This window comes from Equus asinus, chromosome 24 (assembly GCF_041296235.1).
Source record: "Equus asinus isolate D_3611 breed Donkey chromosome 24, EquAss-T2T_v2, whole genome shotgun sequence".
Taxonomy (NCBI): Eukaryota; Metazoa; Chordata; class Mammalia; order Perissodactyla; family Equidae; genus Equus; species Equus asinus.
Genome location: NC_091813.1, coordinates 20,142,743 through 20,214,831, shown reverse-complemented (window position 1 = coordinate 20,214,831; position 72,089 = coordinate 20,142,743). Strand labels below are relative to the sequence as shown.

Sequence of the window (72,089 nt, the reverse complement as noted above, 5' to 3'; positions counted from 1 at the left end):
CACCTAGTCTTAAGGTTTGAAATAGCTCATAGAAACTCTGGACCATTGACTTAAAATAAGGATGTATAAGTTTCAGGAGAACTCACCAGGTCACCTGAAGAATAGTAGTGATTTGGGGGGGGATCAATGGGCCCCTATTGGTACTGAACACTCATTCAGTGTAGATTCCAGGTGATCTCCAGTGGGTTTCTCTAAAATCCTGCTGACTATGCCAAGAAATGTCAATGCAAATAATCCATAATCAATCTATAAATCAAAATTGGGGTGAGTTTATTATAAGCCAGATCTGAGGCCTAGACCAGGGCCTTCCTTCCCCAACAGCATGTATCGCCTCTGACTGGAATGTCCCTTTTACAACAGTCACAAGTTGCTTAGCTGGCACAGCAGATCAGCAGTCAGCAGGTTTGTGGTCTCAAGGTAAGCACAGCATGTCAGCAATTAATCCTTAGTTTAGTGAGAGATGCTTATCTTAAAGGAAATGCCAATATGGGGCATGTTACACCCCTATCTTTAGGGGGTCGTTCTCATCTTTGGGACACGGTAAATATTTAAAGCAGATGTACAGTGCATGCTCAACAGGCCACATCAGGCCCTTTTGGAAAAATAAATTCAGGCCGAATTAGTTTTAAACCAAATGGCTTCCTCAAATACTCCAATATAGCCTATTTCTTGTCATTTATTTATCACTTTCAGTGCTAAAACCAGGAAGGTCTTGGGAAAACCAGGACCATTAGTCACCCTAACTATATTTCATGCCCAGTATGGCTCCAAGGGAGGTTGTGTCAGCCAGAAATCAGTTTCAGAGTGTCTGAGAGTGCTTCCATGATCCAAAGGTATGATTCATGGAGTATGTGTTTTAGTTTATTGGAGCTCCTGCCTGCTTTCTTCCCAGTGCTCACTGTTAATCAATGGAAGGCAACAGATCCACAACCTTTATAAGTAATATTTTCACCTTCAGTTGAAGACAAACTGTTCCACAAATGGACTAATATTAAGTAAACTGGTTGTAATCAAAGCAATCAGTTCCTTCAGGCTTGAAAATGCTATGATTCAATTAATGATCCTAAAATTATAAAACAGACGTTGGAATTTTTATAGATGACCTAGTTCTGTCATTAACTGTACTTAACATTTACTTGTTGCCCCTTGACCAGCATATGCTAAGTTTTTCTTTCCTTGGAGTTTTAAAAATAAAATAATAAGCCATTGTCCATCGGGATAGCTTTTGGTTTTTTCATTTTTATTAGGGGGTCATATTCACTATGTTGAGTATGATGGTTGAGGATCTAGTATTAGGGCTGCACTTACTTGAACCACTTACTAGCAGATGGCCTTGGGTAAGTTTTGTGACTGAATTTCCCATCTGCAAATGGTTGCAGTAATAGTCCTTACTTCCATGATTAATTGACACTGTTTAGAAAAGTACCTGGCATATAATATATGCTCAACACATTTTAGCTATTACTATTATTTTTTGTATTGGTCATTCATATTGTCTTATTCAGCTTGGACTTTTTGTGTGACGTACATTACAAAATGGTTGATCATTGCAAAATAATTGGCCAGGAAGGGAAGCTAGTGATTTAAAACACTAAACTTGGGGAAATAAGTTTTATTGCTTCCAACTAACCATAACATTTTCCATGGTTTGCTGTATTACCAGTCCAAGGTGAGCACTATATTGTTGGTAACTGACACAGACAGACAAGCAAATGTTTAATAAATGTTTGCTTGGTCATCTATCGACAATATGACCTGAGAGAGAATGTTGATAAAAATGGTGTTAGCGAGGATTGCCCTAGTCTATCATGCCCAGAGTTATCTATGGGGATGGCCTGTCGTGGGACAGGCCTCCCATCCTAGATTCTTTTAGGCACTTAGGGGGAAGGTCACAGTTTCTTTCAGAGCCTTTCATCCTTAAAAATAATCAAGCCAAAGAGATACATTTTGTGGTGGCCAATTCTGATACCCTACAGTATACACACTGACATATTTCATAGAATATAAATATTTTATTTCCTGAAAACCTACGTATCTTTTAGCATGATACATATGTTGATGTTTGTATCTTTTTTGCCAGGTTAAAAAAAAAGATGTTTTTGATTAAATAGGGACAATTAAAAATTAATTTTAAAGCAGACAGCTAGGCTTTGAGATAAGATAAGCTTCATTATTAGGAAAATTGAGAATAAAGAGGACCAAAGTAAAAGCTAAAAGAAAGGCAAGGAATTGTTATGATTGGGAGCCCAGGGAGAAGAGATCAGGGCAAAGGAAAACATACCTGGACAAGGTGTGTCTGTGACCTGGTGGACTGTCTTGTTGACCTTGTTGTCTTGTTAACATATGCATTTGGCAACTCATTGGACATCGTTTCAACCAGCTGCACTCATTATCAAAGCTAAACTGAGTATCTCCTATGTGCCAGGTGCTATACTAGGCCACAGGAAGGCCTAGATGACCACACAAGAGATCTTGACTTAAGGAGTTCACAATCTAGCAGGAGAGACAAATAAATAAGCCATTAATCGTTATAATCTGCTGGCATATTCAAAATGCTATGAAACACAGAGAAGGAAATTCTGCTTGAGTGATGGGACCCACGAGGAACCCAAATCAAGGAAAAATTTTTAGGGGAAATGACATGAACTGGCCCTTTAAGGGGAAATAGTGAAGGGGGATTCATCAGAGGACCCAGTATGAGTATGGGCAAGGAAGTTTGTGAATCTGTGGAATGCAAGGTGCCAGATGGGAAGTGGGGCTTAATGAAGGCAATGAAGCTGGAGAACTAGGTTAACGACAGCGTGAAGGGTGACCTAAATAATGAATGGAGGTTGAAAGTCACAAACCCAGTATCCTAAGCTGATGCTCAGAAACCAGACCACTCCAGAGTGGGTGATTTCATTGGATGGCTGTTTTTTATCCATTAAGCCATAGGGAATACCGAGCTAGCGTCATTTTGATTTACGTTTCAAAATCTAGAATCATGCCTTTTATTCAATGTTGTAGATGTTGTCCTCTTATTAACCATAATTTTCAAAATGCTAATCAAATCCTGTACAATTCAAACACAGGGATTTTCTAAATTAGGCCAGCTTGTTAGAGCTGGCTATTTGATCTTCTTTCCAGGAAAATATGCTTTACTTTAGCGTTGTGGGAGTTTTGCCCCCTTTTTACATTTATGCATTTATTTATACTCCAACCCCTTCTACAAATGATGTAATATAGTCTATAGTGGCTATAGAATAAAATAAGGGTAAAATACAGGTAGGAATAAAGAATTGTGACCAGAAAAATAGAGAAAAAAAAGTTCAAGACCAAGGAGAAAAGAACATAAATATACAGATGATAAGAGCAGATATAATTCTTTCAGAAGAGCTTCAAGTTTGGCTCTGAGCTTCCTGGAAATCAAAGCAAGGAGGCATATGGCCCAGCCAGCTATCTACTCTCATGGAAGCATCCTGATTGCTCAGGAGACACGGGTTCTAGATCAGGTCTTCAACTAACTTGTGTGACCTTGGGACTGTCACTGAGCTACTCTGTGTGTCAGAGTCCTCATCTGTGAAATGTATAATAATATCACACTTAGCCTCCTTCAGGAGGATCGAATGGGATTGTAAACACAGAAGTGCTTTGAATAATACAAAATGCAGGACAAATTTAAGTTGTTATTATTTCTAACAGAACGCTGAAAAAATTGCCTTAGAAGTGTTTGCTATCTATCTACAAAGATGCAGACTGCACGGCTCTCAGTAATCATCCCTGTCAGCATGATAATCATGTTGACATTCACATCATTCACCGAGTAAAAGACTGTCATTTGCCTGGCTTTAGATAGTGCAATTCTTGGGACACATCTTCTGCCTCTTTTATAGAAACAGCATCTCCGATTCCTATCAGCTCAGTCAAAAACATCTCTCAACTCTCACACTACAGATAATCCTCTCTGTAGCTATTTATTTATGTATTTACTTGGAAACTCAAGTGCCAAGAGTTGAGTTAATCCATACTCATTGCATTATTGTCCCATTTATGGCACATCATTATCACATTGTTATTTTTTCTTGATTTTTATATCAATTTATTCCTTTTCCCCCTTTCTCCACTACCATTATCTTCTTCCAAGTATGCACCCATTTTAATATTTGACATGTATCATTTTATTTGTATATTTCCTTATAAAATAGGTATTTTCCTGTGTGCACTTACTTTGATTAACTTAAATACTATTGTGCTGTGGAGCTAATGCAGCTTCTTACTTTCTTAGCACTGTGTTAAGGTTTATGCATGTTGGCCCAGTGCTGGTTGCACTTCCCACATTTGCTTCCCCACTCCTCCTGTGACAGACAGGCACCCAGATTGCATTCAATTCCTTGCCCATAAATGCGTTGTCATAAACATTCTTGAATGTTTCTCTGTGAATTTTTATTTACTCTCCTATAAGCCTTAACAACTCTAATTATAATCATTGAGGAACAATTTAAATCAGAAATTCTCTTTGTAATCAAGTAGTTGAACTATGATCTCTAATATCTAAGACGGGAAGAAAGGAGTAAAGAGAAAAGTGAGAAAAACGAAAGAATTTAAATAAATGAGTTTAAAATTAAGAATATATATTTTAAAGAAGGAAGGTAATAGAAGAGCCATCAGTAGAGATGTGAGTCTGGTGAGTACAGGACAGGGAAGAGTATGGGGACAACTGGCTGAATTGTAGGAACACATATTTCCCTTTTGCTATTTCTCAGGTATATGTGGGAAGTAAGGAAGATGAAAGATTGGCAAGACCTGTGGTTGATTTCTGGAATTGATTTCTTAACTTAAGCATCAGTATTGTATCATTATATCATGTACTTGGGTCACCCAGATAATTATTTATCATGACTCAGTCATGCAACAGCAATAGCCATACCCTTTCTGTTGCAACTAGGTACCTCAACTCCTCTACTTCTGCTCTAGGAAACCAAGACGCACTTGTGCTTTCTGTCCCTTCCTTACTCTAGGAACTGTTGGCCTCAGGACATAATGTTTACGTCATGGCTTCGAGTTTGGAAATAGATTCAGTCTCCTCATTCAGGGACACCTGCTGTGCTAAATACCTAGGCAAATGAACACACCTAAAACATACTCATTTTTTTCTCTACAAATCCTTCTCAACCTGGACTGTGAAAGAAGACTGAGTGTTCCTCTGAGCAAATTTCAATAGTGTGATGAGTTTGAGCAAGTCAAGAATCCTGAGGGATGCTGGTGTTTGATTTAAGGTTAACTTAATGGTGACCAAGTCTTCCAACATTCTTATTTTCCTTGCTTCTACTCTTCCTCTCTCATTTAGTGTGATTTTTCAAATAACAAGGAGAAAATGTGACTTAGAGAGCAAAGCCATTTGTAGATGAGGAAAATAAGGTTAATTGCTGAGGTTATAACATCTATCATAGTGTTAAAATTAGAATAGAAGTGATCCCCGTCTCCCTTATTCTTTGCCTTGGGTAACAGTACACATTCCCAAGGTTCATGTTGAGTCTCTTGGGAAGAATGATGGAATTTTTTTGTACATCCCCTGGCAGGTACTCCCTTACCCAATTCCACTTGGCCTGGTCTTGAAAGTATTTCACATTGACATCTGCTTTGTCACCCTTTCCAAGTCTCAATTCAAGCAGAAGGGACAAACTGGGGTAATAGATGGATCTTTTTTTTCGGTTATTTATTGAAGTCATAATGGTTTATAATGACTAATTTCAGGTGCACATTTTCTGTATAGACTGCATCGTGCTCACCACCAATAGTCTAATTTTTATCCATCACCATATACATGTGCCTCTTTAAACCTTTCCCCCTCCTCCCACCCCCTTCCCCTCTGGTAACCACTAGTCTGTTTTCTTTGTCCATGTATTTGTTTTTCTTCCACGTATGAATGAAATCATGTGCTGTTTTTCTTTCTCTGTCTAGCTTATTTTTCTTAACATAATACCCTCAAAGTCCATCCATGTTTTTGCAAGTTGGATGATTTTGTCTTTTTTTCTGGCTGAGTAGTATCCATTGTGTATCTCATCTTCTTTATCCATTTATCACTTGATGGGCACTTGGGTTGCTTCTGCATCTTGGCTGTTGTGAATAATGCTGCAATGAACATAGTGGGACATAAGTCTCTTTGAATTGTTGATTTCAAGTACTTTGGATAAATACCCAGTAGTGAGACAACTGGATCACACAGTATTTCTATTTTTAATTTTTTGAGAAATTTCCATACTGTTTTCCATAGTGGCTGCACCAGTTTGCATTGCACCAGTAGTGTATGAGGGTTTCCTTTTCTCCTCATCACTCCAACATTTGTTATTTTTTTAAATTTTTATTTATTGAGTTCATAATAGTTTACATAAATGTGAGATTTCAGTTGTACATTATTTCTTGACTGTCACCATGTAAGTCCTCCCCTTCACGTCTTGTGCCCCACCCCCCTTCCCCTGGTAACCACTGAACTGTTTTCTTTGTCCCAGTACTTGTTTATATTCCACATATGAGTGAAATCATCTGGTGTTTGTCTTTCTCAGACTGGCTTATTTCACTTAGTGCAATTCCCTCTAGGTCCTTCCATGTTATTGTAAATGGGATGAATGGATCCAAGAGTTGAAGATATGTCCTGAAACTATAAAACTCCTGGAAGATAATATTGGTAGTACACTCTGACATCGAACTAAAAAGGATCTTTTCAACTACCATGTCCTCTCAGAAAAAGGAAACAAAAGAAAAAATAAACAAGTGGGAATTCATGAGACTAAAGAGCTTCCGCAACACAAAATAAACTAGGATCAAAACAAAGAGACAACCCACCAAGTGGGAGAAAATATTTGCAAATCATATGTCTGACAAGGGGTTAATCTCCATAATATATAAGGAACTCATGCAACTGAACAGAAGAAAGCAAACAAACCGATCAAAAAGTGGGCAGAGGAGATGAACAGACATTTTTCCAAAGAAGATACAGATGGCCAATAAACACATGAAAAGATGTTCAACATCACTAATCATCAGGGAAATGCAGATCAAAACTACACTAAGATAACACCTTAGGCCTGTTAAAATGGCTATAATCACTAATACTAAAAATATCAAATGTTGGAGAGGGTGTGGAGAAAAGGGAACCCTCATATGCTGCTGGTGAGAATGCAAACTGGTGCAACCACTATGGAAAACAGCATAGACATTCCTCAAAAAACTAAAAAATAGAACTACCATATGACTCAGCTATCCCACTACTGGGTATTTACCCCAACAATTTGAAATCAACAATCCAAAGTAACATATGCACCACTATGTTCATTGCAGCACTATTCACAATAGCCAAGACATGGAAGCAACCCTAGTGCCCGTTGACCGATGATTGGATAAAGAAGATGTGGCATATATATACAATGGAATACTACTCAGCCAGAAAAAAAGACAAATTCATTTGTTATTTTTTTATCTTGGTAATTGTAGCCATTCTAACAGGTTTCAGGTGATATCTCAAGCAGATTTGGTTTGATTTCCTAATAATTAGTGATGCTGAACATCTTTTCATGTGCCTATTGGCCATATGTATATGTTCTTTGGAAAAATGTCTGTTCATATTCTCTGCCCATTTTTTGATTGGGTTGTTTGTGTTTTTGTTGTTGAGTTGTATGAGTTATTTATATATTTTGGAAGTTAACCACTTATTAGATATATGATTTGGAAATATTTCCTCCTAGTTGGTGGGTTGTCTTTTCGTTTTGCTCATGGTTTCCTTTGACTTGGAGAATCCTTAGTCTGATGTAGTCCCATTTGTTTATTTTCTTTTGTTTCCCTGGCCTGAGTAGACATGGCATCTGAAAAGATGCTGCTGAGACCGATGTACTGGTTTCAGGTCTTACATTCAATCTTTAATCAATTTTGAGTTAATTTTTGTGTATGGTGTAAGATAATGTTCTATGTTCATTGTTTTGCATGTGGCTGTCCAGTTTTCCCATGACCATTTGTGCAAGAAACTTTCCTTTCTCCATTGCATGTTCTTGGCACCTTTGTCAGATTAACTGTCCACAGATGTGTGGTTTTATTTCTGCGATTTTAATTCTGTTCCATTGGTCTGTGTGTCTGTTTTTGTACCAGCACCATGCTATTTTTATTACTATAGATTTGTAGTATGTTTTGAAGTCAAGGATTGTGATGCCTCCAGCTTTGTTTTTTTCTCAGCATTGCTTTAGCTATTCAGGGTCTTTTGTGGCCCCATATGAATTTTAGGATTCTTTGTTCTATTTCCATGAAGAATGTCATTGGGATTCTGATTGGGATTGCATTGAATCTGTAGATTGCTTTAGGTAGTATGGACATTTTAACTATGTTTATTCTTCCAATCCATGTGCATGGAATATCTTTCCATTTCTTTACGTCATCTTCAATTTCTTTCAGTAATGTCTTATAGTTTTCAGTGTATAGAGCTTTCGCCTCCTTGGTTAAATTTATTCCTAGATATTTTACACTTTTTGTTTCAGTTGTAAATGAGATTATATTCTTGAATTCTCCTTCTGCTTGTTCGTTATTAGTGTATAGAAATACAACTGATTTTTGTAAGTTCATCTTGTACCCTGCAACTTTACTGTCGTTGATTATTTCTAATAGTATTCTGGTGGATTCTTTAGGTTTTGTATATATAGGATCATGTGGTCTGCAACCAGAGAAAATTTGACTTCTTCCTTTCCAATTTGGATACCTGTTTTTTTTTTTTTTATCTTGCTTAATTGCTCTGGCCAAAACGTCCAGTACTAAGTTGAATAGAAGTGGTGAGAGTGGGCGCCATTGTCTTGTTCCTATTCTCAGAGGGATGGCTTTCAGTGTTTCCCCATTGAGTTATGATATTAGCTGTGGGTTTGTCATATATGGCCTTTATTATGTTGAGGTACTTTCCTTGTATACACATTTTATTGAGAGGTTCTATCATAAATGGTGTTGGATCTTGTCAAATGCTTTCTCTGCATCTATTGAGATGTCATGTGATTTTTATTCCTCATTTTGCTAATGTGGCGTATCACAATGATTTATTCACAGATGTTGAACTGTCCCTGCATCCCTGATATTAATCCCACTTGATTGAGGTATATGATCCTTTTATTGTATTGCTGTATTTGATTTGCCAATATTTTGTTGAGGATTTTTGCATCTATATTCATCAGCGATATGGGCCTGTAACTTTCCTTCTTTGTGTTGTCCTTGTCTGGCTTTCGTCTCGAGGGTAATGTTGTCCTCATAGAATGAGTTAGGAAGTGTTCTGTCTTCTTCAATCTTTTGGAATAGTTTGAGAAGGATAGGTATTAAATCTACTTTGAATGTTTGGTAGAAATTTCCAGAGAAGCCATCTGGTCCTGGACTTTTATTTTTGAGTAAGTTTTTATTACTGTTTCAATATCTTTACTTGTGATTGGTCTATTCAGATTTTCTATTTCTTTTTGATTCCATTTGGAGAGGTTTTATGAGTCTAAGAATTTATCCATTTCATCTAGGTTATCCAATTTGTGGGCATAACATTGTTCATAGTATTCTCTTATAATCCTTTGTATTTCTGCAGTAATAGTTGTAATATCTCCTCTTTCATTTCTAATTTTATTTATTTGAGCCTTCTCTCTTTTTTCCTTAGTGAATCTGACTAAGGGTTTGTCAATTTTGTTTTGCGTTTCAAAGAACCAGCTCTTAGTTTCATTGATCCTTTCTATTGGGTTTTTTTTGTTTGTTTCTTTCATTTATTTCTTCTCAAATTTTTGTTATTTCTCTCCTGCTGACTTTGGTTTTTGTTTGTTTTTCTTTTTCTAGTTCTGTTAGGTGTAGTTTAAGATTACTTATTTGAGATCTTTCTTGTTCATTCAGGTAGGCCTGTATTGCTATAAATTTCCTTTTTATACCCACTTTTGCTGCATCCCATAAAAGTTGGTATGATGTATTTTCGTTTTCATTGTCTCCAGGTATTTTTTGATTTCTCCTTTGATTTCTTCATTGATCCAATACTTGTTCAGTAGCATGTTGTTCAGACTCCACATATTTGTGCTGTCCCAGCTTTCTTCTTGTAGTTGATTTCTAATTTCATAGCATTGTTGTCAGAAAAGATGCTTGATATGATTTCAATCTTCTTAAATGTATTGAGGCTAGCTTTCTTCCCAGTGTATAGTCTATCTTTGAGAATGTTCCATGTGCACTTGAGAAGAATGTGTATTCTGCTGTTTTGGGATGGAATGTTCTGTATATATCTATTAAGTCCATTTGGTCAAGTTTTTCATTTAAGTCTACTATTTCCTTGTTGACTTTCTGTCTGATTGATCTATCCACTGATGTAAGTGGGATATTAAGGTCTCCTACTATTATTATGTTGCTGTTAATTTCTCCCTTTAGGTCTGTTAATAGTTGCTTTAAGTACTTTGGTGCCCTGTTTTAGGTTCAAATATATTCATAAGTGTTGTCCTCTTGGTGGAATCTCCCTTTTATCATCATGTAGTGCTCTTCTTTGTGTCTCACTGCCTTTTTTGTCTGAAATAAGTATGGCGATACCTGCTTTCTTTTGCTTGCCATTTGCTTGGAGTTTCATCTTCCATCCCTTCACTCTGAGCCTGTATTTGTCTTTAGAGCTGAGATGTGTTTCCTGGAGGCAGCATATTGTTGGGTCTTGTTTGTTAATCCATCCAGCCCCTCTGTGTCTTTTGATTGGAGAATTCAATCTATTTACATTTAGAGTGATTTAGAGTGCTACATGAGAGCTTAAGGCTGCCATTACATTTCTTGTTTTCTGGTTGTTCTATATTTCCCTTGTTTCTCTTCCTTTGTGTTTCTGACTGCCATTTCAGTTTGGTGGTTTTCTGTGATGGTTTTCTCAGTTTTCTTTTTATTTATGATTTGTGCCTCTGCTCTGATTTTTTGTTTCATGGTTACCATGAGGTTTGTATAAAAGGTCTCATAGATAAGATAGTCTATTTTCTGATAGCGTCTTATCTCCATTACCCTAAGCATGTTCTATTCCTTTCCTCTTCCCTGTCAAAGTTATTGTTGCTACAAATTATTCTGTTTTGTGTTATGTTTGTGATTAAAATTGTGTATAGTTAATTTTGATGCTTTCTTTCCTTTATCTTTTATGTTATAATTAAGTATTTACTAACCTGTTCTGATAGAGAGCTACAATTTTCTGATTTTGTCTATTTATCTCCTTGTTCAAGACTTTGTAAACCTTTGCCTTTTTCTTTCAGGTAGGAGGGCATTCTTGATCATTTCTTGTAAGGGAGGTCTAGTGGCAATAAACTCTCTCAGATTTTGTTTATCTCAGAAAGTTTATTTCTTCATCATATCTCAAGGATAGTTTTGCTGCACAGAGTATTCTTGGGTGGAAATTTTTGTCTTTCAGTATTTTGAATGTAGCATTCCAATCTCTCCTGGCCTCTAAGGTTTCTGCTGAGAAATCTACTGAAATCCTGATAGGTGTTCCTTTATAGATTATTCTCTTTTGCTTTCTTGCCCTTAGTATTTTTTTCTTTGTCATTGATTTTTGTGAATTTTAATATAAGATGCCTTGGAGAAGGTCTTTCAGTATTGATGTAATTAGGAGTTCTATTGGCTTCATATACTTGTAACTCCAGTTCTTTCCCCAGATTTAGGAAGTTCTCAGCTATTATTTCTTTGAACAAGTTCTCTGCTCCTTTCTCCCTATCTTCTTTCTCAGCAATACTTATAATCCTTATATTACATTTCCTAATTGAGTTGGACATTTCTCAAAGAATTTCTTCATTTTTTTAAGTCTTAGTTCTCTCCTCTACCTGAAGCATTTCTGTATTTATGTCCTCTAAATTACTAATTCTGTCCTCCATAATGTTGGGTCTGTTTTTGAAGATTTCTAGATTGTTCTTTATCTTCATTTTGTTCTTCATCTCCAGAATTTCTGTTTGTTTTTTTTTAGCATTTCGATCTCTTTTCTGAAGAATTCCTTCTGCTCATTAATTTTACTCCTGAGGTCATTGAAATGTCCTTCTGAGTTTTCTTGTAACTCATTGAGTTTCTTTATCACAACTATCTTTAATTCTTTGTCATTTAGATTGTAAGTTTCTGTGACTTCATGATTGATTTCTGGAGATTGTCACTTTCCTTCTGTTCTGGTGTGTTAATGTCGTTCTTCATGGTGTTTTGTGAAGTGACCTTTGCTGGTGCATAGTGGTAGTATCAGGTCTCAGATTCCACCTGCCACCACAGAGTGGGTGGGGAGAGCAGGAGCTGTGTTTTCTGAATCCACTGCATCTGCTGGAAGTTGTGCCAATAGGGCTTGTCTGTGTTTGCCTACTGGCCACAGCTGCTTGGTGGGTCACACATGCATGTGCCAGAGCTCTGGTGCAGAACCACTGCCTTGGCCAGGGACCAGCTGAGCTTGTGCACTATGTGGGGAGGGGGGAGGCAGGGAGGGTGCTTTCTTTTGCACACATGCAGGCCTGCTCTGCACTCATGGGAATTTCACCTGGGCTGCTGCACTTGGTGGGGGCACCCACAGGGTAGCTAAGCTGTGCCACTCAGTGTTGAGCGTTCCTGCAGGCCAGGCTGTAACTCTGAAGCAAAAAGCCGTTGCTCACAGGCCTGCCTGCTACTCTACCTCCTCTTAGAGTAGTGTGCTGGCTGCTGCATGAGGACCTGCAACCTAGATTGCTGCTGCTGGGGGGCGGGGGGACCCACTCACCTCATTCCACTGCTTCCCAGGGATCCAGTACCCCCACCTTCAGATGTATGGCTTCATGGATCTCTCAGATGTCCTATTGTGCTTTGTAGGGAATCCTCTGTTGGTTAATGTATGTCTGTTTGGTTATAACTTAAGGAGGGGAGAGATTAAGGGAAACACTCACTCCACCATGATGCTGATGTCACTCTGCCAGAATAGGTTTATCTTAATTATCAGAATTGCATGTTCTGGGACAAGAAGCTCATTTGTGTACATTAAATTGCACCAAGGAGCAGTAAGACTTTGGGCGATTCTTAGAACATTTCTGGGCCTCCACTTCCTCATTTGTGTAATGAGAATATTAGTGAGATGATGTCTAGATATCTTTTAGTTCTCCACTTCTTCCATGGCCCACTGCTGACTGTCCTCTTTATGTGAATTTTCTTCTTCAACAGTCACAAATAAATTTTGAAAAAGTTGTGTATCTAGATATACGTAGATAGCTATTATACATGATGCCATTGACCGTTCATATGTCCTGGGAATTTTACATTTATTGCTCCCTTCAAAATAATGTTACAAGGTATTATTAACCATATTTTACAGAAGAAAAACCAGACATTTAGAGAAGTTAAGCAAATTGCATGAGAACCTGCAGTTAATAAGTGATGGAGCTTGAAGTCAAGTTGGTCAGCCCTCAAATCTACACTCTTTAGGATGTGAGGGCGATTTGGCTGTGACATCTGTCACTCTATTGATCACCAGGGTTGATTTGGCTGACCTGGCTAGCTAGGCTTGGGTCCCCTTCCTCTCTCACTGGTCCATGTGAGTTCCTCCCAAAACTGGGTGCCTGGCCGAAGAGAACAGACTTCCCCAATACAGAAGGACCATTCTTCAATCAAGGATATACAAGTAGCTGTGCTCCCCTGCTAGAACCTCCAAAAAAACTCTCAAGGTACATTTGTAGGAGAAAATAGGGTAGTCAAGCTTGCAAGACTCCAGACACATCCAAATGAGGTGCAGCATATGGCAGTCTACGTTTCTTTAAAAAAAAAAAAAAAGACTACTCCCTTTACATTAAAACATACTACCAATCATGCAAGTGAGTGCAAACCAATGTGCAGACTGCAAAGGACAAAATTGTTCTCTTTTCATCCTGTGTGCCATCAGTGATATGTTGAAGTGTTTGTTTTTCAGATGGTGTGCTAGAAATTGAGATATCAAAAAGTTATAATAGGTTCTTGACTTTACAGGGAGAGATGGAAAGAGAGAGAGATGCCGAACTGAGTGAATGAAGGAGTTCAGAGGAGAGGATCATTATTCTGGGATGGGACTTTCTAGGCAGCTTCACAGAGGTACTATAACTTAAAATTGTGTCTTTCTACCAGGCGTAGAGACAATGCCTTTGAGCAGAACAGGGGGTTGTATATTGTTTAGGATGTTTCCAACTACACATAACAGATAACATATTCCTCAGTTTGACTTATATATTAAGGAAAATTTATTATCTCACACATCAAGAACTCCCAAGGTAAGATGGCTTCTGGATTCGTTAACCTCACACTCTAGAACATCACTATGGACTCATGCTTTTTCCATCCTTAAGCTCTGCCCTCCTACTCCTAGTTTCCTTCAAGGTTGCATGAAATCTACTGCATTCATGATATTAAATGCAGACATAAACACATCCAGCAGAAGAATAGGTACTGTTTCTTTCATGAATTTATTTCTAAAAACAAAGATATATTTCCTGGAGTCCCCCAACAGACTTCCCTTCATGTTTTATTGGCCACAACTGAGATATGTGCCCAGGCCTGAACAATGAGATCACCATGTTGTGCTTAGGGCAATCAGGATTGACCCCTAGAGCTTGGAATAGAGCCACTCTTCTCTGAGTCCCTTGGAGGAGGGGCGGATACCTCTGTAGAACCAGTGCCCTGTCCCTAGGCAGAAGGGGAAAGGGCTGGGAGCAGGCAGTTACTGTTGGCTACAGTACCTACAAAGGCAGGGTGAGGGCAATGCTCTGTAAAGTTGGTGTAGCGAGGGTTTCACATCAAGTACTAATGGGGACAGGATTGGACCCATATGTAAGTAGACCAGAATGAAAATTTTCAGGGCTACTTGTTGAAAATACATAGGAAGAAAGGAATGGATAAAAGAACTTACCTTTGGGCAAGCAGAAAGTTGCTATATTATTTCCTTTGCATGCCAGGAAAATTGGGCTAATTTCAAGGTATTTTAGGATAGTTTCTATTCTATTTAAATCATTAACTCATTTTTTAATATCCCCTGAAATATTTTTTTTTTTTTCAAAATTGCACTACACAACTAATATATTGCCAGCACTCTTCTTTTTCCTTTACTGTTAACCATCTCTTTCATGTATAATTGGTTATTTTCTGACCATTGGGCAAAGAGCTCCTCCAAGCTTAAGAGGCAGAAATGCAGGGATGAAATGACAGACTTGGAGGTATAGGCCATTGGGTGCAAACACTAACATAGAAATAGACAAAAAGGAAAGAGTTTTCCAAATTCAGTCTTGCCAAAAGAAAGAGATCTTCTCTTCAAAGTCAGAAAAGTCTCAAGGTCAATAAGTACAGGAAGAAATATGTTAATGACAGGTAATACTTATGGAGTATTTATGCTGTGCCAAGCACTGCACTAAGCACTTTTTATATATTAATCTTTCATTTCCCACAATGACCCTGTGAATTAGGTACAGAGTCTTCATCTGTAAAATGGGGGTAATAACTGAGGCATGGAACAGTTAAATATCAAGATCACACAAGTAGTAAGTGGTGGGTCCAGGATTCAAACTCAAGCAGTAGGCTCAGGCACCACTCTCTTTCAGCTACTGACTCTTTATGAGAAGGTACTGATGGAAGCAAAGTTTTGTACCAAATCAATAACAAAAATAACATTTATTAAGTACTTAATGTCTGACATTGTGCTAAGCAATCTCAAGCATCACTACTGCATTTACTCCTCAGAGCAATCATGCAAGGTATTATTTTTCCTATTTTGTAGGTAGAGAAACCAAAGCTGAGAGAGAGCAAATTATGAACTACATTATATGGTACACGACAGAGCCGGGATTCAAATTCAAGTCCGAATCACTCCAAGTCCAAGGGTCTTAACTATGCAGCAAAGGAAATGGGTGAACTTTCAGGTGAGGATTTGAATTATAATTCAGAATAGAAGATTTGACAGGCCAAGCATATGCTAGTCGTTGTAACAGTTGCTTTTACATCATTATTTCAGTTCTTTTCCATTATTAACATTTTTTTAGGATTAGGTCTCACTTCCAAAAATTTGGGGTCAAGTTAGGTATCAATAATTCTTGTCAAGATAAAATAAAGATTCATACGGCATAGACTCTTAAAAATTAATATAATTATTTTTTTTAAAGCCATAGAGATTACAAAAACAAATAGGCGTAGGATGGTTGAGCAGAATTGGATTCTAGTTTCTACTCTGAATATAAACAGCAACGCATTGTTGGGCAAATTGTTAACTTTCTGAACTCAGTTTCTTCACCTACACAGTGACGCAGGTTGGCCTGAATGACACTCTTCTAAAAACAAGACTGCCCTCTTAGGGACTTCAGCGACGTGTGATTCAGGGAGAAAGCCATCCCCTGGCTCCCAGCAGTTCATGGATGTCAAAGTCACTCAGCTCACAGAGTGAGACAAAAGGGGTATTTATTTTATCATCATCTCCCTTGATTCCAACTCACGTGTCAACCTTGCTCCTTGGAGTCCTGCTCACCAAGTGGCATTTGAGTGGTGTGCCCCTTCCAGGAGAAAGAGGGTATTGTTTGAATCACTGTCCACTTGCACTGTCTCCTGGTCACTCCCCTAGTCCCCTTGCTTGTGTCTCCTGGTATCTGACGCCATTCGGCTTCCTTGATCGTTCCTCCCAACTCCCTTTACAGACTCAGGAATCCAGCAAATACTTATCAAGTGCTCACAGGGCATGTCTCACAGAGGCTCTTTCCCTCTTATTTCTTTTAATCAAAAAGATCACCTTTATAAAAAATCAACATGTTTGAGCCCTTACTGTTTATAGTAATGTTTCCCAAACATGCTTGATGATGAGAAACACTCGGGTACTTATTCAAACTATGGGTCCTCAGGACCCTCCTCTGAAGATTCCAGCTCAGAAGATCTATGGTGGGGCTTTCAGAATCCATGTTTTTCACAAATACACTAGGTGTTATTGTCAGGCTAGTTTTGGAAAGACTGACGTAAAGTATAAGGAAGTAATTGAGCATTGTGAGAGTGATGCTAAGAAGTTTAATATTATAAAACCTTAAGAAGCTTATAATCTATGTGGGGACACTAGATCCATATACATAAAATGATGGTTGTCAACACAAGATGGGATAAATAAGTGCTAAATGAGTGCATTAGACCGTAAAAGTGAATAAGACCAGAATAAATTCAGAGGGAGGAGAGAGCTCTGGGCTGGGCTGAAGAGTAAGACTTAGTTTATGCTGCTGGGGACACAAAGGACAGAAGTATGGAGCTCATGGGAGGGGAGCAGCATGGAATAGCAGAAATGTCAGAGAACGGGGAGTCTGACTGAAGCAAAGGAAATGCAGAAGAAGTCGAGCTGATAAATTCAAACTTAATCCTGTGGGGAATGGAGAGCCATTCAGAATGTCTGAGCTGGAGAAGCAACTGATGAAACAATGTTTTTAGCAGGTGATTGTGGTTGTGACATTCATCGGTGGCTCTGAAGGTCTCACCTGGAGGGCTTGTTAAACTATGGATGATTGGGCTCCATCCTGAAGTGCCTGATCTGAGAGGTCTGAGATGAAGCTCAAGAATTTGCAAGTTACCAAGCAATCCTGATGCTGCTAGTCCAGGAACCACGCTTTGAGAACCACTGTTGTACATGATGGATTGGAGAACACAATCAAGAGTGAGGTGGGGATGGTTGAGTGCCAGGACAAGGGTAGTGGTTTTAAAAATGGGAGTGAAAGAATAGTGAGGAATCACTGAAAGAAATAGGAATGGGGAAAAAAAGGAGACAAAATTATTTAGTATTCAAACCCGTGGACTGAAATGGCAAGGAAAAACATGGAGAATGTTGAATGTAGAGCCATCTTGATTATAAGAGGATGACAAATTCAGTCTTCATTATAATGAGCTGCTGCTTGAGTTTAATCCTTCTTGCCTTACTCCATCTTGCCCCTGGTCACAAAAGATTAAACAGCAAGGGCCAGCTGGTGAAGACACAATGAACGCAGATTTGCAAGAGTGTGAGGAAAGTGCTCCGGGCACTCACCAGATAGATTGGGTAACAGTGACCGACAATGTCTTCAAACCTGACCTGACCCATTTAGCAAGCCTGTCCCTAGCTGAGACCTGTAGCATTGTTTCAAATCAATCCTTTAGGTGCACTCACACCCAAATCAGAAATTCCTGTTTAGGACCAGAATCATAACTGTTATCCCTGCCACTCCACACCCACCCAGGGGCTGTGAACCTTGACTCACTAGGCTACTAGCTTCCAAACTTCTGGGATGGGCAGCACCCTCAATGCCCCTCACCCTTACCACAAGAGGACCCTTTCCGGCCCCAGGGAGAATTTGGGAGAGCCCAAAAGGGGCTGGACGGGAAGAGGCCACCAGACTGGAGTGGTGAGAATATTGGGTTATGACAGAGTCAGCTTTTGGGGAGGCCTCACCAGAGAGAAGAGCCGGGGATCCTCCCCAGAGACAGCAGCAGGGTGGGGAAGGAGGCCGGCACTCCTCGCATCCCACCCTCACCAGCCGCCCTGGGCTGTGGGTACACAGAGGCACGCTGGCTGCCCCTCGTGTCTTGTCAACACTTCCATGCATTTGCTCTCCCCATGGTATCAGCAAGAACTAGAAAGTCAATGCCAGGACATCTGGATACAGCAAAAAAATAAAATAATTTCCCCTCAAATCACAGGAAGAGGAGAAACACAGAAATAAGCCCCTGGAGGGCAGGGAACTCAGTTTACTTCACTTATTTGAACATAGAAACACTTCATCTAGGACCGTGTATAACGTGATGCCTCCATGGAGAGGCAAACTCCTAATTCTGCGTGTAATCCTCCCCATCTGCCAAGAGCAGTTTTGAAAAAAGAGTCTGTCCCTGTGAACATCTTTCGTTCCTAAAACCTTGGTGTTGCAAAACAGGTCGCTCAGAAAGGGTGAAGGACGCTTCATTTTGTCTGGAACTCTAGATAGTCTGTTGGGCTAGCAACAATTTACTAATATGACTAAAGGTGTTTCTCCATAAGAAATATTTTATAATTCTTTTTTTCCAGGAAGAAAAGCTTTTATTCATGTATTTAAGCAATATTTATCAAGCGTCGACTATGGACATCCTATTAGGTATTGTATTAGGCCCTGGGAATACTGTAGTGAAGAAAACCCATAAAAGCTTTGTGTTCTGGGAACTGGTATTACAATGGGGGACGCAAACAAACTAAATCATTTATAAAGAATGTTAGAAGGATAAAGACAAAAAGCAATAAAGCAAGAAAGGGGATTATAGAATACGGGAAGCAGGGGGATTATGATTTTAAATATGCTGTTTAAGGAAGGCCTCACTACGAAAATGACAATTGAACAAACACGAGATGAGGGCTCAAGCCCAGTGATTACTGGGGCAAAGGCATTCTCGAAGAGGGAGCAACAAGTCCAAGGACTGGACAGCGGGCGTGGCCTCACGCGTTCAAGGTCCGGCTGCACAGCAGGAGACAGCCCCTCACGGGCCTGCGCGCTTACTCTGAATTAGATGGGACCCAGCTGGAGGGTGCTGAGCAAAGGAGCAAGCGCTCTGACTCACTTTTGAACAAATTGCTGTGGATGTCCCGGAAAGAGCAGAGCACAGAGGGCCAAGAGGAGCAGTGGAGAGCACAGTTAGGACGTCACTGCACGGTCCAAGGCGACACGGTGCAGGCGGTGAAGACTGCACGGATTCCAGATGCGTCTTGAAAGTGGAACCAACGGGATTTCCTGGTTAGATAGACTTTGTCTCCTTCCTAAAATACTGTTGAATTAAATCTACTTACAAAGGTATTAGGTCGGCCACCACACAGCAGGGACAGCTGAAAAGTAAAACCAAACCTTAATGTCCAAATCTGATATCAAATTGTTGATAATTCCAAAAAAAAATCATGATGGTATCATGATCTTTGTTCGTGGATTTATGTTATTAGTTATGGTTTAGGGCAAACATTAGCTTCCATTCACTAAAAACAAAACAACCTTGTAGAGGTGTATTCTGAATTATTTTACACAAAATAAAAAACAGGGAAATATCCTTGTGCATTCACATGATAGAATATTTCACAGGAATCAAAATTATATTTATGAAGGGTTTAAAGGACTTAGGAAAATGCTTACGAGAAAGGTAGTGGAAAAATAAGAGTATAAAATTATAAGTATATTATCTCAATTATGCAAATAAGCCGAATGCTAATAGTAATTAACTCAGGATGATGGGAGTAGGACTTATTTATGCCTCTTTCTAGTATACTTTTCAGATAGATTAAGATGCGACTGTTTTCCTTTTATAGTAACATTTTTAAAAACCCACTAATGAGAGATTCACAAGCAAAAGCCTTCATCTATGGTTGCTTCCCATTTACCCAAAGAGACAGAGAAGATGGAGGAGGTAATGGACCAGGTTTATTTAGGCTGATCAGCGTCCTGTCAACAGGAAGAGGGGCAGAACGCTCAAGTCTCCCCAGAGATGCAGCCCCAGTGTGGCTCCTAGGCCTTTTCCCAAGAATCTCACTCCCAGTCTCTTCAACACCCCCCCTACTAACTGCTATCAAATTTTCTTCCAGGGTGGAGCTAGAGAGTCCACCACTGTTTTGTGACTAATTACCATTTTATTCATTCACATAGGCTTTTTTTAAAAAGGATATTATAATATTCTTAAACTGACTGGAGACCATAACACAGTTTGAGCTGGATCCTCTGCTCCACTTGATTGAATATCAACTCCATTCTTGCCTCACTTCACTCTTGTAACAGCAGGAATGTAAACAATCACCCACAGTCACCTCCTCTTTACCTCACCTGTGTCTACAGGGACCTTTTGAAATGTCCTAATATGGTATATTTCCAATGACACAACATACAAATTAATCTTGTATATATACATAGAACTATGCCTTTACAGACACTGTAGCACAAGAAATGTAATTTATTTATTGCTTTAACTATTAAGCCACTGATTCATGTAATTACTAATACATTTTCCTCTTCAATACAATACACTTTCTTTCTGGAGATAAAAGTGGAGAAGTAGAGCAGAGAGGAAGAAAGGAAGAGAGGAAGCAAAGAAGAGCAAGAGGGAAGAACCATGGAGAGCATCCCACAGTCGTTTGTAACGACTTCGGGAAAGTAGCATCAAATAAAAACCTTCCAAAATGACATGGCAAGAAACAATAGAATACTTTCATTCTCTCTGTGTCACTCAATACCCAATAGTCCTAGGAGGCCCTGACCTCCAGGTTAGGAACCCCTGATTGGAGCAAAGTAAGAAAGAGTATTGGTATGTCTTCTTACAAATTGTTCATCACGGTTTTAGCGCTCTTCTTTCTAGACACGTGGTCATTACATTAAACCATGCAACTTCTCTAGCCAATGAAGTGTGAGCAGAAATAAAAGGGCTCTCTTTCAAGTGTTAATTTTAAGAGACAGTGTTTAACTTAACCAGATAGCCTGGGTACCAGATAATGACCTACCAGACAGCCTGGGTCCAAGTGAGGGCACCCAGAGCAGCATCCTCCTCCCTCTCTCCTTGTAGACATCAGTGAGAAATAGAATTTTATTCTTTAAAGCTATTGATATCTTTTAGGGTTGCTTGTTACCATGGCAAGACCTAACCCACCCTGAACAATACTGATACTGGTTTAAGTTAATAGCAGATGCTGGCTTTCTCTCCGAGATCTCTAACAATTGAGATCAAGCAAATAGAAGATCATAAACAAAGACCAATAAACTCACAAGAAGGTAAGTGTACAGAAAAGAATTAACATAGCAAACCTGAGACTGCTATCCTTAAATAGACCTGCTTGCAAGGTTGGCCCTAGGCTGGAGTCTGGGAACTTCGATCTCTACCATTGCCTAAATAATAAGAGTGGCACCCTGTGCCTAAACTGTGAGGTGCAAACAATGTGGTTTATGCTAAACACTTGCTTTCTTCCGGGAGCCTAAAGTTTTGGTACATGCCAGGCAAAGGGTGAATACATCACCAGCTCCCAATAAAAAGCCAGGTGTCGAGTCTCTAATGAGCTTCTGTGGTAGACAACATTTCACGGGTATTGTCCAACTTGCTGCTAGGAAATTAAGTGCATCCTACGCGACCCACTGGGAGAAGACCCTTGGAAACTTGTGGCTTGTTTCCACCTTTTTCCCTTGCTGATTTCCTTTACATCCTTCACTATAATAAATGACAGGCATGAGTATGACCATATGCTGAATCCCACGAGTTCTCCTAGCAAATCATCAAACTTCAGGGTTGTCTTGGAGATCTCCAACACAGTAAGAAACCACAAGACAGAGCAAGAAGAAAAACTAACAGAAAAAGAGATTTCAACTCAAAAACTTCAAGTACTGGAATTGTAGATAATGAATATAAAATTCCTCCACATAAAATGACTAAAGAAATAAATGCTAGAATCACACATTTGAAGAATAAGTGAGAAATCACCATGGAAAAATAGGCAGATATGAAAAAGAATCAAGTGGAATTTCTAAAAATAAAAGAGTTTGAAGAGAAAATGAGAATTTTTCAGAATCAAAAAGATAGGTGAGTCCATAGACTTGGAAAACATAATATACACCAAACAGGGTTAAAATAAAAATATCGATGACTAGTCATAACATAGTGAAACAGTAGATCACAGAAGGTAAAAAGAAGATCTTAAAAGCAGCCAGAGGAGAAAGGCAGATCCCTCACAGAACTAACCATTAGATGAATAGAGGACTTTCTAACAGCAACAACGGCAAGCAGAAGTAGGTGCAATAATAATCTCAAAGGGCAAAGAGAAGTAACTGTCAGTTTAGAATTGAGACCCTGAAAACATGATCTTTGTCAAAACAAGGGTGAATTAAAAACATTTTCAAGTAAACAAAAAGAGGTTATTTTACTATCAACAGATCTTTGCTAAAGGGATTTCCAAAGGGCTTACTTCAAAAAGATAGGGAATCAACCTAAAAGGATAGTCTGAGATACAAGTAACATATGAAATGGTAAATGTTTCAGTGAATCTAAATATACATTGTCTGTATAAAAGGATAATAATAGTCTGTGGGGTTATAATAGAATAAAATTAAACTATTACACCACAATATCATATAAGTTGTTCTAATGTGGTTAAAATGCACTAAAGTCTTTGTAGCATTTGGTAGGAGGTTGAGATATTTATTGAACTTAAGTCTTGGTTAAGTTAAATAAGCATGGTAAAATTTAAGATTAATCACTTAAAAAACAAAAGAGAGACTCTAAACCTTCCAAGTCATCAGAGGGGAAATTATGAAATAGGAAAGCATACACAAAACTGGAAAAAAAAAAGGGGGGAGGTGAGCAAAGAATAAGGAAAACAGGAAAAGTAACTTAAATAGAAATTAAAACCTACTATGATAAAATATCTACTATAATCATAACAAACATTAATAGATTAAATTTGTCAAAAACAAAGAAAAAGAAATTTCCAGTTATTGGCTATAAGGTAAAATTCAGGTATGTCATTTACCAGGGAAATTCCTAAAATGATATGGAAAATTGAAATTAAAGAATAAACCAAAAAATATATCAGACAACTATTAATCAAAAGAAACTTGGAAAGGCCACATTTATGAGAAATAAATACAAATTTAGGAATGAAGAGAATTCTATGAAATGGTAAATTTTCTATTTATCAGGGAGAGAAAAAATTCTAAATTTTGTGCACCTAGTTAAAATAGCCTAAAAATACATAAGGCAAAAATGGATAGAATTTAGCAATCAAAAAGTGATATATTAAACACTGTCATCCTAACTTGTCCCTTGTCTAAGGGCATTTTAGTGCTTCAGAAAACATGCAATACATTGTAATTTTTCCACTTAGCATAATAGAAAAAAATAGGCTCCTTGTTAGAAGTTATTTTTGGAAAGAACTTCTGATTTTTCAAGAACAGATTAAGAAGATGCTGGTGTATTGTTTAAGTATATAGACATATATGATAAAATTATTTTTTAAAAGGGAAAAGGTAATTTAGACCAACTTTCCTGCAGACAAACTTTTAAAATCTGTACAAAATAGGAGAAAAATAAATTACAGCATCAAAGAGCTAACATTTAGTGGTGGGGAGCCTCAAAGATGGCCCATGATCTCTGCCTCCCGATATCCTCGCCCCTGTGTAGTCGCCTCTTTCTTTGTGGGGCTGGGCCTAGTGACTCACTTCTAACAAACAGAACATGGCAAAAAGAGAAATGGTGTCACTTCCAATACTAGACTACAGGACTGTGGCTTCAGTCTTGAGCACCCTCTCTTGCTTGCTAGCTGGCGTGCCCTGAATGCAGCCAGTTGGCAGACTGTGAGCTGCCTCATGGAGGCCCAGAAGGAACAGAGCTGGGGGAGGTATCTGCTCAACAGCCAAAGAGGAAATTTTGTTGAGAGGGAAACTTACTTTTCATTTTATAGTCTTTGGTACTAATTTTTTTTTAGCATATGATTATAGTGTTTTCAATTTAAAAAAATTAAAAACTAAAATAGGACTCCGGTTTCTGGCTCCACAGTAAGGAGCTTGGAAGCCTACACTCCATCCTAACAGCAAATACAAAGATGAACAGACCAATAAACCAACAACTCATCTTAGATCCGTAAGAGGAAGGACACAAGGCAAACAGCTGTCCCCAAGACAGGAGAGACAGACAGGGAAATACAGGGAGTCCTGGCTCACTGGAGCCGAGACTCAGGAACAGAAACCACCACAGGAACGAGTTCTGGGGTAGGAAAACCGAACCTGTAGTTAACAACTCTGAGGACAACTCTAAGAATGAAAAACTCCAGGGGTCTCAGTCATGGGCGGACTCCTACAATATTGAGATTTACCTCCAGGAGCTTGACCAGGTTCCCACAGTAAATTTAGAGAAAAATCCCACACTTCCAGCGGGGAGAGGGTAAAAAAGAACCATTCTGAAATACACAGAACACTCCCTTCTTCACAGGCCTGCCCTCAGGGGAAACTAGTGAACCACAGCCTGACATGCTGGGTAGTAAAGGAGCCTAAGGGACCTTGGGGAGGGGAAACACCCAACTCCAGTCAGCTGTAGCCGTCCTGGTCCCAGCTAAGGGGAGAGAAGAAACCAGAGAAACACTTGCGTACTCCACAGTCCTGAGGCACAGGCTCACGAAAAGACTGAGACCTAATCGTAGGACTATAGAACGCTCCCCCCTCAAACCTTACCACATTACCAAAGGCCTGTTTACAGCAGTTCCTTTTACCCGGTACATCAAATCCGACTATGAAGAAAAATTACAATGGACACCAAAAGGCAAAAAACGCAATTTGAAGAGACCGAGTAAGCATCAGAAGCAGACATGGCAGGGATGTTGGAATTATCAGACTGGGAATTTAAAACAACTGTGATTAATATGCTAAGGGCTCTAAGGGATAAAGTAGACAGTGCACAAGAACAGACAGGCAATGTAAGCAAAGAGATGGAAATCCTAAGAACAAAAAAGAAATGCTAGAGATAAAACACCATAACAGAAGTGAAGAAAGCCTCTGATGGGCTTATTAGTACACTAGACATGCTGAGGAAAGAACCTCTGCTCTAGAGGATATCTCCGTGGAAACCTCCCAAACTGAAAAGCAAAGAGATTAAAGACCGGGAAAAATCAGAACAGAATATCCAAGGACTGTGGGACAACTACAAAAGGTGTGACATATGTGTAATGGGAATAAATACCAGAAGAAGCGAGAAAAGAACAGAAGAAATATTTAAAACAATGACTGAGAATTTCCCCAAATTAATGCCAGACACCAAACCAGAGATAGAGGGAGCTCAGGGAACACCAACTAGGATAAAAGCCAAAAGACTTTGCCTAGGATACCAGTTTCAAGCCACAGAAAATCAAAGATTAAAAACAAAATTCCTGAGAGAAGCCAGAGGGAAAAAACACTACCTATAGAACAAGATAAGAATTACACCTGACTTCTCAGAAACTATGCAAGCAAGAAGAGAGTAGAGTGAGATATTTAAGTGTTGACAGAAAAAAACCCACCACCCTAGACTTCTACACACCGCAAAATTATCCTTCAAAGGTGAAGGAGAGAGATCTCCTCAGATGAAGAAAAATGGAGAGAATTTTTTACCAACAGACCTGTCTACAAGAAAAGTTAAATGAAGTTCTTTAGAGAGATGGAAAATATCGGTCAGAAACCTGGATCTAAAAATATAAAGGAAGAGCATCCAAGAAGGAATAAGCAAAGGAAAAATAAATACTTCAACTTCTCTTTTTTTTTAAGATTGGCACTTGAATTAACATCTGTTGCCAATCTTTTTTTTCTTTCTTCTTCTTCTCCCCCACAAAGCCCCCCAGTACATAGCTGTATATTCTAGTTGTAGGTCCCTCTGGTTGTGCTGTGTGGGACCCCACCTCAGCGTGACTTGATGAGCGGTGCCATGTCCACACCCAGGATCCAAACCAGTGAAACCCTGGGCTGCCAAAGCGGAGCACACAAATTTAACCACTCGGCCACGGGGCCAGCCCCTAACTTCTTATTCTTAAATGATCTAATAGATTAGTTTGTTTAAAATAATAGCAACAATGTATTTAATTATGTAGGCTTATGTATATATCTTCTGTATATACATATGCTTGTGTATGCTTATATACAAGTCAATGAATGACAGCAATGATACAAGGGATCGGAGGGAGAAATTCAGATTATTTTGTTATTATAAGGTACTCACACTACTTGTGAAGTTATTTGAAAGTGGACTTGGATTAGTTGTAACTGTGTATTGCAAATTCTAGGGCAACCACCAAAAAAAGTAAAAAAGAAGCATAACTGTTATGTTAAGAAAGCAGAGCAAATGGAATCCTATAAAATGCTTGATTAAAACCAAAAATGGCAGAAAAAGAAAAGAAACTCTATGCTCACAAATTTGATAACCTAGATGAAATGGATCAATTTCTTGAAAGACACAATCTGCCAAAACTCACATGAGAATAAACAGTGTGAACAGGTCTACATGCACTAAAGAAATTTTTTATTCAATAATTAATAACCTTCCAAAAGAGAAAGCACCAGGCCCAGATGCGTTCTGGTGAATTCTACCAAATGTTTAAGGAAGAAATTATACCAATTCTCTACAATCTCTTTCAGGAGACAGAAGCAGAGGAAATACTTCTTAGCACAGTCTATGAGGCCAGCATTACCCTAACACCAAAACTAGACCAAGACATGATGAGAAAACTACAGATCAATGTCCCTCATGAATGTAGATACAAAAATCCACAACGAAACATCAGCAAATCAAGTCCAACAATGTATGAAAAGAATTATACACCACAACCAAGTGAGATTTCTCTCAGGTATCAAGGCTAGTTCAACATTCAAAAACCAATCAATGTAATCCACTACATCAACAGGCTAAAAAAGAAAATCATGATCATACTAATAGATGCCAAAAAAGCATGAGAAAATCTAACACTCATTCATGATAAAATAAATAAATAAAAGGTATACAGATTTGGAAGGAATAAAACTGTCTTTGCAGATGACACAATTGTTAATGTAGAAAATCCAAAAGAATTAACTAAAAAACCTCCCAGAACTAATAAGTAATTATAGCAAGGTTGCAAGATATAAGGTTAATATACAAGTCAACTATTTTCCTATGCACCAGCAATGAGCAAGTGAAACTTGAAATTAAAAAACATTACTTATGTTAGTATCCCAAAAATGAAATACTTAGGTATAAATCTAACAATATAGGTACAAGGTGTACCTCAGGAAAACTATAAAACTGATGAGCAAAATCAAAGAACTAAATAAATGGAGAAACATTCCATGTTCACAGATAGAAGACTCAGTATTGTCAAGATGTCAGTTCTTCCCGACTTGATCTACAGATTCAATACAATCTCAATTAAAATCCCAAGTGTTCTTATGGATATTGACAAATGGATTAAAATTTATATGGAAAGGCAAAAAGCTCAGAATAGCCAAAAAAGCACTGAAGTAGAAGAATAATGTTGGAGGACTGACCACTACCCAACTTCAAGACTTACTTTAAAGCTACAGCAATCAAGACAGTGTGGTTGGTGAAAGAATACACAAATAGATCAATGGAACAGAACAGAACAGAGAGTCCAGAAAGAAATCCCCATAAATACAGGTAACTGATCTCTGACAAAAGAGCAAAGGCAATACAATGGAGAAAAGATCATCTTTTCAACAAATGGTGCTGGAGCAACTGGACATCCACATGCAAAACAGCGAATCCAGACACGGAATTTACATGCTTCACAAAAATTATCTCAAAGTGGATCACACACCTAAAGGTAAAAGGCAAAACTAGACGACTCCTAGAAGATATCGTAGGAGGAAACCTAGATGACCTTGAGTATCGTGATGACTTCGCAGGTATGACATCAAAGGCACAATCTGTGACAGAAATAATTGATAAAGTAGAGCACATTAAGATTAAAAACTTCTGTTCTGTGAAAGACAATGTCAAGAAAATGAGAAGATAAACCACAGATTGGGAGAAAATATTTGCAAAAGACACATCTGATAAAGGACTGTTATCCAAAACATGTAAATGCTTAAAATTCAACAGTAAGAAAACAAATAATGCAATTTAAAAAATGAGTCAAAGACCCTAACAGACACCTCAGCAAAGAAGGTATCAGCTAGCAGGTAAGCATATGAAAAGACACTGCACATCACATATCATTAAGGAATTGCAAACTAAAATGAGGTAGCACTACACACCTATTAGAATGGCCAAAGTCATTCTAAAACACTGACAACACCAAACCTTGGCAACAATACGGAGCAACAGGAACTCTCGTTCATTGCTGGTGGAAATGCAAAATGGCACAACCACTTTGGAGGAGAGTTTGGCAGTTTCTTACAAAACTAAACATACTCTTACCATACGATCCAGCAGTCATGTTCCTTGGTTTCAACCCAAAGGAGTTGAAAACATGTCCACACAAAAACCTGCACACAGATGTTTATAGCAGTTTTATTCAACTGCCAAAACTTGGAAGGTACCAAGATGTCTTTCAGTAGGTGAATGGATAAACAAACTGTGGTTCATCCAGACAATGGAGTATTATTTGGCACTAAAAGGAAATGAGCTCTCAAGCCATGAAAAAATATGGAGGAACTTAAACGCCTATTACTAAGCGAAAGAAGCCAATCTGAAAGGCTACGTACTGTAGGATTCCAACTTACGACATTCTGGAAAAAGCAAAACTATGGAGACAGTAAAAAGATCAGTGGTTGCAGTGGTTGGGGGGTAGGGAGGGATGAATAGGTGGAACACAGGATTTTTGGGCAGTGAAAATACTCTGTATGATACTATAATGATGGATACATGTCACTATACATTTATTCCAACCCATAGGATGTACAACACCAAGAGTGAACTGTAATGTATACTATGGACTTTGGGCGATTGTTATGTGTCAGTATAGGTTCATTAATTGTAACAAATGTACCACTGTATGGGTATATTGTTAGTGGGGCAGGCTATGCATATGTGGAGGCAGGAGGTATATGGGAAATCTGTACCTTCCTCTCAATCTTGCTGTGAACCCAAAGTTGCTCTAAAAAAAATTCTTAATAAAAGAAAAAAGGCTACTAAAATCTAAAAAAGAAAAAATATTGGGGAAGAGAATACTATATGATAATACCTTTAATTAACCTATTAGATTCAGTCCCAGAGACTCTGGGACCGCATTTGTAATTACTCATTACCAGCAAGTCATGCAACGAGGGCATGTCCTGACAACTTACACCACGGAATCCTGCGCGCTACTCTAAACACCAGAAACAGTGGATGATATGAAGAATCAAAGGCAGGATTCAAAGAGCCAAGTGCAGTCCTGAAACTCTGGACCACATTAGTGCCATAAAGCAATCAGAAAATCTATTTGAGAACTCAAACCCTTCGGAATTTTTTTCCAAAAGTTCATTTACTAAGGTTTACTCTCATATCTTCCCTTAACCCAATTTTTATTAAGAATTTTGCTGCCACACCAACAATACATTTGCTCGAAGAAAATAATTTTACAACTTTGACATTTTAGTGTCATTTTATGCTCCAAAGCTTTATTTACATAGTTCTTCAAAATATATTTCAAGGTCCACCCACTATTCCAACTGTGAAATACCAAATAGATTAGGTTTCCAGGGAAGCATAAAAGAGAGAAAACAACCCTGTAACTTCATATATACAGTGCTAGTAGTGGTTATTATTTTACAGTTTTATTTTGAGGATAATCCACTGAGTTTTCCCGTCAATGACATTTTAGAGTGAAGTTGTCTTCAAGAGCAGATTTCCACAGAGAATTAGGAGTATAACAGTCCAATATATTTGCTGGGCGATTTGTGACAGTTTATAAGTAGCTTGCAAATCATTTTTTTTCCCATTTTTTTTCAAAAGTCTTGGATGACGAAGAGGAATCATGCCTGTCACCACTACTATAGTGCTCATATAATGTCTGAAATTAAAAACACACACCTGTTTTGTAACTTTTAAAATTAAATGTATTACCCGATTAATAAAGATAACTCTACATATTCTAATATGTAGTCAATTTCTCTCTTGTTCTTATAATTAGGAACTTATGCTATAAACTATTGGAGATAATTAAGAATTTTAAACACCTAGCTTGGCCTAAGAATCAGCTATCACGTTGCAGCTCAGTCTTCCCGTATGAGAAATGTAATACAACTACGAATAAGCATATGTGTGCCTTCAACGCCTTCTTGATCTCCTTCACTTTTTCTTAAATAAAGTCAGTTTGAGATAAATTCCTATACTGTAAAATACACTCATCAGAAAACAATACATATTTTCAGATGATATTTAAACTAGTGAACAGAAGACATTAAAAAAATCATACAAATTGTTACATCAATAAGTATTATTAGCTATATTAAAATCTATTATTTAAAAAAGGATTTAAGACTAAGCCAACATCTAACTTATGAAGATGACAGACCTCTTTGTCATCAAGGAACATAGAACCTCAGTGATAAAGGTAACTAATCTGACTCAATTGTATTTACAAAGGGCTTTGAACAATACACTGGAACACATGTGAAACAGAAAGCAAAATTACCAAACAAAGTTTGTCCACTTTTAATTCCTCAAGTCATTGATTTAGCCATCAGCACTTGAGAAAATTTAAGAAAGAAATTTAATTCATATCATATGAAAGCAAATACAATAGTGAATGTACAGTAAATTCCCTCAGACATGTGTCCAAATTCTTGACATCTGAGATTGTCTTTACCTCCACCCAGAGAGCTAAGAGTGTTTTAAGTTTGCATTATTTTATAATAACATTATAACTGAGATATATAATTAGTAACTGCTTGTTAACTAAACCAGTTGGTCAATAAGCATACACAGGGTTCTAGAAATGACTAGGTGTTTGATGACAGTGAGATCCAAAAATCACGGTATAGATCTAAACAGGCACTGGGAGGCTGAAAGCCCTGAGATGCCTCCTTTGAGAAACGTGTTGATTCTCATAGACAGTGCCACAGAAGTCATTACATGTGACAAAGTCTATGATTTCTCTAAGATGGTTTAAGAAAAAAATTGGCCAGAAGAAATGAATTCAAAAGCTGTGTTGAGAATGGTGTTGACTTTAAAAGCCAGACACCTCATTAAATTTACTCCAGTTGAGACCCGATAGCAATCTTTTGAACGCACCCTATACGACAATCCACTTTCAACTGTGCTGCCTGCACAGTAAGAATGTAAGTCAAACAAATCTCTATTTGTCAAAAGGCACACGTCAAGTATCTAAATGTAGAAATATACTCCATAATTGATCTGATGACTGGACCAACTTTTCTTCGCATCATCTGTTTCTTGAAGCGTCTAACTAAACTCTGTCTGTTGATAGGGAATAGAAATACTCACTTTAGCAGCTTTCAAAATGGAGTTAGGAGAATTCAGACCAACAAGTTGGCCCAGAACATGTTTCATTTCTTCAGTGGTTCCCTTAGTCATCTGGTTACCTGTAAAATAAATATAATCACTGACACTTTGGTACCACTAAGACAAATATAAGTTCATCTATAAATACCCATTCTGTTGAACAGGACAATAACTGGCATTCTTATAATTTATCACTGACCATAGCCCCTTATCTAGGATAAGTAAAAACGAATGCCAGCAAGTAAAGAAAGGCAATTTCATTTATTTTAGTATTTAGCCTAAAAGGAAATTCCTCAAGGAAGGAGGCAGGCTGAACAAGAGTACCCAGTTCAGATTCTGTTTTGTTACAGTTAAAAGGCTGTTTATGTTAGTAATGTGGTAATGAACAGCTTTCTAAAGAAGTACCTGGATGAGTTTGAATCTGAACATATGGATGCGCCAGGAGCTCGGGAATGGATATCCTCTGCTTAGGGTCCCTTATTAAACAACACTATAAAAATAAGATTAATTTCTTAAAAACAAAGCAAGTTTTATTATGTAACATTGATAACGCATTTTTCCAAATTGCATCATATTACAGAAATTGCTTTCTAGAAGATTAATTTCCAAGTCATTTTTGCAAAATCCCCAAGTAGTCAAAGTATTCATAAGTTTTAAAACACCTTCAATGTTATATGTCAATTATATCTCAATAAGAAATTTAAAAACATCTTAAAAGGAAACTTAACATGTCTTAAAAAGCTAATTCAGTCAGCAGTTCCTTTCAATAGACCAGTTACATCTAAGCCCATCATTTCAGCTATTTTTTTAAGCAAACAATTAAGTATATGAAACATTGATTTTCTATATCTTTATACTATTAATGTTACCTTTAACACATCTTGAAGATCTTTCTCTGGAATATCAGGAAATTCGATTTCATGATTAGGGTCAATTATGGCATGTAATTTAGAAATCTGATTAATTATATGCTGAAATGGTGTTTTCCCATAAGTCATATAGTACAAAATGCATCCTAAGGACCAAACATCACTTTTGGGGCTTATCTAAGTAAAAAAAGAAAATAATAAGTTGCCATTATTTTAATATAAAATTAAATGTAAGAATAGTATCTATCTATATATAACCTAATATTTAAAACCATAGCTAAACCTCAATGAATGTGCACATACTGGATTATGTTTACATGACAAAACATCTTTTTTCAGTTTTTATAATATTTGGTTATTTTATCAAAAGAGATGAGCTTAACTTTAAATCTTTCAACAAACTCATAATTAAAATATCAACTGAAACAAAATATCACATTCTTGTCAACTTGTAAAAACAGAAAAACCCTGCAAATTTTAAATTTACTTGTTTTCCCCAGAATTATTTGCTTATAATAAATGTTTATATAAATTCACAATAGATAAGTATGTGTAGGTTTGAAAGGGTTGTTTAAGCTGAGCTCCCTACATACAAGAGTACACACCGCAGAGCCAGGCAGCGCTGGGCATGAACCCCGGCCTCACCAGTAGCTGCTAATGCTGCGCAGCTGATTCCGCACCTCTAACATAGACATAATAAAAGTATGCTGTTGTGGGCATTAAATGGTATGAGACATGGTTAAGCAAAGAGGATAGAGTCTGGTTATAGTAAGTACTCAATAAATATTACTTATTATTAAATGTTCATTGTATTAAAATCTCATTAGAAATAATGCAATATCATAACATAATTACCTTTTTAACTCTAAAAAGAACATGAATAAGACCTAACATTGCAATAGGCATAATAAATGACAATGGGTAAATTCCTATTTTAAAAGATAGATAAATAAACATTAAAACAAAATATAACCATATGCTCTCCACAAAGGATAAATCTAAACCAAATGACACAGAAAGGTAGAGCGAAAAAAGAAAAGAAATGGACATATAAACATAAAATATAAAAAAATATTAAGAAGGGGGAGGCAGAGACTGCAATGTTAATACTGGAAAAAGAGAATACGGCAAAATCCTTTTAACAGAAGAAAGTCATTTTATAGTGATAAAAGGAACAACCAACCAAGAAGAGACAATAATTACAATCTTCTATGCAGTGAAGCCATGTTGAATAGAACTATATTAAGCAAAAATTGTATTAAATTCTTTTTTGCAGGGCGAGATTTTAACATGCCTTTCAGAAGATGACAGATAAAATAGATCCCATTATACAAACACAAAGAAAATTGAAAATTAATAAAAAATAACCTCTTCTTCCTCCAACTGAACCACCTGGAAATTCAGCCCATTTCTGAATAAAAATCATGCATTAAAAAGAAGTAGGGTTCTAGGAAAATGGCACTGGCTGTGGCAGTTTTTCCTCCTCTCCAAATCCCCAGATAAGACAGAGAAAGTAGCCTGATAGCAACACCATGAACACATGGGAAATATTTCCAACAAAACCAGGTGAGAAAGTATCCCCGTGAACCGCAGAAGCGGGTATGTGAACGGATGGAGACAACCGCCAGGAGCCACAAGTCCTGCAAGGTAGAGGCATTTGAAGCAGAATGCAGAGGGAAGGAATGAATGTGCCCAACAGAAGCCGGAAGAGAAGCCCGGAAGATGTGGCAGGTGTTCGGTGGAAAGCAATCTGAGGACGCAGCTGCATTAGGAGGGGTTTTGAGGCACTGCCTCACAGGTTGGGATAAAAATTTGTCTTCTATTCGGAATCACTAAGGCCGTTAGATGCAGGTGATTCAACTGAATTGAGAGTTACAAATACATATTAAATCACTGAATTGACCACTGAAAAGATCTGAGCTGCAGGTGAAACTCAAAATAAATGTTATCTTATAGAAAAAAACAATATTAAAACTGCAATCACAAGTTTTAGAAATTAATGAAAATAAGAAACATTACAGTAAAACCCGTAAGTAGCTGCTAGAGTAAAACTCCGTAAAATGCAGTTTTAAAATGTTTTTAATTATAAGCAAGAATACTAAAATTAAAGTAGGTATTACTTAAATCCAGAAGCTAGGAAAAAAATAAACCTAAAGGGAATATAAATAACAAAGAGAAAAGCAGAAATTAATTACAAAGCACATGAAAACAGAATTGATAAATAAAATCAAGACCTGGTTCTTTAAAATCAACAAAACCATGGCAAGTCTAATCAAGATGAAGAAAAAAGAGAAAAAACAAATCTAAGTATTAGAAGAAAAGAAGAGGCTAAAACAGAAATACAAACAATCTCACGAGAGAGACTCTGGCATAAATTTATGCCAGCTATTTGAAAAGATGTTTAAAAGCCATGATTTTCTAGGAATAAAAATATAATTTAGTAAACAAAAGCAATTTATGGAGAAATTATTTTGAGCTGGACAATGTACTAAGTGCTTTATACGTTTTTTCATTTAATCCTCAATTTCTTCTAAAATGGGTATTATTTGTAAGCCCAATTTACAGACGAAAAAACCAGGCCAGGTAAGTCACCTGCCCAAAGACAGTTGTTAAGGAAGATCTCCGAGTCCAGCACAGGTCCCTGGGACAGCAGTGTGTGCTTGCAGCCACTCGGCCACATCCCTCAGAGAGAGGATTAGCTGGGAGCTGGAGGTATCATGGAAGGCAAAACGGGCCCAACCAGGGGTACCGAGGAGGCTAACACAAAGCTCACTGAGGGGGTGAAATAAGACAGGTGGGAAAGCAGCCAGTGGCAGGCCTGGAAAAGTTACACACTAGAGTTGCACTTGAAAATGCAGAGTTCACAAGTGAATAAATGCTAAGAAATAAAATGTAAGAATCAGAAAGGAAACAAAGAAGACTTCAAAGATTATCAATTCAATGTTATTTAAGGTGTCCAAATCAGAGCTAATTTAGTCTTAATTTTTTCTTTAATTTTAAAACTCCAAAAATATCCTAGGTGCATTTCTTGTAGCAGCATCCTGAGACATCGCTATATTAAAAGCACGGCCTCAAATCAATAAAGAAGAGTGAAGTTGAATTCCATGGTAATCTGCTTAAGAAGGCAAAGTCTGCGAAGGCCTGAAATGTTTTAGAAATTAAAGAAATAACTTCCACTTATGTCAGGTTCATTCCCTGCGGATGCCAGGTAACTAGGATGTAAACAACCTTTGTTTACCTTTGATTTGGATTTCCCATTCTCTCTTGAGGAAGACATATCTTTGATTGCTTCTGGTGGCATATAATTCACTGTACCAACCTATTTGCCAAATCACAGAAAATACAAATCAATGAAAATATTTCATCTGCTTTAGATTTTAAAAACACGAATGTCAGATTCTTGGAAACTTGAATAACTACAGATTTCAGTAATATATTTGAAAATTTCAAATAACTGACAACAATATTAAGACAAATTTTTTCACAACTCCAGTGAAATGAATTAGGCTCGTATTCAGAAAATTGACTCCTTTCAGAATGCTGAGCTTTTTCTATGGTTATGGTGGGCAACAAGTAATGTCTATCTTAAAAACCACCCAGACTAAAATTATATTAATTACCATAAACGTTGAGGGAGTTGATCAGTCACTCATTTCTGTGCTGGAATAGACACAGAATGCTTTTTTTTGATACCAACCAACCAACCAACCAACCGACCGATTAGAAAGAATCCAGCTTTGTCTCTCAGGACTCCCTGGGTGCGTGTAAACTGGGACCAGGTGGATATCTAAACCCTGTGAGCGTTCCTGCCATGGGATCATGCCAACCCCACAGTGCACTCACTGTACTCTAAAATCAACAGTTCTGCTTTCAAACACAGAATACCCGTACTATGTATTCTGGTACAGAATACCTGTACCTTCCATGGCTTTGCCATAGAAGATATCTCTAAGCTGATTCACAACCAAATGTCCAGTCATATTTTTGATATAAAGAGGAGCGATTGTCAAATAGAATTGTTTGAAGGGCATGCTGTTCATCTACTCCTCCTAAAAAAAGTCTAGTTTTACTCCTAGGGTTAAGGCAGATCCACATCACAAATACGTATGCATGGAACACATCATCTTGGCTCCAATCATGATTATTTTTGGTTATTCTTTGGTATCATCACTTTGATTTTTACGGGGACACTTTACTAAGTTTGCTATTGCATATCCTATTATGAAAATGCGGTTGAGTACAATATTTATTATGGTGTTTCCAAGATGAAGGCTCACTTAAGAATTTTTTTTCTAATTTAAATGATAGGCAAACCTTTGCATCTCTAGAAGAACGAAATAATCTGACCTCATGGACAATGAAAAACATGTGATGGCAATTCCCTCTTTGGTAGCTACAGGAAACCATGAGCCAAAGCATCAGGTCCACTCTAGCGTCTGACCAAGACGATTTCCAAGGCAGGCACTGCTGCTTCTCCACCTCAGCTTCAGGAAAATCACTCCAGATTGCTGGACATATTTCTACCTGATCTTGACCTTCTACACTAAATTGTATTTATCATGGTTTTGATTTGTTTTTATAGTTATACTATCTATTCTTATAAAAAGGCCTCAGATCCTTTGAAGAATAAGGTAGGTAAAAATCAAATCCCCACTAGCAAAATAATTCTTCACAGGCGAAAAGGAATTGAACTCTACTGTGTGGTAACCAACCACTGATTACGTCTTACCTGAGAGTCTTTAACGATACTTGTTGTATCTGGCTGCATTTGGTTTGCAATTCCAAAATCAATTAGCTTTAGCATTCCATCAACTATCAGAAAGTTAGCAGGTTTCAGATCACTGTGAACAATGCCTTCAAAATAAAAGTCCACTATGAGACAGTTTAAAACACTCTAAAGACAAAGACAAAAAATTTCACAATCTACAGGCCAAGTGGATTCCTTCCAAGAGTCAATCAAGTTAAATATCCCTTTTTAATATAATCTACAGACACAGAGCCCTGCTCTGTGCCCTGCACTATTCCAAGTTTGATGCCTGTATTCAATCATGGACTCTTCATACCAATGTTGAGGTAAGAACATTATTATCCTCATTTTTAGGTGAGGAAACTAAGGCAAAGAGAATTTAAGTAATTTGTTCAAGGTGTCATGGCCTCAGTGAGCGTGCCATGAGTTGAACTCAGGCAGTTCAGTGTCAGAGTTCATGCTCTTGACCACTGTGATCCACTGTCCACTAGACAGCATCGCAAATTACACTGGCAGACGGTAAGACCCTAATGCTCCTGACACCTCCGTTCTCGATCGCTGTTGAATTATCTTTTAAAGTACAGGAAGGGAGACATCAGGAGAAGACAAATTACAATTGTCTAGGTTAACAGTTATTTAATAAATAAATAAATAAAGGTAAAGGCAGAGAAGCCCTAAAAGAACCATGCTCGAGTAAAAGACCAACCCAGAAGGCAAGGCTAACAGTTTAAAGAAACAAACTCCCACATAAGGCACACGATACAAAAAGACTAGGAAAATGAGTGAAGTAAACAGCTCAGATTATCGAGATGCCCGAACGCCTGCAAGCCTCAGATCTGCTATAATCCAAGCATTTGGAGACCCAGGATTCTGGACCATGCAAACACTGAGAAAGATGCATTTCGCATTCTGGACGCGTTCTGGATGCATTCTGGGTGTGGGGGCTTGAGTTCATGCCCTATATCCTTTGGTTAACAATGTTTCAAACAAATGTTTTGTCCCTTCAAATTTAAACAAACTTCCAAATATTTAGTTTATCTAGCCTAAAGGTGTCAATAGCCATACCTTAAAATTAGCTATATTTCTCGAAGGTGACACTATTAACAATATTTTAACTTTACAAATAAAACAATTTTAAAATACCATGTTGATGAATTGTGTAAACTGCCTCCAACATATTTTTCCAGTAACTCTTGCGTTCCCAGGGATTGATGGATTTTTTCTTTTTAAGCCAAGTATTAAGATCAATATTTCCACACTCCATTACCATGTAGATGTACTGGTCTGTGATTTCACTGCCATTAAAAACAAATAAAAGTGACAAAACAATGAATGGTTAGGTTATAATATTAAGATTGAATAAGTATTTATCTGAAGAATTATAGCAAAAAAAAGTTTTCTTTTCAAATTAAAAAAAGTTCTTACTAATCATAAAGTCGGATGATCTTATCACTGTGTTGTTGTAGTTTATTCAGATAAGCGATTTCATTCCGGTAACTCTCAATAGTTTGATTATCTGCTTCCTCCAGGTTCACATACTTTATAGCATGTATCTGTTTATTTTCAGTCAACACCTGAAATACCTGTAGAGCAGAACAAAGGAAAGAATTCAGAATGTACTATCTATACACTGTCATAACACTTCCAAATTTATTAGACAGAATTTTAGGTTAAGGAGATACTGACACGAATTATTAAGTGTCTCAGCTTATTTTGAGTATGGAAGGAAAATAACAGCTTAGGAGAGAAACAGTCCATTCTCAACTACCTATGACAATGGCATTCAGTAATCAAAGGCATAAACCTAAAAAGTTTCCACATCGATATAGAAGAAAGGACATTTAAATTCATATACATTCATAATACTCTGCTGGACGCCTTTAACAGGGAAATAACCTAAAGAAAGACATTCAAGCATTTTAAGGAGAAGGCTGGAATAAAGAGTCAGTTATTTCACAGATGGCTTTTTTTCCCTTCTGCCAGAGTTAACAATGCATTCATTCATGTGGTAGAGAATATTTAAAAATATGAACTGTAAGCTATTAGTATATTCAGTTGTGAAAAGCAGATTTAGGTCCAATTTTCAAAGTCAAGTTGACAGGAACAAGATGTTCCTGTAAGCGAGTTGTCAGCATCTCTGAGGTCCCAGTCAAAGTGCTCTGGCCACAGCGACAGTCAACTTCTCAGGAATGTTGACAGGACAGATAGTACATTCTGAACAGCAGAAAACACTGCGAACGTGTCTAATGCTCAGCGAACATGCAACAGGGATGGCCCTTCTAAAACTCCAGACTTCAAATACAGAATGGCGGGGTAAGCCAGAAAACTGTAGTCATTTATCCCTTTGACACATGAAGTGAAACATCATTTATTTAAAAGCCATTTAACCTTGACTACCCAGCAGATACTGTCACAAATAAGACAAGAGCCAAAGTGTATATGGGGTTCATGCATTGCAACTGCACTAACAAGGAGTTTATCAGGCCGTCAGGTGCAGCTTAATTACTTTTAAATTGTTAAATACAAAACTAACAAAGTATTACCAGTTTTATTTGCAAACACAGCAAATTAGAGGACCAGGGGCCTGTAACAGTAATAGGGCAAGAGGCAGCAGAAAATAGCAAAGGAAGAGCTAAAAGGAATTTTAAAATAGCATAAAGCCATTTTGTAAAGAGCCTTACAAATCTCAGGGAACTGCGAGTATCTACTGTTCGTGCACCCCACTGACACCCCTGACCCCGACGGCTATCTTATATTCCTATGCTGTTTAAGAAGGTAGAAGGTATGAGACGTCTTTGAGTCATAAAATAAAATTTCTAAAATTTAAAGATTACAGAACACACTGAAACAAAATATAGGATTAAAAATTCAAGAAAGATTAGAAGGAAATACCGGCATTTGAGTTCGAGCTCCCCCCTTAACAGCAACCTAACCTGGGCAAGCTACCAGCCTCTGAGAGAGCAAAGTATTAGCAGTACGTCGCACGTTGGTCATAGGATGACTGCAAGCACAGTCTGGAGAGCAGCACATGTGAGCCGCCATCATTAGACGGTCGGACAGAATACAGGGGACATTTTAAAATAAATTCCAGGGGCCCACCTGGTGGTGCAGCGGCTAAGTGTGCACGTTCTGCTTTGGTAGCCCAGGGTTCGGCAGTTCAGGTCCCGGGTGTGGACATGGCACTGCTTGGCAAGCCATGCTGTGGGAGGTGTCCCACATATAAAGTAGAGGAAGATGGGCACGGACGTTAGCTCAGGGCCAGGCTTCCTCAGCAAAAAGAGGGGGATTGGCAGTGGATGTTAGCTCAGGGCTAATCTTCCTCAAATAAATAAATAATTTTAAAAAAACAGATTCAAGTTGTCATGTATATTAGAAAAAAAGATTTGCAGGATCTTAAAACTATTCATATAATAGGATCTCATAAAGTAGAGGAAGATGGGCACGGACGTTAGCTCAGGGCCAGGCTTCCTCAGCAAAAAGAGGGGGATTGGCAGTGGATGTTAGCTCAGGGCTAATCTTCCTCAAATAAATAAATAATTTTAAAAAAACAGATTCAAGTTGTCATGTATATTAGAAAAAAAGATTTGCAGGATCTTAAAACTATTCATATAATAGGATCTCAACATTTTTGATAAAATGAAAACTTTTAATCAACTTTTTGCATGTATATGCTTTTACTCCCCCATCGTCCCTGCTCTGGCAAAACTCCAGCAATAACAGATGAGCTGGACTGGGTAGGCCTTCTTTCCATTTCAGAGACAGCGCCAGTCATCATTTGTCAGCCTCATGGGAAGTTACTGAAAGAACCAGAAAAGCGACTGTCTTCGACCATTTCTATTAGCCCTGTGACCTTTTGAAAAGCTCCGAAGAAAAAATGTTTAAAACATTCTTAAGATTAGTCTACATTCTCTGAAAACATTACATTAATAAATATTTCACCTTAACACTATTAAAATACAGCCAAATAACTAGTAAGCACTAAATATTAACCAAAGAATTTCTAGTAAAGCAACCAAATCAGGTGATTCAGATATATTGATAAAAATCAATTGGGGCCGGCCTGGTGGTGTAGTGGTTAAGTTCATGTGCTCCGCTTTGGTGTCCCAGGGTGCACGGGTTTGGATCCTGGGTGTGGACCTATGCACCACTCATCAAGCCATGCTGAGATGGTGTCCTACATACAAAATAGAGGAAGACTGGCATAGATACTGCTGAGCAACAATCTTCCTCAAGCAAAAAGAGGAAGATTGGCAACAGATGTTAGTTCAGAGCCAATCTTCCTCACCGCCCCCCCAAAAAAAAAATAGAGGCTGGCCCAGTGGCATAGCAGTCAAGTTCACGCACCCTGCTTTGGCGGCCCAGGGTTTGCCCATTCAGATCCCAGGCACGGACCTATGCACTGCTTATCAAACCACACTGTGGCAGGCACCCCACATATAAAGTAGAGGAAGATGGGCAAGGATGTTAGCTCAGTGCCAGTCTTCCTCAGCAAAGAGAATTGGCAGTGAATGTTAGCTCAGGGCTAATCTTCCTCAAAAAAAAAAAAAAAAAATCAACTGCATTGTCCCTTTATTCCCCTGCCCGAAATGTGAGGCAAAAGAAAGAATAAGGGAGATGCATAAAGACAAGAAACTAATTATTGAACAATTGCTACACATGATTATGTACATACCTTATTTGTAATAAGTTAACAAGACAGTCTCAAGCAAGTCTAGTTATTGTGAACTGGCTTAGAAAATTAGAGTAAAACAAAATGAAGCCACAGGCTTTGTTTCATGTATCATCCTTACCAACTTATACCAAAACAGCTGAGGAGGGACAGTTCGTTCACTCAGAAAACGCTTCAGTCTGTTAGGTTCTAGGCACTACCCCAGATGATGGAGCAAACATCATCGAGCACATCAGACATCCCTGTCCTGACAGAACCCACGTTCAAACGCATGGGCACACAAACAACAAACTAAGCCAATTACAGAGCGTGTTAGAAGGTAAGCCGCAGAGAGAAATAAAGCAGGAGGGGAATGGCGCTCACCTGCATCGGAAGATGGGAGTTGCAGTTTTAAAGAGCATGGTCAAGGAAGGACTGATTGAGAAGATACTTGAGCAAAGACGTGAGGATATCTGGAGGAAAGTCGACTCTTACATTAAAGTAGACCAGGAGAGCAAGGACAAGTCAATGAGACTAAGACTAGCAAGGAGGCTACTGTGACAATGTAGGTGAAAAAATGATCACTTTGGTTACTTCGACCAAAGTGATAATAGTGGAGGTGAAGAGAAACAGGCAGATTCTGGATATACTTTGAGGTAGAACCAACAAGACTTGCTGATTGGCTGGATGTGTGTGTGAGTAACACGAGTCAATGAGGACTCCAGGGTTTGTGGCCTGGCAAGTGGAAGAATGGGGTTGCCATTTACTGAAATGTAAAACACTATGGAGTAAGAATTATGTTTGGGACATAGTAAGTTTTAAATATCGAGTGGATACCCAAAAAGAGATGCTGAGCAGTCAATTTGGAAATACAAGTCAGGAATTCAAAGAAAGGTCTGAGCAGGGAATCTAAGCTTGGGAGTAGTCAGCATATATACGGTATTTAAAACCACGAGACTGGATGAGAACACCAAGGAGTGAGTGAGCTTGGAGAGAAGAAAAGGTCAGGGACCGAGCTCTGGGGCACTGCACCGCTGAGATCAGGGACTGAGGGAGACTGAAAGGAAAGGCCAGCTGGAGAGAGGAAAACAGAGAGCCCAAGTGGAAGAAAAAAGACTCAATGAGAGAAGAAGAATCAACTGTCTCAAACGCTGCTAAGTTAAATAATCCCAAACAGAAGCCAAGAGATGGATTTGGCAAAACTATGGAGGTCACTGGTGATCCTGATAACACCTGTTTTTGTGAGTGATGAGGGTAAACACCTGACCTAAGTAGATTTAAGAGAATATAATGAGAAGAACTGAAGATGGTAAGTTTAGACAACTCTGTTGAGACGCCTTCCATCAAGAGAATTAGAACCACATAAAGCTAGAACTCAGACACATTTAGGAAATGATCTATTCCAATTCCAGACTAAACTCGGTTTTTGAAATGAAAAACTCTAAACAAAACAAATTCCGCTAGTCAAAAACTTTGCTAAATTGTTCTAAGCACATTAGTTAGTATTTACATCACGGTCTGACTTAGAAAGATTCTTTTGTGATAATACATAGCTGTCATTTGTCACCCCAAGTCAATGTTAATGTTACTAAAGAAGAAACCTGGAAGCACGGGACAATGGGGGAAGAGCAGAGAACCACATCTAAGAGGTAGGTCCACAGAGAGACATCATTTGTAGAGGGAAGGGGACGGGAGCGGGGGATGGGAAGAATCTTTGACTCAAGGGCAATATGGGCTCCTAGAAGTTAAGAAAAAAGAGAACAAAAGGGTAAAAAAGACAAAAAAGGGATAGTTCAAAATATTTTTATTCATTTCTTAAATATTTAGGATACATACCTTACTTGAACCTCCACTTCCTATCTGCTTCAATATGGAATAAATTCTTCCTTTAACTGAAATGCACTCATTTGTTGAAGAGGATGCTGAAATCTAAATAATTAAAATATATAAGGGTTCAAAGGTTCAAAAAATATGCCTCCAATTTTGCCACTGTGAAATGCTTCCAATTTTGAAATTATCTAAAATCTTAATTAGATATTTGTCACAATATTTTAAAGAGGGAATTTACATACTTTAGTCAAAGAAATAAACGTATGAAATTAATATATAGACAAACTTCCAAGGTTTCCTTCTAACTCAGCTTTACTTCTCAACATCAATACATAAATGGAAGATTTAAGGGGAAAGGAAACATTCAATGTCCAACATACAAACTCATAAGCTATCATTTTTCTGTTCTTATCTATTCTTTTTTCTTCCATATACCGCTTTACTTACATACATACAAACGTAAACACACAATTATATCTGGGTTCTTTTTCCCCACTTAGCATTATATTATAAGGGAAGCAGTGTTCTAAGGTGCTAAGAGCTCCAGAGTCAGTCAGACAAACGCAAATTTTAGCATGCCCCCTTTCTGCTGGGTGACGTTCAACATCCTCCTCAGCAAACTTTAACGGCTGCACTGTACGACTTGCCCCTTCTTCCCTTCCCTTACGCTGGCGCCTCTGTGGACCTGCAAATGCTTTGAACAGATGGAGCATTATGAGAGGACTGACTCTGAGCTGACAAGGAAGCTGGAACACACAGAGTGTCTGATGAGCTGCTTACCAAGTTGAAACAAGTCTGAATAAACCTCAATGTAACTAAGTCTTGCTTTAGATCCCAAATAGTAGAATTTCTCTCAAGTAATCCCCTTCCATATAATACAAAAGATAAGGATTCTAATTTCTTCAGCGTCTAAAGTTGAGAGACACTGTTGAGTCGTGAAATATGTTTTCTGTAAGAAAATATCAGGCTTTGAACGATGCACCTGCTATTTTTCATTAAGTTGTAATTTCACCAACGTCCCCCACTCAACTTCCTTTCGGTGCTTCCTCTCAGACTTAAAATAAAAACTTCTGAGAGAGAAGAAAGCAGTTCAACATCTTTCTCGCCTGACTGCTTACAGTTTTTAGAGTAAAGGAATCCTGACATTTCTGATTCAACAGCAATGGGAAGTTCGGTTTCCTACACAGCACATCCCACACCCTCTCAGTCCATCCTCCTCACTGTGGCCTGAGTCATGTTTTCAAAATGCAGATAAGAAAATTTCACTTTCCTGCTCCAATCTGCCCCACAGCTTACGATCATCCCTCTTGGGATAAAACTTAAAGGGCCCAGTGGAACCCTAAGGATCACCCGTCCTGCTTCCTGGGCTCCACCCACACTCGGGCCTCTTTTTAAGTTCCCTCCTGACACTGGCCTCTTCTAGAAGGCTCCCTCTGGCCCCTTCACTTGGTCTTCTCCAACCTGACGTTTAGATTTCAACTCAAATAGGGCCTGACATGAGTAATAGCTCAATAAATGTGTTTTGAATGAATGTGTGGGCAAACCTGATCATCTTTCTTTTTCTCCTTTGTAATTTATTATACTGCATCAATCCTTAAAACACCATTACCTCTTTCCATATTTAGTATAATCTATCGTCAGCTAATTTTTTTTGTTCCATTATTTTTTTAATTGTGGCAAAATACACATAAAATTTCCCATTTTAACCATTTTTAAGTGTATAATTCAATGCCATTAAATACATTCACATTCTTGTGCAACCATCACCACCATCCATCTCCAGAACCTGTCATCATCTCCTATTGAAACTCTGTGTCCATTAAACAGCTCCCCATTCCTCCTGCCCCTCCAGCCCGATAACCATTGTTCTATCTTCTTTCGGCTAATTTTCTAATGTCTTGATTTGTACAGTTAACTATTTGTGCTTTGTCTTTTTGCTGTTTTATTTAAATAACAATTGCTGCTAACTTGTACTATTTACTAAGCACCAGGCTCTGTCGTAAGAGTTACATATATCTATATTAACTAATTTAATCTTTACAGTCATCCTATGGGGTAGGTAGATTTATTATCCCCATTTCAGATGTTGAAATGGGTGCAGAGAGTTTCAGTTAATTTAACGAGGTCACACAGCTGGTGAGCAGTGAGGCCGAGATTCAGGGCTAGCCCATCTCCCCTCGAGGCCCCTGCTTCTTGCCTGATTAAGCTGCTTCTCAAGAGAGCAGATTTCAGTTATGGACATCAGGAGAGGGCTTAAATTAACTCTCCAGATGGCAAGCAGTTGCCTCACCAGCAAAAGATTTTTTCTCTTATTTTAGAACAATTACTTTATAATATATGCTAGTAGCATCTCATATTGTATCCTGATATTCTTCAAAATTTACTTGTATGTTAATCAGCCAATGAAACGAGGCTGCTCACTAACAGCTGGCTTAAATAGTTAAGTGGATTAAAAAGTAACGTAGATTAGGAGAAATTTTATTCAGCTCCTCAAACTGGACCCTCCAGCCTAGTTAATGAAAAACCTTCATTAGCTTCCTCAATAAGTAACCTCTCAAAGCCACGAGGCGCCCGTACCAAGATATAAGAAAAGTGTTACCTAATGGGACTAAGAATGGGTAAGTCCTAACAACTTTCAACAACAAGTCCTTTCCTAACAACTAGATGCTGTAGGAATAAAATCTACGAAATAGACCATACCTGACATACACCATCATAAATAAAGCTTATCGAACCTGTAAATGCTGAAGTGGCGTAATGGGGATCTGCCGTGGTGGCTGCTGGAAACAGGCGAGTTGGCTATAAGGTGTTGACAACTGACAAGCAGATGGAAAGTCATTCTTTACAACTGGAGTTCTAAAACTAGGAGAGATTTTTAAATTTAAAACATTAAAATTTTAAAAGCAAGATACTGATTTAGTTTTTGTGTGATTTTAAGGGGTCAATATAAATTTAAACGTGTTCCATCAAACAGAATCCAAGTCAGTCTTCACGGTATAACTGAATCATGTATTCTAGATATACCATAACCAGAAATTTTATTTTGGGGAAATTCCTTCGGAAAGTAATTTTTGTCCCTCGGACAAGAAATTCCTGTTAGTAAAATAAGTAAGATGGCATTTAAAATACGGAGTTGGGGTTATTTTATAAGAACTTAGCCAAGGCAAAGGTCAGTCCCTGGCTGATCACAGATTGTCTGAGTGCTTTTTAACAATAAGGTTTTACAACAGCCTGCTAGAAAGATCTGAAAGCTAATTACATCAGAGGAATTTGGCCCCTGAGCTTGCAAGTGTGCAGCTCACCTTCGTGCTCTGCTTGTCTTAGACACTGCTGTAGCCTCAACACCCAGCACAGTGCTTGGCACAAAGGAGTTCCCAAATATTTGTGGACAATAAATAATCTAATTTCACAAGAAATAACTATATCACTATTTTAGTTAGCAATCATGCTGTAAACTATTCTAAGTATAATAAAATGAGGTAATATATAGCAAAATTGTATTAAATAGGTAAGAGATTAGGTTATAAAACTTCTAAGGCCAGTTGTAAGTGAGATCAAGATTACATTGTGAAAATAAACAGCAAAAGTCATCATGGACTTGAGTCATCCTCTAAGACATTAAAAATATAATCACTTGTTCAGGGATATCATGTGCCACCTCCCTTTATTTCCTCTCTTTGAAATATCACTAATTTGCTCTTGCAATATCGCTGTTTCCCGTCAGTCAGCACTGACCATCCCATCTCTTCACTCACCCCTCATTCCCCTCCACTCAAATCCTATACCCTTGAACACCCTCAGAACTATGTGACCTGTACAACCAAGCTTTTTCAGAAATTATCACACTCTGATTAACACCTCCTTTGCTATAAAATGTACCCACCCTTTATCTGCTCTAGGAATGCTCACCTCTAAACATCTCTCTCCATGACAGAGAGGTATCCAGGTGGCAACGGATGATTATCAGGAAGTTTTACACGCTTATTTATAGGTTGTAGGTACACATTACAATATGACGGAGACTTTCACAAAAATCCTTAAAAATATATTGTAGCCACCTTCCTCTCCCTATTTTACAGATGAAAAAACTGATGCTGAGAAAAGTAAAAAGTAATATGAATTTGGAAAGTCTTTAAAGTAACAGAGCAGGATTCAGATCTATTTGGCCCCAAAGCCCATGTTATTTCTATCATACCAAGCTACGAGCCAAAGCAATTACCAGCTCATGTAATCATCCAAGTTGCTGCTGCTGGGCGTCTTAGAAACAGATTTTGGATCAATCCATTTAGGTGCTGATATTGGGGGTGACTGCTTTGAAATGGAAAAGCCAGGTTGCTCAAAAGTGGTTTGTTTCTGCTAAATCAAAATAAAAAACATTACGATTTAGAGATTTTAAGTTAGTCACCTGTTGAATAGTCTTATAAACACTGTAACTTATAAAAGTAACAAAATTATGAAATACAAAAGCATGCTAAAATAGGTAGACGTGTAGTCAGACTTTCAATAACTTTTTAGTATAGCTCTTTTACTCTAAATTCTTAAGCCTGTTATATTCTGCTCAAAGGGATTACAACCAGAGGGAAGGCACAAATATTGTTTAACAAAACAGGGTCTGATGTCCTCCCCCTTCAGGGCTAATGTAACCAGTACCGAACTTTCATAATCTAAATAAGTACTCTGTGCTTCTGAAAACTAAGCTTTCTTTAATCAATAAAACCACATTGTCCACCTTATGTTAAAATGACCAAATAGTAATTATTTAGCAAAATTTGAAATGGCAAATACCTATCTAGTGCTCTTCTCCCTCATAAGAGACAGAGCCTGTAAAATTTATCTCATACAAATCTCAAAGCAATGACGAATGAACATCCTCTACAACAGAGACTGGCAGTTGGCAGCCCACTGCCTATTTTTGCAAATAAAGTTTCACTGGAACGCAGCGATGCCCATTTGGTTACATATCGTTGATGGCTGTTTTCATGCTATAAAGGTAGAGTCAAGTAGTTGCAACAGTGACCGTCTGGCCTGCAAAGCCTACTAATCTTTTACAGAAAAAGTGTGCCAACCCTTGCTCTGCAGCATCTCCACCAGATAGAGAACCACATTTTGCTTGAACACTTAGTAACTGAGGATTCTACTGTCCAAGGAGTTTCACTCGAATTTAGAGACAACCTTTAGTCATTAGAAAGTATTGCAGATATTTAGATTAAATCAGTTTCTCTATTATAATTTCAACCCACTGGTCCATATTATGCTCTCAAGAACCACAATGTCTAAATCTATTACACTTTCTACATTTCAGTCCTTTAAGTTTTTGAAAATAGCTGGCATGGACACTATATCTCTTTTCCCGGATAAATTTTCCATTTCATGTAAGATTTCCATATATATATATATATTTGGATCAGTGGTCAGGATGGTTGTGAGAAACTGTCGTACTAAGATCATTAACCAAGGAAAGCAAAAAAAAAATGGTGGTCACAGAGTAGAACATTTGCATTTGAGATTTTGGAGATCAGAATTGAAGACATAGTAATGAGAAGCTAAAGTGAAATTAAGGAAATAGTTGTGATAGAGGAAAAAATTATGAATTTGGAGGTCAGGTATAGGACTAGGGATACACAGGGAACAGAAGCCAACAAAAATGATGACAGTTGTTGAAGCAGATAGAAGTGATCCAGAGCCTAATGTCTTCAAGGCATGATGGGAGTCACTAGGATGTTCAAGATGACAGCAACAAGGCAGGCAGGCAGACGCCTCAAAGGGCAGATCTTTTGCAAGAAAGAGAAGAAACGGTCTGGACATAGCAATGGGTAGTTTGTGGCTATAAGGTAAGAGACATGAGACAAAAAAACCCTCCACCTGAGAGGGCCGCTGGAAAAGCAGTCACCTTGGGAAACTGTCCAGTTTCTTTCTTTTTTTTCCCCCTAAGTGTACTACTCAGTGGTTTTAATATATTCACAAGAGTTGTGCAATCATCACCATCATATAGTTACAGAACACTTTATTATCCTAGGAAGAAACTCTGTACCCATTAGCAGTCACTCCCCATTCCTCACTCCTTCCAGTCCCTGGAAACCACTAATCTACTTTCTGTCTCTATGGATTTGCCTGTTCTGGACACTTCGTATAAATGGGATCACGCTATAGGTGGCCCTTTGTGATGAGCTTCATTCACTCAGCATGTTTTCAAGATTCACTCATGTTACAGCACGCATCAGTACTTCATTACTTTTTATTACTGAATATTATTTCCTTTGTATGAATGTACATTTTGTTTATTCACTCATCAATCGATGGATATTTGGGTTTTTCCACCTTTTGGCAATTATGAATAATGCAGCTATGAACATCCATATGCAAGTTTTGTGTAGATATATACATTATCAATTCTCTCAAGTATACACCTATGAGTAGAATTGCTGGATCATATGGTAACTGTCTTTTTAACTTTTATTGCCGTACCATTTTTCAAGTGACTGCGCCGTTTTACATTCTCACTGGCAGTGTATGAGGGCTCCATTTATCCACATCCTCACCGACACTTGTTATTATCTCTTTTTAACTATAACCATCTTAGTGGATGTGAAGCAGTGTCTCACTGTGGTTTTGATTTGCACGTCTCTAGTGACAAATGAATGCTTTTGAGTCACCTTACCAGCCTATTGGCTCACAAGCTTTAAAAAGAAAAAGATGTTGGTTTATATGATCTATGATGCAACCTGTCAGGATTCTCATCATCTAACGTTTGTTATCTATGTCATTACTTAGATCAGTGGTTCTCAAAGAGTAATCCAGGAAAACCAGGGGTGGGGCGGGAGAGACACCTTTCAGTGTCTGAGAGGTTAAAACCATTTCATAGTAATACTAAGACATCATTTGCCTTTTTCCCTTTCATTCTTTCTTGAGTGCCTACTGGAGTTTTTCTGAGGCTATAAGACATGTGATAACGAAATAGACTGAAGCAAAAGCAGACACAAGAATCCAGCATCCTGTTAGGCCAACCAACAAAGAAACTGTAAAAATTGTAAAACAATGCTGCTCTTCTCACTATAATTATTTTGTTTTGAAAAATACTTACTTTTCATAAAAGTGTATCTATATTCACATGTAATGCGTTATTATTGTTATTTTAATAAATTAATACTTTTACAATTTCTTGCTTTTACTTTTTAATACAGTAAATACAGATAAATATAAGCTACGTAAACACAAGTTCTCTATGGGTCTTGGTAAGTGAGACTATAGGAGTCTCAAGTTCAAAATGTTTGAGAACCAGTGAGCTAGAATATAGCTGAAAAGAGGTGCCAGCCTGGTGGTGCAGCGGTTAAGTTCGCACGTTCTGCTTCTCGGTGGCCCAGGGTTCATCAGTTCGGATCCCGGGTGCAGACATGGCACCACTTGGCAAAAGCCATGCTGTGGTAGCTGTCCCATGTATAAAGTAGAGGAAGATGGGCACGGATGTTAGCTTAGGGCCAGTCTTCCTCAGCGAAAAGAGGAGGATTGGCAGTAGTGAGCTCAGGGCTAATCTTCCTCAAAAAAAATAAAAAAGAATATAGCTGAAAAGAAATAGTGAGGAAAGTATGGCGTGGACTATACGGATGGCTCTCCGGTACTCCACCAGATCATTCCTTCTGAAATAGCCCCCAGCCACTAGGCATAATCATTCAACCTGTTATAAACTCACATACATTTTACATTCTATATTTTTCTATGTCATCTATGAGAATGATGATAGGAAACAGTCAAATGCTTTGGTACAGCACTGCACAGTTCAGGGATTGGCATACTTCTCTGTAAATGGCAAAAGAGTAAACATTTTAGGCTTTATAGTCCAGGTGGTCTCTGTTACAAACTCAACTTGCAACCCTAGACAGTACATAAAGGAACTGGCATGGCTGTGTTCCAAGAAAATGTTATTTACACAGACTGGCTGGGAACTAGACTTGGTCCATAGCTGTAGTTGGCTGACCCCTGTACCAGTCCACCAGGAATCTAGAAACACTACCAAAAATAGAAAAGGATTCAGCTTGACATCTACTCTTACTGAATCTATGACTGTTACTGATCATTGTTTTGTGTATAACAAAAAACATCCCTTAAGTAAACTATTCCATAAAATATGATACATAAGCGCTCAATAAAAGAAGAAAACATTTGACGTGATCATCACATTATGAACAGTGGCAACGTTATCCTAGAGGGGAAAAGTTACCTCTGAATCAGCCTTTCGGGTTATCTCCGGAATCTGCCACTGATTTGAAGAGGCAGCAGGATTCTGCTTTACACATTCCGACTTTCTCTTAGATTGCCCTTGTTTCTGGTTACTTTCTGTAAACTTCGGTTCTTGATGCTCTTTAGTTTCTGAAATTTTACTTGTTGTTGCTGTCATTAAAAGGCAAGAATATTTGATAATAACAAAATTAAACCTAAACAATCGAACATGTTACAAACTATATTAGCATTTTGCTTTTAAAAACAGAGAAATTAACATCTTTAAGCCAGGTGCTAACAATTTGCTTTTAGCAAGTCAATTTTACAAAGCTGCAATACAGCTGTCTTCCTAAAGCATCACTTATGGCTTTGTCAGAGACCATTCTGGATTTAAATCCTTCTGGTCTTTACCAGTAAACAACTAAGTAAATAAATAAAATTTAAAAAAAATACATGTAATAAAGTCTTACAAATAAAAAGAAGCTATTTCATCACTTTTCATAGACCTCTCACTTTTTAATAAAAAATTTACCTTATATTAGCCTGTAATTAACTTTCTTAAGAGTCTCTAAAAGAACTTCAACAATATATTTAATATTCTATGATTATCAAAATTCCATTACTCTCATGATAATAGATGCAAAACCCCTAAACAAAATATTAGCACTCAATATACAAAAGGGATAATAAATTACAACCAAGTTGGGTTTATTCTAAATGCAAAATTTGCTTAACATGTGAAAATCAATGTAATTTGCCATAATAAGAGAATAGAGAAAAAAAATATGATCAATTCAATAAACACAGAAAAAGCATCTGAAAAAGTTCAACACCCAGTCACAAAAAAAACTAATGGTAAAATAGGTATAAAACAGAACTCATTTTGTTTTGATAGTTAATAAAAGAGTAGCTACAAAAATCTACAGCAATTACCACACTAAAAGTAAAATACTGAAAGCTTCCTTCTAAAATTAGGAAAGAGACAATGCCACCCATCATCCCTTCTATTCATCATTATACTGGAGGTCTTAAGTGCAATACAGCAAAGAAAAGAAATGAAAATGAAAAGAATTGGAAAGGAAAAAAATGTTCTATTATTCTCAAACAACATGGAAGAATCTATAGAAAAAGGAGAATTATTCAGTGAATTTAGCAATGTCACTGTGTCTAAGATCAGTAACCAAAAATCAGTGGTATTTTTTATTTACCAGCAACAAAAAAGTAAAGGATAAATTTTTTTAAAAAAGATACTATTCATTACCATTGCATTAAAAAAAAATCAGATATCTAGGAATAACTCTAGCAAAAGATATACAAAATCTCTACAAAGAAAACAATTCTCTCAGTAATATTTTAAATACTGCTTAAATGAAAGAAGGGATATGTCAGGTTAGTAGCCTAGAAAATTGGGCTGTTAAGATGTTAATTTGTCCAATTAGATCTTAATCAAGATCCCATTTTTTACAAATGGAATTTGATGGATTCTAATATTTATATGCAAATCCAGACAGCCTAGAATAGCTAATAGTCTTGAAGAACAAAGCAGGAAGATTTACACTGACAGATACAAAGATTTATGGTAGTAATTAAGAAAGTGTTAGCAGAAAGACCAAAGGAACTACACAACAGAGAGGAATCCAAAACCAGGCATCGCACGTATGAGCGCCTCATTCACACAACTCAGGAGGGAAAAGAGGGCCTTTTCCAATAAATGCTGCTAGGTCAACTGGATATCCACACAGGAAAAAAAAGAATCTTGACATTTGATCTTACATATACACAAATATTAAATTTAGGAAGAATATAAGTTTAAATATGAAAGGTAAAATGATAAACCTTCTGAACTACACGGAAATATCTTCATGATCTTGGAGTAGGAAAAGATTTAAAGACAGAAAACACTCACCAAAAAGGAAAAGATTGATAAGTTAAATTGCATGAAAATTAAGAATTTCCTTTTATCAAAAGTCTTCACCACAAAATGGGGGAAGTTGCCTGTAACACATATATCCAACAAAGGATTTGTATCTAGAATATATAAATATCTCCTAAAAATCAATAAGAAAAAGAAAGAAAACCCAGTAGAAAAATTGGCAAGACGCTTGAACAAGTACTTCACAAGAGGTTATCCAAATGGCCAATAAACATAAAACAGATGTTCAACATCATTAGACATCAGGGAAATGCAAATCAAAACCACAACAAAGTATCACTTAGCAGCATCAGAACGTGTAAAATTAAAAGCCAAAAATAAAATGGGAAGAATACAGAGCAAGAGCGAGCCACCTGCTATCAACGTACAACCTCTCTGAAGGCTGTTTGGCACTGTCTACACAGCTGAGTGTGCACATACCCTGTGGCCCGACAACCCATCCTGAACACACTCGAAAGAAAGGCAGAGGCGTGAAAGGGCACTGCACTGGGCTCTACTCTTAAGATTTGGGCAGTTTTCTGACTTAAGTTTTGCCACATGATAAAGTATTATTGGCACAGTGTAGGCACTCAACACGCATTCACCTAAAAACACTAAATTAGGTGGCAGATTAGTACTAACAAGCATGTCTGATAAAGAATTTCTCAATCATACCAGTTTATAATAGATGCAATGAAAAGATAAGTTTCCCCCAAATCTAGGAACAGGAATCCATTCCCAATCAAAACAATGGCAAAAAGACTATTCTAGGGTGACTAGCTGTCCCAGTTTGCCCAGGACTGGGGGCTTTCCTGGGACATGGGACTTTCAGGGCTAAAACTGGGAAAGTCCCAGGAAAATTAAAACAAGTCTGGGGCAAGTCTAGCTTTGTCCCCGTGTTCCTCCTCAGTTCTATTTAAAAGAAAAAAAGAAATTACATCCAATCTGGCAAGCTTAGTTTGGATAAAGATCATCTACCTTATGATCCTATTCAAAAATCTTTAATGGTACCCTGACATTTAAAAAATAAAACATGAAAGTCTGGCATTCAAAGTCTACCTAGTCTTCTCCGACTTCTACACGACCTGTGTTACAGTTTTCAGCAGAACTAGACCATCTTTCGTTCCTAAAGCGTGTTACTCTTTTGTTTATGCTACGGTCTCCATCTGAAATACTCTATCACTGCTATTTCGTCCTATTTAAATCCTAACAGTTCAAGTTTCTTCTCCTCCTCCACAAAATATTTCCTATTTCCTCTAAAGCAAATTAGTTCCTCAAATTTCTCCTTCCTCTGAATTCTCACTGCACTTTATTCATGTGGTTCTCATGACATGTTCCATGTTCTATCCAGCAATATATTTATCACATATCTCCCACACGAGATGGCAACCTCCTTGGGACTCTATCTGATCTATTTATATATCCTTAGAACATTTATCATGGTACCTATAGTGGAAAATCAAACATGTGATAAAAGAGGAAAGTGAGAACTGTCATATAAATACAGCCTCTATGTCCTTTCCAGAAAATATTCGTCAAGCCAACCAAGAAAAATTACTCAGCTCCATTGTATTTTCCCTCCGCTCTTCCTTTTATGAACCTTTCAGGCAAATAAGCTTCCTTTGCTACAAAATTGAATACTTTTCATACACTTTATATAATTTAACTCAAATATAAGATAAAGGAATACAGACACAGTCTTACCTCATAATTCTTAGGTGGCTGGTCAGTTTTCACAAACAATGAAGTGGTTTTCTTTTCTTTTCTTTTCTTCTTGTGGTGAGGAAGATTGGCCCCAGGTGAACATCTGTTGCCAATCTTCCTCTTTTTGCTTGAGGAAGATTGTTGCTGAGCTAATATCTATGCCGATCTTCTATTTTGCAGGTGGGACACTGTCTCAGCATGGTTTGATAAGTGGTGCATAGGTCCATGACCAGGATCTGAACTTGTGAACCTCGGACCACTTAAGCAGAGTGTGTGAACTTAACCACTACGCCACCAGGCCAGTCCCTAAAGCGGTTTTCTTAATTAAAGAAGTAAGTCTATCTATTTTGTCACTCTTACCTTCCAATTTCGTTAGAAGACTTGATTCAGTTTTATTCTTCAGGGTTATAGAATCAGTACTAAGTTCAGAACTCTTCCCATCTGACATCAGGGCCTCCTTGGAACGGATATTTTGAACAGACTACATAAAAAGAATAAGATATCAAATAAAATAAAGCCCCATAAACAGTACTAGTACCAATCTGTCTTACTGTTCAATAAACTAAAGTCTCATCTATGTGAAAATACTACCAGGAAAATTATCTATTATGATCACACGTAGACTCACAGACTTTAGCAAAGACTGACTTCTTGAATTATTGGCTAGAGCAATGGGAATGGCCGTAACTATAAATTTGGCCAATTCGTTTTCAATGAAAATATTAATTGCTAAAATATATTCACTTACAAAAGAGAAGTCAGAAAGTTAGAACCCAATATAGAACATGCTTCATTGTTTTGTTACCATGACTATATGCTATCACCAAAAATAATAGCATTAGTCAAAATTAAGATTTGTATAATTCTAAGAAAGTAGTTATTCTAAATTCAGAAAGCAAACTTTTTGACACAACTATGCACTCTTCTCTAATAGAGCTGTGATTAGTTAAAATTATGATTTTAAAGCATAGACCATGAAAAAGAGGAGGAAAGAACATAAAATTGAAAAGCCCCACACTGTGATGCCAGGGGTTTAACTCAAGTACGATAAGAATAGTAAGACCCCTAAAAATCAGGGCACTCGGGGCTAAAACTGCTTCCCGTCTCCCAAGTTCGCACAGGTGCAGCGCCGCAGCCGGACGCCAGGGTCGAGCGTGTAAGCCCTCACCGCCGCCCCATCCCAATTTCTGCTCCCCTTTTCGTCTAAGATGCCCGGCCAGAGCACATGATTGCTCCGCCGAGAAACAGAAGCTGCGGGGAACGGCTCCCTCGGCCGCTCCCAAACCCAGGCCAAGTAGTCTGCTCACACGCGCATGACAGCCGCGCTTCCCAGGGCTCCCAGGGGCTGCCCGTCCTCGCGCCACCACCTCAATCTTGGAGAGCCCAGGGCTTCTCTACCACTTCCTCCCCGTGCTCCTGCAGCTCCGGGGCTTCAGGAGCACTGTTAGAGACATCATATAAACTACGGACCCCTTCCCCAGAAAAAGCTCCATGCACCCTGAATCAGGAATCCTCGCTGCATATAGATTCAAAAATTGAAATACCTTGAAATTTCTCAATTCACAGGAATCATTTCCACTTGATTTAGATCCGGGCACAATCATATCTCGGGATTCTGATCCAGAGGTCTGTCTATTACCCACAAAACAAAATAATATTCAGTTTGAAATTAATCTTTTCAGTGTGTTATTTTTTCCATTTTAAAATTGGCTTTTTAACAATTTGTACACTTTTTAATTGAAAAAATATTTTGAAAAGATATTTTTTAAAATAACATGAATCTAGTACAAAGGGGATTAAGTTAGCTGCTGGGCAATGACAGGAGTGATAGAGACCAGCAGGAGGTGACTGCCAACTTCATCACCTAATAAGCAACAGTCGGAGTTAAGTACGAACGTGGGCAAGGAGAAGGACCAGCAGTCTGTATGAAACTACACCTCCACCCACAGGCAGCTCCATGATGAGACCTGGGCATAAACCCTCCTGCCTCCACACTTGCGGCACACAGTCTATCACAAGCACCAGGAAAATGGCTGGTTTGTCTTTGTTTTTATTTTCTTGGGGTGGGACAAAGTCTCCTTTACTCTTCAGCTAAGTATTTGAAATGGAGATAACAAGATAATAGTCACCTCATAACATTCTGGAGCTTACCCTTGACAACCAAAATGCTCTTTTAATATCAATATTTAGTCAAGCCCTAAGTAGAACAGAAATTTAAGTATAGAAGACAACAACTAAAAACAATCAGTTAGATTTCTAAAGTTTACTTGCAAAACGATTCTCTGGGATCCAAGGAGTCATTTCCAATAGAAATAACGTTATAAATAGTAATTAGAGTTAAGAATAGACCAGAAAAAAATCCCCTTAGCTAAGCTACAATACTAGATTCTCATTTCTTTGAAGGGAATAACCACCCAAGTTGGAGGCAGGAGAACCCAATGGATGTGATGAACAGTACTTCGTTCTCCACCTGCCCTCCCCACTTCCGGATCGTCGCTCTGAGGCAAACGAATGAATGAACGATCTTTCCCCTGCCAGCCGCTCTCTCCTTGAACTAGCTGGGGAAGAAACTGTCCTCAGACGTCCCTCCACCCTGCCATGGAGAGCCCAGACACGCCAGGAGGAGGCTCCCACAGGGCCCGCCGACTGAGAGATGTGCACACACCACGGGTTTTCACCCCAGGGATGTCTGCAGTGTTGACTTACTATTTTACCTCTATGTTTCCTAATTTTTTAATAGTTCCTTTAATGAATATTTTTAATGAGTGAAAAGGCAAAATAAAGTCATATTCCCCACTCATTCCTTTGTCCCTGACGGCATTTAGAGATTCGGTAATCTTTAATACTAAATAAAAATTTACTCATAATTACTACTACACAGTAAAAGACTTTAAGACCATTCTGCTGGCAATCTTCAAGTATTGAAAACAAACTAAGAAATTCAAACTCAAACATACCTTTTTGTAAAACTTGGAACAACTGCACCTTCTGTCTTCACGTGATAATCCGGGCTATTTAGAAGGTTAACAGGGACTCTTCCAAATGGGCACGACTGAAAATGTTTTGAAAGATTAAGTAACCAACTAAGAATAAACAAAGACCTCACCACTACCACTTTAATCAAAGTTAATTAAAAATAACTTACCCGTTTAGTTTTGTTTGATCGTTTCAAAGGATTTCCATGACCTATCTCTGCATCTTGAGGGGGCATGTTCTCTCTAAATAGAAAGAAAATACCGTCAATTTTTTAAAAGAATAATATTAACATATTGCCATTAACTGCTAACATTGTTATCACTGTTACATGAAAATATATATGTAGATATATAAATAATGTATGGCAAACATTTAAAAAACGGATTCAGCGTCCTCACCCATAGAAAAACCTGGCTTTAGCAGGCTGTCCTCTGGAGTCACCGCTGACGTTCTTATTCTGTAAATGTCCAAGTGAACTGGGGAATGATTCCTGGGCAGTTGATATTGTAGATGCTGTAAAAATTTTGAAATTGTAATTAAATTTGTAAAGACATAAGGAATACACAACAAAGTAATCTTACAAATAAGAGTATTTAAAAAGTCAACTCATAGTAAGCATCTGTGCCCAAATAGGATACGCAGACACGGAGATGTTATCAAGACAATTCTCTAACTATGCTTCACAACTGTTTCAAAACTGCATCATCGTTTCCCCAGAGTAAAGGCACATACTCTATTCCTCAAAAGCAAAAAGTCACTCTCTCGCTTTGATCGGCTTGACTTTAACGTGTCATCCATGCGTTTGATTAGCTAAGACAAAAATTTCAACAGGATAGAAAATACTTTGTTACTTCTAAAAGTCTTACCTCCTTTACATCTAAAATTTAATCTTAGATTTTGATTATTCTAGATAAATGATGTTTTTCTATAAAATATTATCCTGAATCCTTTTTTGTAGGGCAATCTATCACAGAAAAGTATTAGCACACATTAATACATTTACCTGATAAGCTCTTCTTTTCTTCCTCTGAAAGCAGCTGCTTTTTTTGGAGGTTTAAATTCCGAATGGCAATTTCTAGCATTTCTAGTGGTACTGCTCCACATTCCAGAGCTTTATGAAGAAGTTGTTTACTTTTTTTAAAGTTACCTAACAAAGTGAAAAATAATAGTCATTTTAAGGCAGCAATCTTTACCTCCCAGATACTTATCATCAGGACCTGGGATAAAAGTTAAAAAGGCTTAAGCAAAAATATTTATTCCAAGGCTCACGCACTTCATTTCAAAGCAAATAAGAAATCTCTCAGTTCTGATAACAACTCATGTCAAATAGTTTACTTGTGTACTATATAATTGATGTAATTCGTATTAGTTTATTACCGCTGTCCACTTTCAGAAAGAAAAGAAGCGTCACAAAGCAGTTACCAAGTGGAGAAAGCAAAGGCCGACCAGCACGGTCAGAAACCTGAGGGAATGCAGAAGGAAAGCCAAGCCCTGAGGGTACAATAGTCTGCAAAGCATCAACCCGTTACAGCGCAGTACGATAATCATTCATAATGACACTGCGTTCATTAAGAAAAGGGTGACATCTTTTGCTAAAGGGAATCCTCCATCAAAAGGATTCTTGTAAAAAAAAAAAGTAATGATAAAGATTAATCTTTAGCTACCAGACTTAGCTACATGACGCCCAAAATGCAAAATAACTGAGAAACTACAATTACCTTTCTGACTACAGATAAATTACCAAACAAATTTTCTTTCAACTCCAGTCTTAAACAACATATTTACTCTGGAACTTAATATATAAATATTAAACATATCCATCATGTATCGTACGGAATATGTAATCAGCACTTACGGGAGCCATTGAGCTACACTACACACTGGGCACTTAGAGCATAAAGATGATTAAGAGATGGCCTTTTGCTTCTGACAGTTTACAAATTTTAAGAATATAAATACATTTGACAGTGGTTAAGTCCACATTTATTGAGAGCAGTGATATTTCATGTATTGAGTATTTTAGGACAGCAAAAGGAGAGAAGGGCTTGGATAAGAACCAGTAATTAGAGGGCCCCTTTGAGAATCTGATGAAAACTATACACACCAAACTGTGCATGGGCTTTCAAGGATGGTACATATTTCCTGAAAGTCTAGTCAACAACCTTGTTCAAAATAATCAGAATTCTTCTTTTCTTTCTTTTTTTTTTGTTGAGGAAGATTTGCTGTGAGCTAACATCTGTGCCAGTCTCCCTCTATTTTTCAGTATCTGGGCTGCCAGCACAGCATGGTCACTAACAGAGCAGTGTAGGTCTGTGCCCGGGAACCAAACCTGGGCTGCTGAAGCATAGCAGACTGAATTTAACCACTCAGCCACCGGGGCTGGCCCAAAATAATCACAATTTTGACCTTGAGGCTACCACTACATTGTGGTGGTACAGACAAAATTTATTTATTTATTTTTTTTACAGATAACAGAATTTGAGATTTTCAATATTTATGTGTTCTAAAGATGTAAAGTATATAGTTGCCATATAGGCCACATTACTTAAAAAATTTTTAAGTAGAAGGAAGGAGCAATAAAGGGTCTTAACGGCCTGACCAAACTTACTTTAACAAGCAAGGAGGAGGAATCAACGTTCCTAAGCAAAGAAAGGATGACATTTTTAAAGTCACTTGATAGTGCCCTGGATAGACTGGAGAAGATGATTCAGCTAACCAGGACTCAGAAATTATCTGACATAAAAGTTCAGGGTTCTCAAGCCATTTCCTGAGTTTGTACAATGCCCTTCTCCAACCTCAATCCTGGGGAATACTCTCCAGTGAGTGAGCCCTGCTTCGGGCACCATCGTGGGGATTCTGGCTGAGCCAAACCAACAGTTACAATGTCTATATCACTGGTGGTAGACGGGATGAGCGTTGGGGCAGAAACAAGGCAAAAAGAAAATATGAACACATGGCCAGACGACAGATTGAGGCTGCATGCAGAGGCCCCAGAAAATGAGAAAAGAAAAAAGACTAAGGAATGGCCAGCCTGAAAATGTCTGAGGAAGAGACTGCCCTCGTCCTGTCCAAAAAGTCCAGACTATGAAGAACCAAGTGAGCAAGAAATAAAAGCTTGTACTACGGTTTATTTATTTTTTTTTAAAGAACTACCAATTAACGCTACAAATATATTCTGGTGCAATGAAACGACAGCATAAAAAAAGCTTATCTAAGCTCTATCTTAAATATCTTATATCCTTCATCCAAAAATAAGGAGCAAAGAAGCCACTTTCCTTTAGATGCTTCCCGAATCTAACAGCACAAACACAACGTTCATGCTCATTTCTGTGGATTATTCCTTAGAAGTGGAATAGCTAGCTAACAAATATTCTCTGCATTTATACTTATGTGGCATTATTCCCCCACGTTCCCATCTCATCAACTTTCGCGCCTTTTGCCTCAAATTTTCCACTTCGTACTTATGATTGAATGTTAGTATATAAATTACAGTTTTACTTATACTTTTGATGGCATTTTCAGATTACCTTGCGATAGTTCAAATTGTGCAAAAGATACATGTACGAAAGCAAACTTCTTGCAGTTTGCTCTGGCCATCTGAAAGCAGTCACGGGCATCATCCGGCTCCTGAATCCTGTAACAGAGTTCTCAGTCACATTGTAAGAAAAAGACACAGCTGCCTGAGTTCGATAATTCCTCATTCTATTTTCCAAAAGACATGGGATATTGTATTTTCCTGTGTGTAAAATCAAATACTAATAAGATATTTTAAAAAACCTTTTTAGGCAGAGTTTAGGATACGTAACTTTTGTGGAAATATATACATAATAGAGTTTATATTATTCACTTATTAATTATAAGCAAAAGGATTTGGTCAAAAAGTAACAATTTCTGGGGCTGGCCCGGTTGCTGAGTGGTTAAGTTCTTGCGCTCTGCTGCAGGCGGCCCAGTGTTTCGTTGGTTCAAATCCTGGGCGTGGACATGGCACTGCTCATCAAACCACGCTGAGGCAGCATCCCACATGCCACAACTAGAAGGACCCACAGTGAAGAATATACAACTATGTACTGGGGGGCTTTGGGGACAAAAAGGAAAAAAATAAAATCTAAAAAAAAAAAAAAACTAACAATTTCTTACAAGTAATTCTGATAACATGTTTTCTTTTTTTCCTTTTTTTTTTTTTTTTTTGGTCAGGAAGATTGGCCCTGAGCTAACATCTATTGCCAATCTTCCTCTTTTTGCATGAAGAAGATTGTCACTGAGCTAACATCTGTGCCCATCTTCCTCTGCTTTGTATGTAGGATGCTGCCCTGACAATGTTTTCATTTTACCTTTTTTTCTTTTTCCAATATTGGTACCTGAGCTAACATCTGTTGCCAATGTTTTTTTTTTCCTTCTTCTTCTCCCCAAAGCCCCCCAGTACACAGTTCTATATTCCAGTTGTAGGTCCTTCTAGTTGTGCTATGCAGGACACCACCTCACCATGGCCTGAGGAACGGTGACATGTCTGCGCCCAGGATCCAAACCCGTGAAACCCTGGGCTAACGAAGCGGAGCACACAAACTTATCCACTTGGGGGCGGCCCCTCATTTCACCTTTTTGTAACATAGTTATGTGTTATGTAATGTAGTTAGTTAAATGTAGTTAAAATGCTAATACGTACGCTTTTAATTCAGCAAATCTCACTTGAATTTGAGCAAAACTCTCATTTTGCCCATATTTATCAGGAGGAAGTGCTTCAATTGCTTGACTGTAACGAACAATCAGCTTATTTAAAAGGGCGTCATTTAGGGGGACACTGTTTTTCTCTAGTTTGAGCAACAAATTCAACCAGTCCTCTGGGTTGTTCGCCATCATTATAATTTGGTTAACAGTTCCTGAGTTATCTGAATATAGGGAACAAAATATACACAACAGATGTAAGAAAGACATAAAACAAATGCCAAATTGCACTTTTCCTTCAAATTACAGTTAATCATTTATACTCTCAGTTTCAATGTACATAAACTCCTTAAAATACTTTTTAAAAACTTTAACAATTTGAGTAAATATAAGTAACTTAATTACCACATATATATCTTTTATGAGGGTACTCCAAAAAGCTATATATTTTAAGGAAAGAAAAAATTTGGAAATAATTGGTTTTTTTCCATAGGTAGCTTTAAAAAATCATATGCAGTCTAAGAAAATTTTATGCTGTAGCAGCATAATTCTATTCTAGCATTCTAACTATCCGAAGGAAATCCAAGCCTCTCCCACCAGGCCTTGTACCAACTTTCTTGGAAAATTCTTTACCAAAGACTTATTCATTAAAACCTTGAAACCTATTGCCTCAGTCCTAACGTAACTTTCTTTATCCAGCATCATCTCCATCCATCTCAAACTTACTCTTAAATCAACCAAATAAAACCAGTTTACAAAAGATAAGCAACTGATAGTCATTTTCTTCTCCCTCCAAGTTACCCATATTTCTCCATAATTTTCATGCTGTAATTTACTTTTTTACTTCTTTTAGTGTTAATCGTTTTAAGAAGACAACTTGAATTAATGTGAGTCTCCTGTTCAGGGTATTGTAGTTAATAGTAAACATTATTAAATTCAGATTTCTCAGAGAAACTATCGTTCCTTCCATTAGTTTGTTACCTTCAACAAGGGCTAAATCATTACTTTTGCAAATAAAACTACTCTTTCTGCTCGCTAGGAAAACACAGCACATTCATAATTTTGCTTTATCTCAAATTTAATCTGGTCTGATCTTAACTTCATTCTCCAGTTTTACCTCCTAACAAATTAGTCTGTAAGACATCTAAAAACACCATGTCTTTGCAGATGTGTTCCACATGCCTCTGAGCACCCCATTCTCCCTCTAGTCACCACTTAAAGCAATGTCTCTGTATTGCATCAGTATTCATTTAATGCCAAACAATGTAGCATAGTAGATTCATAAATTCTTCTCATGTAGAAATCATGGTTTTAAGCATCTTTGAATCTTCTTCTGTACTTAATATAATGTCTTACATCCCAGTTATCAACCTGTGTTAAGTATTTACAATTTTGAGTAGCTAAGGATTTTAAATAAGGACTCATCTATCTTGGCATACAAGCTTTGTTAGCATTATTTAAATACATATAATAAAGTATGGTAGTACTCTATTAAGAATTTGCTTAACAACAAAATGATCAATGTAAAGGTTGTTTCAAATGAACATGATCTGCCATCATGACTAGATTACAGGTTCTTCTGCTTATTTTCAATCTCTCATCCATTTAATGGTTAGTATAGACATGACAAACTTATCCAAAGGTCACTTTTCAAATGACCTCAACAATTTGAAATATAGTAAAGAGTTAGACTTCTGAGCTAGTGCTTTTCATAAAGCTAGGGTATCAGACTTTGGGCACTTTTATTCATTCATCATTCAATAAATATTTAAGTGCCTAATGTGTGCCAGGCACCATTCTAAGCTGTGTAGATAAAACAGATAAAAACCATGTCCTCATGGAGCTCACATTCTAGCAGAGGAGATAGATAATAAACACATGAATAAGTCAGATTATAACGTGATTAGTGCTATGGAGAAAAATAATACAGGGAAGGGAGTTAGGGGACACACTCCTACCCCAGCAGGCCGCTGTTCTAAATAGGTAGGTTAGGGGAGCCCTCACTGAGATGACGTTTGAACAAAGAGCTGAAGGAGGTAAGAGAGGGAAGATATCTGGGGAGTGGTGTTCAAGGCAGGGGACAAGAGCAAAGGTACTGGGCTAGAGGCTGGTCTAGCATATAAGAGAGACATCCATGAAGCCACTGTGGCTGGAACTGAGTAAACATGGGAGAATAGGAACAAAAGCCAGAGAACAACAGGAAGACTCTCTAAATCAAAAATTGAGTGTTTGACATTAAATTTATACATAATTTTATTAAGATTGGTGAGGCTTTCTCAATTTACAACAAAAAAGGAATGGAGAAAAATGGCAATATCTATTGATGGCAGGCATATCAGCAGAAATAACAGCTGATAATGGAAGAGTTAAGAAAACAACCTCTGAGCACAATGTAATAAATGATGTTAAGTTTCCTTTTTAAAGAAAGCAGTGGCTAATACTTCATTCCTTTACCTTTGAGGGCATGCAGAAAAAAGGAACTCACCTGTAGTATCAGCAGAGACTTTATTCAAGCTTAGCTCATCAGTAAGGTCTTCATTTTTAAATTTATTTTTAATATCTCTCACTTTGTTCATTATGGAATCAATTGTCAATTCTCTGCCACTTAAATCCTCGGCCTCCATTTCTAAGAAAAAAGAATTGAACTAGTCATAATGCCTATTTCCACTAGCATTAAAGAAAAAATAGTTGCAACTAGCCTTTTAGAACCCAGAAAACTAAAGCATTAGTTATGCGAACACATTTAAACACAGATACTATTAAGGTAGTGTTTGTGAAGCTATGTGCATAAAAACAACAGCGCATCTTTGAAATTTGTCCAACAAGGTTTCCAGTAGGCTAAGTACACGTTTTCTTCCTAACAGAACTTCAGTGAAGCCATTGCACAACACAGAAATTGCTGCCGTCTTTCAAACTGCATTTTTCTTCTACACACTGAATGCCTTCCTTTCACTCTTTTTCCAGAATTATTTTCTCTGGGGCATCTGCAAATTCAGTCATTTTAAAAGATGCCATGGAATGTTTTCTAGTATTCTGGTGGTGACATATAGACATACAGCATCCTTTTGGTAATGTGAATAACCATTCCTTTATTCACCTGTTTTATGTGAGTAAACCTGCACATTGCAGGTGCTTTCAGAGCAGAATATATACAAACATCAAAGTCCTTTATTGATAAATAGGATATCAGCAGACTTGAGTTTCTGCATATCTGGCAGGATCATTACCTTAATCATTCTAATACCAAGAATCTACCGTATTCGTATAGTACTGAGCACTTGCTCATCTGTATGGTGGCGACGTCTGGTCAACAAAGTGTCTGCAGTCTTCCTGTCAATCTCGCCTTTGTGATTCTCAAACATCATCCCAGTAACCCAGGGTCAGTGACCTCGAGTTTAGCAATGAAAAGGGGCGATAAAGTGGAAGCTAGGTAGCACCTCCTGAAGTCAGGTTCGAAATATAACTGTCAGAACACGGTCACCATTTCCTCTCCCTGTTCTAAAACACCAGACAAGAGAGGGTATGTCTTTTGTGAGCCGATCTCGTGTCCCCAAACTTTCCCCAGGTGTCCCGCCAGGCAGTCTCTCCAGCGAGGTCCACACCCACCTCTTGCTTCCTGGGGCCTCAGCACCATCCCGGGCACCACCCAGTGGATTGGCGGAAGTTGCGAGACCTCCCCTCCCCCTCCGGCCCGGGTACCCGGCTCTGAGCCCCGCCTCGCCCCCACCACTCACCGACCTGAGAGCTAAAGAGCCCAACACCTGCGGCCGTCGTTCCTCGGTCCGCCCGCGAGGCCCAACTCACCGCCGGAAAGCGGGGTTGAGAAGAAAAGATGGAATCCAAGCCCCCCTCCACAAACACGTTTGAATTTCCCCGCCGCTACGGCCGCGGCCGCCTATTGGCCGATGCTAGTCACGTGGAAGCGTCAGCCGTAACTGGTTCGTGTGCGTCGGCCCCGCCCCTTTCCCTGCGGCACGCCGGTCTGGCCCAGGAAGGGTCCTCCGCCCAGCTTGGGCTGCGCGGTGCGCGGGGTGCCATTCCGGGGACTGGGGCTCGTCCGCCGTTCTCGGGGCGCCAGGAGGCCGGCTCTCCCGCACTTTCCAGTTTAACCAGGTCAAATTTTTGCCGGGCAGGGAGCCACTCCCGGGCGGAGTGACGGATGAGAGGTAAATAGGGGCGGGGACGCTGCTCCCAGCATCAGTACCTCACCGGTGTCCTGAGAGTCGCCCCGCCGCCCCGTCCTCCCCCTCCGCGCTCCTCTCGGGCTTAGAGAGGAGGTGGCAAGGAAGGGGGTTTCACAGCGCTGCCGGCGGCCCCGCCAGCTCCAGAATCTCCGTGCTCGGCGTCCTCGAGCTTCCCCTTTCCTTCCACGACTGCAGGCTTCGCTCCAAACCGAGGCCCCCGCCCCAGGCAGAAGCAGAGCTCACGCCCCTCGCGCCCGCGGCGCCCGGGCTCGCCTTCTCGGCCTCCCTGCGAGCCGGCTGCGGGCTCCAGGGCGCCCCTCGGAGTCCGCGTGGCTGCGGGGCTCTGCCCTGGGGGCTTGTCCTCCAAGGCGACGCTGTCTCCGCTCCGCTGTTGTACCAGCACTGCGACGGTGCTCCATGGTACGACAGGTTGGTTGGGTTTGCGTGTGTGTAGGACACTAACTGCAGCCGTCACTGGTTAACTCCAGCGCTGTCCTCGGCATCCTCGCAGTGCCAGCTCCGGCCAGCCGCCGGGTCAGCGGGAAAGCCCTTCGTCGCTTAGAGCATCTTTCCAGACCCGCTGGCTGTGTATTTTCGCTCCGGCGGAGCGAAATGATTTGCTCCACCGTGGTTGGCTAATGGCGCCGTTGCATCGCTGCGCCTAACGCTGCTTTTACTTGGAAGGAATTTACTATTTCACCAATTCTTGTTGATCTCTTCGGAGCCTGATCTCAAAACTTACGTGGCCCTGAAAGCGCTTTTGCTGAATAGCCTCACCCTGACACTTCTGTACACTCACTCCCTGGGCGACTTCCCGTCTGCATTTCAAATACCAACTGTGTGTGCTGTAAATACAGCTACACGTTGGGTTTTGAGGACTTAGTATGAGAAAATAATGTAAAATATATTGATAATTTTAAAAATGTTGATTACAGTTTGAAATATTTTTATAGACTTTGTTAAATATTAAAATTAATATCCCTTGCCACACAGCAGAGGAGACTGAGACATGACAACTAACTGCAATGTGCTGTCATGGATTGGGTCCTGGAACAGAAAGAGAACATTAATGCAAAAACTGATGAAATGCAAATAATAAATCACTGAGGTCTAGTTAGTAGTAATGCACTAGTGTTGGTTTCTTAATTTTGACGGATGTACCACAGTAATGTGAAATCTTAACAACAGGGAAATTGAGCGAAGGGTATATGCCAACTCTGTACTACCTTTGCAACTTTTCTGTAAATCGAAAATTGCTCCAAAATAAAAAATTTATTAAAATTTAATTTCACTGGGCTCTTTTTTAATACGGCTAATGGAAAATTGAAAATTACATATGAGGCTTGCATTATATTTCCATTAGACAGCAGTGGTCTACAAAATCCTATGGTTTTACCTATCCGACCTATTACATACAGTGTTTCTTTTCTGACTCTCCACCCCCTGCCCCACAAGAATGTAAACTCCCTGAGAGCAGGAGTTTTTGTCTGCTTTGTTCGTTACAATGCCCTTAGTGCCTAGAATGGTGCCTGGTACATTGTAGGCACTCAGTAAATGGGAGCTAAATACTAACATTTACGCCCATTAGAATATTTCAGAATCCTATTTGCTCTAATATATTTGTATACTTCTTGAGGACAGGAAACTTTAACCATCTGTACTTCTTATAAACGCTCCAAGAAACTTTGTACTGTGTCCCGTGCAATTCTCAGCAACTGTTGACAGGTTGTTATTACAACCTGTTCAGAAACAAAAGTAGGTACCGTTCTTGGCTAAATGTTATGTTGATTGTATATGTGGGAGACATGTAACAACGTACCATTTTGGGATGAATAGTGCCACTATAGTGTTCAGACTTGTATCTGTGAGGGTGGCCATGGTTTCCTACCTTACCCAGAATCAGTGCGTATGACTCGTCTATCCAAATAGATTTTGATCTTAGCTGCTGTTCCTTCAGGTCACTGTACTCGTAGACCAACAAGGAGCCACCTCCAGGGACGTTTAGGAAGTGAAGTTGTTGCAGTCAATATTATACCACAGTTATTCATTTGGCTTATAACCAGCTTCATCTCACAGCAAATAAACGCGTGTATTTTCAGAGTCAAGCCTTCTGCAAAACAGTACAATTCACCAAAGGATTATGACTTTATTTCAAGATGGAGGTTTCACATTTTCATTACATAAATGAAAGTTTGTACCATGTAACTTTATTATCATGTCACCACTTTTTTGCTAATCTTTGACAATTTTCTGTCAGCACAGTTGCCTTTTTTTATGCAATGATTGAAGTCATTGTTACGTGAGTTCGCTATTTCCAAACTTTGCTTTCAGAAACCGTTTCCCACACTTAGATTTACTTTGTGCATGTGCAGAGGTTGAATTTCTAGTCAATAATAAATTCAAGTCTCACAGTATATAATCAGTTGTGCACTGCTTTATGGTGATTTATTGTGGGGTAAAATGTTATTAGTGTACCTGATTTTGGTGTGCATAGGAATGGTGTGAACCTGGAAGATTGGTGAGAGCCTGTACCAATAATATTAGGAAAGCTACATAGCGCAGAATGGACCAAACCTTTCCCAAAAGGGAAAAAAAATGCCAGTGACAGCTAGCAAAGTACTTCATAGATTATGAAGAAAAACAGTAACGACTGTTTTGACCAAGGGAAGCAGCAAAGACAGTTTGGGACCACTGTTCGGATGTCAGTTATTGTTATTCAGGCAACAGATTATGTTAACAAATGACAGAAGAAAAGTGGGATTTCTATTTTTCTTTTTTCTCTATCGTTGAGACTAGTATTCAAACTGACAATCTTAAAAGCAAATAAGGTTGAAACTACCATCTGGTGAGGCTATATAAGAAAGGCATTTAAATGTCATTCAAATTCTCTGACACAAATGAATTATTTTTTTATTTTAGCCATGTGTCCTCAGTCTCTGCTACATACAAGGAACCACACATAACTGGTTAACATATTGAGGAAACTAAACAGAATGTTGAAAAAATTTACATTATAATTCCAGAAACATTGGCAATCTCTGGAGAGTCATAATAAATAGGAGCAATGATAGAAAATCAGAAAGGGACAGATGTTTCCTTTCAGAAAAGGGAGTATTTGGAAGTTATAGGTCTATATGATCTTGATGTGGGTTTTTAGGCCAATTCTGGAATAGATTATAGAATTATTTAGAAGCAGAGATCTTTAGATATTGATATGAATTCATTAAGAATGAGCCATACAGAAACACCAAATTCTCATTTTGATTGTTTCTAAATTTAGGAAATGCCATAAATATAGAATATCTTAACTTTGGCAAAGAAAGTGATAAATACTCTCTTGTTTTGGTCGGCCAGAGAGAGGCATGTAGGCTCTGTGCGGTTAATGTGAGATGAGCCTGCTGCTGTCTGGACCATTATCTCAAGAAGGCTGCATAGTGGGCTGAGGAGAACTCCAGGAGAAGGGCTCAGAACACTGCCCTTGCTCTTTTTCTAAACTACGTATTTTACCTGTGTGATGGATGCATCAATAAAATGCTTTTAAATTTTGCACTACTTAAAGCAAGAAAGACAAATGTTACAAAAGAATAAGGACAAAATTAACAATATGAAATTTATAGGGATAAATGTAAAACCACACATTGCTTTATAAAGATAAAATTCTCAGATACATAATTAGAGTCCAGTCAAGATGGAGAAATATGGCCCAGGGCTATACTCTGGAAATAACAACCAAACTCTATGATATGAATGAAACAAGCATTTTCAAGGGTTAGAGATCAGGCAGCACAGGACAGTGATCCTTGAGAACAGAGAAGCAACAAGTGAGCCCTGAGATTGTCCGTAGAATTATTGCCTGGAGAGAGTTTCCAAGCTGCGGTGTGGGAATGGGGGACCCAGGCATTGCCTGGCATTCTCCCTAAATTAAGGACATGGAGCTTGGCATTTTGGATGGCCAAGGCAGCTAAAGTTCACAGGGCAGAGTACCAGAGGAAAGAGAGGGCAGAGAGAACTCTGGAAATCTATAGAGAAGTACCTTGAGGCTCCAGCTGAGTACCAATGACTGCATGTGTCTGAGGAAACTACCCCAAGACCAGGCAAAAATAACAGCTGAAAGGATCGGGGTAAATGATCCCTGGAACCCATAAAGGGCAAGAAATAGTTCATGTTCACAGAGCATCAGGCAAAGGACTCATGACATTGCTGCTGTGCCAGCAAAACTAGCCCTGGACTGGAGGGTGCCCTAGCCCAGCCTAACAAAGCTTAAAAGCAAGCCTTACAAGGGTCAGGCTCTTTCCACATAATGTAACTGCATCCCAGAACAAAGCTCAAGAATACTTATAGAAATACAAGAAAATCTCAACCTTTCAAATTCAGTGTCTGGCCTCTAAGTAAAAACATTACCAGGCATTCAAAGAGGCAGAAAAGTATAACTCCAAATGGAGGGTGGTAGATTAGTGGATTGGAACAGACCCAGAAATGG

General features: G+C 38.4%; 1 protein-coding gene across 3 annotated transcripts; it reads right to left on the bottom strand.

Moving 5' to 3' along the window:
* Positions 1–30,157: 30,157 nt before the first annotated feature.
* Positions 30,158–68,165, bottom strand: TTK (TTK protein kinase). 3 transcript variants are annotated; one of them, XM_044757437.2, is made up of 23 exons: positions 67,164–67,318; positions 66,653–66,923; positions 65,911–66,051; positions 63,427–63,649; positions 62,291–62,397; positions 59,767–59,910; positions 59,162–59,276; positions 58,933–59,005; positions 58,745–58,839; positions 57,332–57,419; positions 56,148–56,268; positions 52,173–52,342; positions 48,177–48,313; positions 46,693–46,819; positions 43,964–44,056; positions 38,905–39,062; positions 38,623–38,774; positions 37,462–37,586; positions 35,971–36,051; positions 32,733–32,909; positions 32,269–32,353; positions 31,846–31,943; positions 30,158–30,409 (listed from the first exon to the last, which is right to left on the bottom strand). In XM_044757437.2, exons 3-23 carry the CDS (start codon positions 66,047–66,049, stop codon positions 30,323–30,325), a joined length of 2,595 nt encoding a protein of 864 aa, XP_044613372.1. In that variant the 5' UTR covers positions 66,050–66,051; positions 66,653–66,923; positions 67,164–67,318; the 3' UTR covers positions 30,158–30,322. The 3 variants fall into 3 exon arrangements, with proteins under 3 accessions (XP_044613372.1, XP_014715244.1, XP_014715245.1); XM_014859758.3 differs by lacking the exon at positions 66,653–66,923 and having other exon boundaries at positions 67,164–68,165; XM_014859759.3 differs by lacking the exon at positions 66,653–66,923 and having other exon boundaries at positions 48,177–48,310; positions 67,164–68,036.
* Positions 68,166–72,089: the final 3,924 nt, after the last annotated feature.

What these genes read in the sequence shown, in the direction of transcription:
- TTK (XM_014859758.3), bottom strand. Translation starts at nt 66,049, where the DNA reads ATGGAGGCCGAGGATTTAAGTGGCAGAGAATTGACAATTGATTCCATA. An exon ending in ACAATTTGAACTATCGCAAG is followed by an intron (nt 59,911 to 62,290) that starts GTAATCTGAAAA and finishes TCACTTTGTTAG; the next exon opens with GTAACTTTAAAAAAAGTAAA. An exon ending in TCAGATTCAAACTCATCCAG is followed by an intron (nt 31,944 to 32,268) that starts GTACTTCTTTAG and finishes TTTATTTTACAG; the next exon opens with GTAACCAGATGACTAAGGGA.